The sequence below is a fragment of the Rutidosis leptorrhynchoides genome, chromosome 1 (assembly GCF_046630445.1).
Source record: "Rutidosis leptorrhynchoides isolate AG116_Rl617_1_P2 chromosome 1, CSIRO_AGI_Rlap_v1, whole genome shotgun sequence".
Taxonomy (NCBI): domain Eukaryota; kingdom Viridiplantae; phylum Streptophyta; class Magnoliopsida; order Asterales; family Asteraceae; genus Rutidosis; species Rutidosis leptorrhynchoides.
This window is the reverse complement of record NC_092333.1, coordinates 685,682,995-685,755,083: the sequence shown is the minus strand read 5'-3', so window position 1 is coordinate 685,755,083 and position 72,089 is coordinate 685,682,995. Positions and strand designations below refer to the sequence as shown.

Here is a 72,089-nt window from a genome sequence, read left to right as displayed (position 1 = left end):
CTTTAAAGTGTCAACCAAAAGGTTGGTGAGTTCATTAATTTAACATAAATAATCATTTCCATCATTTTAATAGACCACAAGATTTTCATTTTCAGTTCTCATAAAAAAATACGTCCCATGCATAGAGACAAAAATATCATTCATATGGATTGAACACCTGGTAACCGACATTAACAAGATGCATATAAGAATATCCCCTATCATTCTGGGAAATCCTTCGGGCATGATATAAAACAACATCGAAGTACTAAAGCATCCGGTACTTTAGATGGGGTTCGTCGGGCCCATAGATCTATCTTTAGGATTCGCGTCAATTAGTAGATCGGTTTACTAATTCTTAGGTTACCAAGCAAAAGGGGCATATTCGGCTTCGATCATTCACCCATATAATATAGTTTCAATTACTTGTGTCTATTTCGTAATATTTATGATAATACTACCTTAAGTGTGTGGCTTCCATGGTTAACTAAAAAAAAATTAATATTGCTGCCAAGCCTCAAACCCGCGACCTCTTGTTAACACAACACCTCCCTTAACCATTCCACTAATTCTACTTTCCTGTTAAAAACCGTGTCCCATATTTATTTAACTACTTTCTGCTCATCCCAATATAATTATGGTCCAACAATAGATCTCAGCCCAAGATCCATTTACGACCCAACAACAAATTAAGACTCGGCCTAACTGTAAACGAGGCCCAACAGATTTAAAATAAGCCCAAGGTGATAAACTGGTTCGATGGAACTGAATAAAAAAAATACCGCTTCTTGTTTATAATATTTAACATCACAAAATCTTAATATAATCATAGTCATCGTCACCTTTCATCTGTAACTCATTACCATCTTTATCGTTTAACAGGAAAAGAAGCAAAGAAGAAAAAAATATTAAACGGGTTTTGAGTTTGTGATGTTAACCGAAACAGAAAATAGAATTGGTGTGTTTTGCGATGGTTATAATTGAAACAGAAACACAATTACAGCAGCAGAAGTTATTTTAAATGTTGACGATTGTGGCGTGTTTTATAGCGAAAAGAAACAGATGTATAACTGCAGCAGTAGTAGTGAAAAACGATGGTGGCGGCGGGTTTAATGTGTATTTTCAGTTGAAACGGAAACGAGAGTAGCAACAAATAGAGAAGCTAGCAGCTGCAATTGGTGGATTGAAAGGGTTTTCTTTTTCATCGACTAGAAACAGGAAATAGCAAGTGAGAAAGAGTGATGTGAGAGAGAAGAGAGATGGAGATGGAAGTAAGGTGTTTGTGGTGGTGATGGTTTGGTGTGGGGTGTTTTTCGAACATGTATAGCAGTTGATAGTTTAGGGTCTCGGTTAGTACATATAAAAGAAAGGAATATTATAGAAGATATAAGTATTGAAGATGATATAAGTATTGTATATGTGTGGATGCTATATGCATGTGTTTGTAATACTATGAATTGGTGTTTGACCAAGTTATAGTGGATTCCATGGGTAATTAGTTACTTAAAAATCACTGGACATGATGCCACTTTTATACTTGGTTTTTAAGATAAATATAAACTTTTGGTGATGATCATAAGAGAATACGATATAGCTTTCACAAGGTTTTTGGGATGTAATAAATAAGGAGAAAGAAGATGGAGTTGGTGATGGTTAATGATGATACTTGAAGAAAAATAAATAAAAGTGATACGTTTGGTAATCAAGAGGAAAAATCAACAACATATATAACAATTATAATACTCACATGCAAAAGCCCAAGTCACCTCCCCTTTTGTTTTTGTCTGCCATTAGTTCCACAAACAAAAATGTGAACATGACACATCTTGGCTTTTGTTTGGGTAAGTGCACAATTGATGGTTGTGAGTGTTTCATGCATGTATCATACATATAACCTCATAAAGAATAAAGAAAAGAAAACGTAAGATGGTAGCCGCTATTACTATTTCTTTTACGAACTGTATCGTGCGAAATCAGTGGCGGATAAAAATGTTCAGAAAAATCCCATATTTTTAAATTAACTATATTTATTTATTTGGGTCATTATGGTATAAATTCGATCATTAACTTATTAATTAAAAATTACATCAACTGTCCCTCTCATTTATGGGTAAAATATAAAAAGTGTTAAAATTAAATAATTAGATCCTTAATACATTTTTAGTAAGCCTAAAATTTATAGAACTCATTTTCGGATCATCGTTTATTCTGAAATTATGTAAGTTTGAATTTAACTTACTTAATATCCATCGAAACATCAAACGAGTATTACTATCATTTAATATTTATTTTTAATATACCTTATTTATATATAGAGATATATTTTAAATAATAATTATTATAATATCCTATTTTTTTATTTTATTGATTTTTAATAACAACAACATATAATACTTCAAATTATATTCCGAATTAATATTTATATATACATACACACATATTTATCTACAATTAATTGTTCGTGAATCGTCGAGAGCAGTTGAAGGGTAAATGCATTCATGTAATCTGTTCCAAAGTTTTCGAGACTCAACATTACATACTTTGCTTATCGTATCTAAATCATATAAATATTAAGTTTAAATTTAGTCGAAAATTTTCAGGTCGTCACACTCTCCCTCTCCTTGGCCGGCATATGACCCATGGGTTCGAATGGGTGATCCATATCCGCCTCCTTATCCTCCTGCATACCCCCTAACCCTCCTAATGAAGATACTATTATCACCCCTGCTCAAGCGACCTATCAAGGGTACAACCCTTCAGTATTTCAGGACGACGACTCAGCAAACCAAAACGAAGGTGGAGCTGGACCAAGCAGCTCATTTTGGGGATTTTTCTAACCCTTGATTTGTGTTCGCAGGTTTATATTGATGACTTCCGTGGATGATGGTTTGCTTCTTTGATGATTTGAACAATGTTGGTTGTGTTTGAAAACAATTTATTTCGTTTGGTTTGTTTAGGATTATGGTAATTTGAATTGTGATGTAATTTGCTTAATTTGATTTCCTTAAGTTTTTATAAGTGGGGTGTTTTCGGTACACGGAATACAACCCTATGGTTTTTATGAAATGTTTGCTTGGTTTGGATTGATACAGGTGAGCATTGTGCTATATGCTGCATTTTTACAAAGACTGGCAATAAGTTCAGCACATACTTGATTGATGATTGCTTTGTGGTTGCAAGAAGCGGATGATGTTCTTATGCTGGCATTCAGTTCAGCGCCATCATCCCGTACACTTCAGTTTTAAACCTAGAAAGTAATAACTCTCTTATACACTATTTAACCCCCTTGAATTTAATTTTTCTGATTTCATGTAACGAGGGCGATACATGAACTCAAGTGTGGGGAGGAAGTTATAAATTCTTTCGGGTTTTTATTTTGGTTAAAAAGGCTTAAAATGGTAAAAAATTTTGAACTTTTATCTTCATAAATTCAAATTTTGTTTAAAATTTGTAGATTTTAAAACTAGGTGTATACACCAAAATTATTATCACAAAACAAATTAAGAAACAACCAAATGATTGAGTTTATTTTGTTAAAAATCATAAAATTAGTAGTCATATGAAAGAGATAATCATCATGCTATACCACATTCTTAATGAAAAGAATCATCAAGTACTTTGTTGTTCTAACAATCTAATCCAATGCTCATCTATGTAATGATTGTGAAGGAAGTCAAGTCTTCCAATGACACACTTGCTAACCTATGTTAGAAGATGTAGTCCAGAACAGCTGTAGGTTGATGAAAAATCTTGAAAAGTCATCCCTATAATCGGCTGAAAATCCACCTCACCTTAGCATCAAACAGGGTTTTTGGTGGTCAGACTTATCCTAACCATGAGATGGATCTGTCTCGTACAATGGGGGGCATAGTGCAAATTAGCTTTTAAGACTAATGAATCTAATCCCCAGATGGATGATCTCCGTAAAGATCAACCGCATCTATGTTGACTGCGGTCAACATACATATGCCATAACAAATTGAGGTGTGCAAACTCATGGTTCACCGATGATATTTGGACATGATATAGTTTCTTCTAAAACTTATGCTATTTTATGAACTATATTGTGTAAAACCATTTTTAGGACATCCGGTTTCAAGTTCTATGATACTTCAATCATGGGGGTGAGTAGCTTGCTAAGCGCCGACTGAGGCTTCGGTTTTTAGTTACCCTCAACCGGACTTTGAGGTTAAAACCGGAAAACTTGATTAGTGTAAAAACTAACATGACTATTTTTTCAAAATATCAAAGGTTTTTCGCAAAGATCCTAATTTTCCTAAGGATCCAAATTTTCAAGAAATGTGGACTTTAAAACCCACCTTTCGACTTTGGTGTGATTTCAATTCGCGTATGTACTCCAAATGTGTGTGTATAATCAAAACGCATGCGTGTGTTACATTGTGAAATAAAAAAAAAATTATGAGTATGATCCGAGTGTGTGTTCCATATAGCGTGAGTTCTTGTGTTCCAAAATAACTTGTGTGTCTCGTGTACTATATCGTGTGAGTGTGATTCCCATTTTTGTGTTCTCAATTAAAGCGTGTGTTCACTATAGTAAATTTCGATTTCTTGTAAGTCTTGCTTGAGGACAAGCAAGGTTTAAGTGTGGGGATTTTGATAACGCAAAAATCATACATGTTTATTATCTGTATTCCGATCCAATTTAATATCAATTTGTATGTAATTGTTGTACGTATGTATTGTAATTCATGTATATTTGTAAAAGTCCATTGTGATTGAATAAATGAAGACCAACAGCGAAAACGATGCTTAAAATGAAGTCCGATAACAAAAACAGCCCAGAAATACACTTCCAGACTGAGATGCGGCGCATCCCAAAAGGGATGAGGCGCATCTGTATGTGTGTTTTTTCTGAAGGTTTCAGAGACGATGTTTTTAGGCGATAAGACGCATTTAGAAGACCAGATGCGGCGCATCTGGTAGAAGATGCGGCGCATCTCCCATCCTGCCGACAGTTCTGAGTGCCAAATCTAGTTGGAATCAACAAACTTTAAAGGAATGCGGCACATCCTATGGAGATGCGGCGCATCTGATCAATTTCTGGCCAGTTTACCTAACTTTTGAGCCTATTTAAGAGAGCCTTTGATTCATTCTTTCAGACACCTTCACTATTACATTCTCCCTCAGTTTCAATTCATTTTTGAAGGCTTAAGGGAGGTTACAAGGCCAATCTCCACTCTTTCAACATCAAGATTAAGCTAGGATCATTCATCACTATTGGTATTATTGTTCTATATCTTTTAAACATGAATTCAATTTTTATTAACTGTTCCATTAGTTCTATTATGATTATGTTTGGCTAAAAGCTTGTGTGTTTGCTTCAATGTAAGATTTATGGCTTGCGATTGTTCTATACTTTGATTTTATGCTAGTTATATATATATATATATATATATATATATATATATATATATATATATATATATATATATATATATATATATGTTTGATTGATTAAATCATCTAGTCCAACTACAAGAACCATAATTATGATTGTTTAGTTCATCACTTCAATTACATAAATTGTAAACCAATTAATGTGAGTTAACTCGGTGAACAATTTATGCTTCAATATAACTAGTAATCTAGACGGTAAGATACATAAGTTTAAGTGATTTAGTTATGTGTTATTACCGGTAATTGAAGTAGTCCCAAAGCAACATAATCATGAAATTACCTCAAGTAATTGTTGTAGTATAGGTTTTACGTGAGTTTAACCGAGTTGGGTCTAGTTAGTTAAATCAATCTAAGTTACCTTGTTCTTTCGAGAGATCCATTGTTGTAACTATCTTTATATCCTAATTCAATTATACGAGTCATGACTTGATTTATGTGAATTTATCAAAGGTTATAACCTGTACTTCAACATCTAGTGATCTAGTCATCTATATGTGAGTATAGGATGGTAATTGGATGATATTTAGGTTTTACAATCGTGTAGTTTACTTAGAGTGATCTTAGTAAACAAGGTTTTATGTGAATTTAACCAAGAAAGAATCCTGTTGATTAAACATAGTTCTTAAATTTATAGATATTGTGAAATTGATATAAACTGCTCTAATGTAACTATCACATAACAGTTTTAATTATAAAAGAACAGTCCCTGTCATTTATCGAGCATAGAAATAAACACCACATTCTCATTCTTGTTATTTACTATATTTTAATTACTGTTTTATTAACAGAAATACAACTTCAAACACAAATCCCCCTTTAGAATAATTAATCGTTAAAAAAGTCCTTAAAACAAACTTCTCCCCGTGGTTCGAACTGGTCAATTTACTTGCTAGTTACTGCATGATCGGGTTTAGTTGCCTGTATTATGTGTTAATTATTGAGCATATTGTCTACGTTTTAAAGTTTACGTCTTGACACATCACCTGGTAACCGACATTAACAAGATGCATATAAGAATATCCCCTATCATTCCGGGACATCCATCGAACATGATAAAACAACATCAAAGTACTAAAGCATCCACTACAACGGATGGGGTTTGTTAGGCCCAATAGATCTATCTTTAGGATTCGCGTCAATTAGTAGACTGGTTTACTAATTCTTAGGCTACCAAGCAAAAGGGGCATATTCGGCTTTGATCATTCAACCATATAATGTAGTTTCGATTACTTGTGTCTATTTCGTAAAACATTTATAAAAGCAGCACATGTATTCTCAGTCCCAAAAATATATATTGCAAAAGCATTTAAAAGGGGAGTAATGTAACTCACGATATTTTATTTTGTAGTAAAAATACATATGACGACATTGAACAGATGTAGGGTTGGCCTCGGATTCACGAACCTATATTCAATTATGTATATTAACACATGTAATGGTAATCGAACAAATTTATGCATTATTCTTAGTGGTATTATTATATTTAATAATTTATAGGTTTCATTAATAATTTAGTTAGATATATTTACTTTATTTACTTTAGATAACTAATTATTATTTAAAATATTAATATAGTTATATTATATATGTATTAAATATATATTTTTATATAATTAATATTTATTTGTTATAATATTAATAATAGGAATAATATTAATAATAATGTTACTTAAAATAATAATAATAATGATAATACTAATAATAATGTTAATATTGATAATAAAAATGATAATAATAATATATAAAAATTTTAATAATGATAGTAATAGTAATAAAATAAAAAAGTTGTATTATTTTTATAATAAACACACTACTTTTGATAAAAATTCTTAAACTAATAATACTTAATAATAATACTTGTTAATAAATATATTAATGTCAATAATAGTAATAATAATAATAATGATAATAATAATTATAAAAATGATAGTAATAATAATATTAGTGATAATAATAATAAAGTGTATTATTTTTATAATAATAATAATAATGATAATGATAATAATAATAATAATAATAATAATAATAATAATAATAATAATAATAATAATAATAATAATAATAATAATAAAAATGATAATAATAATAATAATAATAATTTTTGAATACAACCTTTGAAGAAACAAGCTTCTAAAAATAATACGCCACTGCCCGGACTCGAACCTGAGACCTCTCGCTAACCCGAAACACTCTCAACCATTCCAATGTCTAATATTTCTGTTAGAACTAGGATATTAGTTCCTTTTAACCCCATTATACGCATTCATCATCATCATCTAATATCATTATCTAATATCTATCTATAATATACTTGCATCATTATCCAGTTTCATCATCAATTATTATCTGTGATCATAATCATCGACATCATCTTCAATGCTTAACATCATAACATCATACACTCATCATCATCGTTCGTAAAATCATTAAGACCATTATAACCAACACTATAACCTAGCTCGATATTTTAACCAAACTAGTGGGAAGTGGGCTTCGGTAATCAGCCCAACGTATCAATAAATGTGGCCCAACCAAATGAAAAATGGGAACTGAATCACAACCCAGTAAATTAAACAGCATCACGGTCCAACATCTTAGTAAGACTCGGCCCAAGTTGCAAGGTAATGAAAGGATCCGTTATTTTATATTATTAAATGAGTGGTTAAAAGGAAAAGTAGGGTGAGCTGGAAAACACAAGTATTTGGGTGCCCCATCTGTTACAGTTCGATGGTAAGGAATCAACCATAGCAACCCTACCTCTAAATATTAATTATATCGATCATCATCTAATTACTCCCCGACATCATCATCTATCATATTCCTTAAATTTACGTATCATCATACTCCTATATCATTATCATCCTTCATCCTCGAAACATGCCATCGTCATCAAGCTTATCGTTAACCTTACATCAATCAATCTTATTTGTTTCGTGGCTGCTCAAATCAAGCCTAAAACCAATCGCAGCAGCTATAACAACGTTGTCAAAAAAAAAAAAAAAATTATATATATATATATATATATATATATATATATATATATATATATATATATATATATATATATATATATATATATATATATATATATAGTTTGAGTGGACCTTGGGCCGAGTTATAATCAAAGTTTAAATTATTAACCTAATGGGCTTCGACCCATACTGCAGCATGATCCAATTCAGATTGTCCCATAAGCAGAAACGTGATTTCCTTGGCATGTATCACAATCTGTCGAATGGCAGCTATACAAATAATACGTATGCATTCATCATGATTCCATCATGACCACTTCATCATCCATTATTTCTTAACATAATTGCATTAGGTAATTGACCGTCCAATTTGCTACTTCTTTAATAATATCAACACTTTACAGCTTGCAACCATTCCATCACTTTATTCGCTATATAATATTGGAAACAGAATCTTCATAGCTGCAGTTGCAGCGTAATAGTTAATTAAAAATAGAAATAAATCGAGTATTAGATGGGGTCTTGATCAGGTGGGTTTATATTAGAAATATATGGCAGTTTATATTATGATAAAGGTGGTTCAATTGATAACATTTAATGGGTTTTGCATTCGATCAGAAAGTGAAGAAATCAACGAGTATAGTAGTTACCATACTTGCACGATAAGTGGTTATGGTGTTGGTTTTAAATTGTCATGAAGAGTTTTATAGAAAGAGAGAAGAAGAGAGAGAGAGATGAGAAGGTGGTGTTATGGTTTGAGTTTGAAGGTAATGTATTACCCGAATAACTTTTTCTAATAATTTAAGACAATTGCTTGTTATATAAAGTATACGTGTGTTGACAGGATATTCGAGCAAGAGATGAAGACAGGAGAAAGAAGTAAGTATACATAAAGCATGATCACGATGGGTAACAGAATTTGGAATTGATCTATACAATCCTAATTGTTTTGTAGCGAGTATGGGAATCGACAGGACTTCAATCAGTAAATAAAGGAAATAAAGGAAGACAACGATCCTTAATAGAATTTGTTTGATGCCAGGGATTATATTCTGATTGGTACTAGCTGAATCAATTATCTACAGCATTGAAAAGGATTGACAACTGATTACGTTCCTGTAATTAAGTTTATATATATCAGATATAATTTTTACTTTGAAATACACGTATAAATTCTATAATTATATAAGTATATAACTGTATTTATCAATATGTATATCTGTATACGTATTTTCATATATATATATATATATATATATATATATATATATATATATATAACAGTATTTTGTATATTTATATGTGTTTATATATATCTGTGATTATATTTGTTTATATAATTTAATTTTAACTAATATTAATAATTATTAATATATTAATGATAGTAATATTGTTAACATTTATAAGAATACTAATATTAATAATAATAGAAAATAATAATAGGTTTAATACGAAAACTAAAATATACATTTCAAATAAATAATAATTTTAATAGTACTGATATAAATATTAAATATAATAATACTTGTATTGACATTAATGTTGAAAGTAATGGCAATATTATTATAACATCTATGGTTATACTTGTATTACATATATGTATTATAATATTTATTATTCACATAGTATATCCTATAATAACTTTTATTTATTATTTATTATTTTCTAAGATTACATTATATTAGAAGTTATATATATTTATATATAGATTCACTTTCAATAACAAATTAATGACTTTGTTTTATTATGTCACATTTTCATTTATATATATATATATATATATATATATATATATATATATATATATATATATATATATATATATATATATATATATATATATATATATATATATATATATATATATATATATATATATATATATATATATTAAATTACATATTTACTTACAAAACGAATTGTTCGTGAATCATCAGGAATAGTCAAGGTCAAATGAATTCATAAAAATAAATAGTTCAAATATTTTGAGACTTGTTTTAATAAACTTTGCTTATCGTGTCAGAATCATTTACATATTAAGTTTAAATTTGGTCGAAAATTTCCGGATCGTCACAGTACCTACCCGTTAAAGGTCAAATGAATTCATAAAAACTGTTATTATCATTATTATAAGATTTATTAATAATACTATCATTAATATTTTTACTATGAGAATCATTAATATTATTATCATTATTATTATTTTAATCACTATTAATATTATTCTAGTATTGTTATAATCATTATTTTAACAAACAAATGAAATATATATATATATATATATATATATATATATATAATACATATGACATAACAAAACTTATATTTATATATATATATATATATATATATATATATAATTAATATATATTAATAATGAAATATAAAAGTATATATATATATATATATATATATTAAATTACATATTTACTTACAAAACGAATTGTTCGTGAATCATCGGGAATAGTCAAGGTCAAATGAATTCATAAAAATAAATAGTTCAAACATTTTGAGACTTGTTTTAATATACTTTGCTTATCGTGTCAGAATCATTTACAGATTAAGTTTAAATTTGGTCGAAAATTTTCGGGTCGTCACAGTACCTACCCGTTAAAGAAATTTTGTCCCGAAATATGAGTGGGATGATCATGGATGACAGTAAGTATGTTTTCATGACACATATGAACTGAAACTTAGAGTTTTATCATCATTGAGTAATATAGATAGAACAATTTGATTTTGTGAAGAGTACGAGTGAAGCTATCACAAAAGAGTGAAATGAGTAAATGCAAGTTCGTCTTAACCGGTGACGTAGTCGCGATTGATTTCCGGAATTTAAGGGGTTTAAAGGAAATCTTCATAATAATATTTGGTTCTCCGGTAATTAAAGAAATTAAAATCTTCTTTGATTAAATGCGATGATCTGTTTTGATTGTTTTGTCAGATATTTCACTATAAATCCACCCTCGTCATTTTCTTTATATTTTGGAGTTCCGCCCTTTTTTTTTCTCTTCTCGACTTTAAGTCAAGCGAATACTCGTCAAGAATTTGTAGATATGAAGTTTCGAATGAACATGACTAATGTTCTAAAAGAGAGATTGTAATAGCAAGATCTTGAGTGGTTAAGTTACCAGAATTCAAGAGAAAAGATAGAAATGTCAGGTAGATATGTTCTTGATATGTTTAGAGATTAGGTAGAATGTAAGAGTCGTGTAACATGGCACATGATGACGTTATGATCTGTGAATCATCACGTTCCATTTAGAAACTCAGCATGAATTACTATAATATAATCACGTTGATCAAGTGTCATTATATTATACTAACTCATGCTTCAGTTCCCAACACTACTTCAGAATTCATTCATAGTTTAAGTTCAAATTTATCAGAAATTAGAAACTAAATCAGTTTCCTTTCTGATGTAACACTGATATCATGAATAGATAAATGACTTCAGATAAGAATAGTTATGAAAATATCTTCAGAAATATCGAAGATATTTTTGATGATATTTTGGAATTTCTAAGTTTGAAAGTTGATAAGGAAAAATTTTCCGCAAGATTTTAACATGACTTCGGAGCAGGATATTCTCTAAAGAATTCATCGGATCCAGAATTACTTGGATTCTTTGAGTATAGGGTTTGGTCCTTGTATTTGTCCTTGGTCTCCTTCATAGTTAGCTCAATCTGTTTTTCAGTACCAAATTTTCTATCGAGCGTTCCCAACATTCCATTCTTTATTATCAAACTTTTGGCCGTTTAGACCATCTACGATTTTGCTGTTTCCTCTGCATTTAATGCTACCATATCTGAATCATCAGTTATCAATCCGAGGTGGTTTCAAGAGAATTTTATTTTTTTTAGATGATTAAACGCTGATGGTAATATGATGGAATATAAAAGGTTCCTCGGTAACAATAAAAGAGCACACATATATATCAAGGTGTTAATAAGGTTGTTTCGAACGAAAATTCGAAGTTGACTTGCTGGAGCTGTGACAAAATTTGCTACTTTGAAAGGAATCACCAATTTATTTTGGTAATAATAACACTAAAGGAATTAGCACAGATACGAGTTAAACGATTACTCAGGTTCCGAGTATTTTCAGGTGCATAACTATATGCATCAATCTTTTCTTCCGTAGATGAAGTACGGTTGGTTCATCCTCTCGATTAAGGTGTTTTCAAGAATCATGAAAGGTTTAAACGCAGATTGTAATCGTCAAAATACAAATGAGGTTTAAGATGAAATCAAGTGGCAAACTTGAAGAATTGTTTAGTTTCATATGTTATAATCAATATTTTAATTCATTTTAATTATCCAATGTTGGTAGTCCACAGTTGATAGTCCACAGTTAACAGTCCAATAATTCATATATAGCTTAATATATAATATTCGAATTAATTAATACGTATCGTGACCCGTGTACATGTCTCAGACTCGATCACAACTCAAAGTATATATATTATTATAGGATCAACATCAACCCTGTATAGCTAACTCGATCATTACTGCATATAGAGTGTCTATGGTTATTCCAAATAATATATAGATGCGTCGATATGATATGTCAAAACCTTGTACACGTGTCCCGATATTTAAAGTGCGTAAAATAAATAACAGAAATTAAATGAAGATAAATAAAATTTCCATAATTAAATTGCGATAAATAAACTGCGATAAATAAAATGTAATCAGTTAGCTAGGAACAGTTAGCTGGAAACAGTTAGCGTGGATTCTTAACAATTTTTCTTTCTCGTAGTTAATTCGTTTGTTTCTAACAACTTTTTATTTTTGTCCAACGTTTTCTTCATTATGCCACTTGTTGGATTCTGATAAGTCAAAATCCAAATATGAAATTGAATGAAAATGGTTATTCTGCGGTGAACGGATACGTATATCGGTGGTTGTAAATAGGATAGTAAATGACTGTTGAATTAGATTTGAAAGAATGTACAGTGTACTTATTAATGTAAAATCTAAATATTCCTCGGGTATTACCTACCCGTTAAAATATTTTCACCATTAACAGTTTGTACAAAAGAATTTTTAATTACAACCTTTATGAAAATATACTTACATATATATATTTTCTTCAGATGTAATTATGGATTTAATGAGTTAATATGATATTAATCTCATTCAGTTTACCGTCCGAACTAGAATACATAATCTCTAGAACATTAGAGATTACATAATCGCCAGGAAGAACGAAGATAGTTGATGTAGAATGATACGTAGAACGATGATTATACTCGAGATACAGAATGAGATGTTGAGGCATGGATTGTTGATGATACTGGTGCTGTTACTGATGGTACTGTTGGTGCCGGTGATGTTGCTGAAGCTGGTAAATTTTGCACCATATTCTCCAAATTGATTACTCGAGCGCGAAGTTCGTTAACTTCTTCTATTATTCCGGGATAATTGTCAGTCAGAACGGTCGGATGAATAAGGTTTAGAATTTTAGATAGAATGTAATCGTGGTGAGATACTCTGGAAATGAGTGTGAAAATGGTGTTTCTAGTGGGTTCGCCGGTAAGTACTTCAGGTTCTTCACCAAGAGGGAAATGTGGTGGATGGAATGGATCGCCTTCTTCTTGTCTCCAATGATTAAGTAGGCTACGAACCCATCCTCAATTCATCCAGAATAAATGATGGCTAATTGGTTGATCCATTCTGGTTATACTGCTTTCGGAGCTCAAGTGAAAATCCATGTCAGAATAGCTGTGGGAATAACTATCGGAATAGCTATCGGAATCTGAGGGACTCAAACTGGTTGAAGGATTCATCTCGTACGACCAGATGAAGGATTTTCGATAAGAAATTGATTATAGGATGTAGATTAGTACCCTGCAATACATAATTTACATATGCATATATAATACTAAAATCCCATAAGTTACGGAGGAATCTAGGGAAGCTGTCAGGTAAAGTTTATAGTAACATACGCTAAGATATGAATTTAACAGATACGCTAAGATATGAATTTTGTCTATACACTATTCATGCAGTCAATGCAGTAAAACATGTCTATACTAAGAATGATAAGCAGGTAATTTTTTAAGGATGGTAAATAGATGATTTCCAACTAGAAATGATAAGCAAAACTTTTGACATGCCGACACGGCCGAAGTCCAGACCCACTAATGCATCTAAACAACTATCAGTTAGACACACTAATGCAAGACCTGGTTCGCTAAGACCACCGCTGTGATACCAACTTTCATGACCCGTCCTAATCCATCTGGACGAATACATTACCTTTGGTTACATCGCGAGGTACTTGACCTATATATGATACATTTTACAAACATTGCATTCGTTTTTAAAAGAAAAACTTTCATTACATCGAAAGTTGACAGCATGCATACCATTTCATAATATATCCATCTATAAATGACTTAATAATATTCTTGATGAACTCAATGACTCGAATGCAACGTCCTTTGAAATATGTCGTGAATGACTCCAAGTAATATCTCTAAAATGAGCAAATGCACAGCGGAAGATTTCTTTAATACCTGAGAATAAACATGCTTTCAAGTGTCAACCAAAAGGTTGGTGAGTTCATTAGTTTATTGTAAATATTCATTTTCATCATTTTAATAGACCACAAGAATTTCATTTCCATTTCTCATAAATATACGTCCCATGCATAGAGACAAAAATCATTCATATGGATTGAACACCTGGTAACCGACATTAACAAGATGCATATAAGAATATCCCCTATAATTCCGGGACATCCATCAGATATGATAAAACACCATCGAAGTACTAAAGCATCCGCTACAACGGATGGGGTTTATTAGGCCCAATAGATCTATCTTTAGAATTCGCGTCAATTAGTAGACTGGTTTACTAATTCTTAGGCTACCAAGAAAAAGGGGCATATTCGTCTTCGATCATTCAACCATATAATGTAGTTTCGATTACTTGTGTCTATTTCGTAAAACATTTATAAAAGCAGCGCATGTATTCTCAGTCCCAAAAATATATATTGCAAAAGTATTTAAAAAGGGAGTAATGAAACTCACAATATTTTATTTTGTAGTAAAAATACATATGATGATATTGAACAGATGTAGGGTTGGCCTCGGATTCATGAACCTATATTCAATTATGTATATTAACACATGTAATGGTAATCGAACAAATTTATGCATTATTCTTAGTGATATTATTATATTTAATAATTTATAGGTTTCATTAATAATTTACTTAGATATATTTACTTTATTTACTTTAGATAACTAATTATTATTTAAAATATTAATATAGTTATGTTATATATGTATTAAATATATATTTTTATATAATTAATATTTATTTTTTATAATATTAATAATAGGAATAATATTAATAATAATGTTACTTAAAATAATAATAATAATGATAATACTAATAATAATGTTAATATTGATAATAAATAATGATAATAATAATAATATATAAAATTTTTAATAATGATAGTAATAGTAATAAAATAAAAAGGTTGTATTATTTTTATAATAAACACACTACTTTTGATAAAAATTCTTAAAACTAATAATACTTAATAATAATACTTGTTAATAAATATATTAATGTCAATAATAGTAATAATAATAATAATGATAATAATAATTATAAAAATGATAGTAATAATAATATTAGTGATAATAATAATAAAGTATATTATTTTTATAATAATAATAATAATGATAATAATAATAATAATAATAATAATAATAATATTAAAAATGATAATAATAATAATAATAATAATTTTTGAATACAACCTTTGAAGAAACAAGCTTCTAAAAATAATACGCCACTGCCCGGACTCGAACCTGAGACCTCTCGCTAACCCGAAACACTCTCAACCATTCCACTGTCTAATATTTCTGTTAGAACTAGGATATTAGTTCCTTTTAACCCCATCATACGCGTTCATCATCATCATCTAATATCATTATCTAATATCTATCTATAATATACTTGCATCATTATCCAGTTTCATCATAAATTATTATCTGTGATCATAATCATCGACATCATCTTCAATGCTTAACATCATAACATCATACACTCGTCATCATCGTTAGTAAAATCATCAAGATCATTATAACCAACACTATAACCTAGCTCGATATTTTAACCAAACTAGTAGGAAGTGGGCTTCAGTAATCAGCCCAACATATCAATAAATGCAGCCCAACCAAATGAAAAATGGGAACTGAATCACAGCCCAGTAAATTAAACAGCATCACGGTCCAACATCTTAGTAAGACTCGGCCCAAGTTGAAAGGTAATGAAAGGATCCGTTATTTTATGTTATTAAATGAGTGGTTAAAAGGAAAAGTAGGGTGAGCTGGAAAACACAAGTATTTGGGTACCCCATCTGTTACAGTTCGATGGTAAGGAATCGGCCATAGCAACCCTACCTCTAAATATTAATTATATCGATCATCATCTAATTACTCCCCGACATCATCATCTATCATATTCCTTAAATTTACGTATCATCATACTCCTATATCATTATCATCCTTCATCCTCAAATCATGCCATCGTCATCAAGCTTATCGTCAACCTTACATCAATCAATCTTATTTGTTTCGTCGCTGCTCAAATCAAGCCTAAAACCAATCGCAGCAGCTATAACAACGTTGTCAAAATATATATATATATATATATATATATATATATATATATATATATATATATATATATATATATATATATATATATATATATATATATATATATATATATATATATAGTTTGAGTGGACCTTGGGCCGAGTTATAATCAAAGTTTAAATTATTAACCTAATGGGCTTCGACCCATACTGCAGCATGATCCAATTCAGATTGTCCCATAAGCAGAAATGTGATTTCCTTGGCCTGTATCACAATCTGTCGAATGGCAGCTATACAACTAATACGTATGCATTCATCATGATTTCATCATGACCACTTCATCATCCATTATTTCTTAACATAATTGCATTAGGTAATTGACCGTCCAATTTGCTACTTCTTTAATAATATCAACACTTTACAGCTTGCAACCATTCCATCACTTTATTCGCTATATAATATTGGAAACAGAATCTTCGTAGCTGCAGTTTGCAGCGTAATACTTAATTAAAAACATAAATAAATCGAGTATTAGATGGGGTCTTAATCAGGTGGGTTTATATTAGAAATATATGGCGGTTTATATTATGATAAAGGTGGTTCAATTGATAACATTTAATGGGTTTTGCATTCGATCAGAAAGTGAAGAAATCAACGAGTATAGTAGTTACCATACTTGCACGATAAGTGGTTATGGTGCTGGTTTTAAATTGTCATGAAGATTTTTGTAGAAAGAGAGACGAAGAGAGAGAGAGATGAGAAGGTGGTGTTATGGTTTGAGTTTGAAGGTAATGTATTACCCGAATAACTTTTTCTAATAATTTAAGACAATTGCTTGTTATATAAAGTATACGTGTGTTGACAGGATATTCGAGCAAGAGATGAAGACAGGAGAAAGAAGTAAGTATACATAAAGCATGATCACGATGGGTAACAGAATTTGGAATTGAACTGTACAATCCTAATTGTTTTGTAGTGAGTATGGGAATCGACAGGACTTCAATCAGTAAATAAAGGAAATAAAGGAAGACAACAATCCTTAACAGAATTTGTTTGATGCCAGGGATTATATTCTGATTGGTACTAACTGAATCAATTATCTACAACATTGAAAAGGATTGACAACGGATTACGTTCCTGTAATTAAGTTTATATATATTGTAGCGACCCGACCAAATCATGTTTGACGGCGCCGACTACTTCGGTCCCGTTGCGTGGTCATAAGTCTTTATTATGACTTTTGACCAAAATATGTCGCATTTATTTTATAAGAAAAAGGATGTTTCAAGTTTACAAATGTAGTTCGAAAGACTAGTTACATCACAATGTTTAACGTACGAATGAAACCTATGCGACACAATTTAAAGTAGTCAAAAGACGCTCCATCTATGCATGTATACTCGACATCCAAGCAAGTATCAAAAAGAGTGCGGAAGCATGTATCAAGTAGCTTTCAAGGACCTGAGAAAACATATAGAAAACTGTCAACGAAAACGTTGGTGAAATCATAGGTGTTTTAGTAAACGTTGCATTTGAACCACAAGATTTAATATAATATGATTATCTAAATCATTTGCATTCCAAAGTTGTTATTTGTTTCGCGGGCACCCAATTATCAAACTTAACTGTTTTGCACCCTTCGCGTAGTGTTAGAACATACACTAGACCCGAAAATATATTTCATCCGCTAACGGTAGCGAACCGTCCGAATGAGGCTCGTCAAGCCCATGTGATCACATAATATAAGTTCACGTTTACACCCTGCAAGTGTAACTAATGATAATTGAATTGAGGCTTTTTGTTCAAACCCGTACGTGGAATGTTCGTTTTCGTACTTGTGTTTAAAGTGTAAAAGTATAATACGTATATGTTTCTCATCCCATAGTTTAAAGCATAAAAGTTGTTTGAAGGATGGGACTATGATCTCACCTTGAGTGCACGTATGAAAAGTACTTCACAAAGTAACGTGTGCGAAGGATAGTGCTAGTCTTGACCTAAACCAATAGGTCGTATCAATAACGGTAAACACGATAGGTTAAAGATGTTTAATTAGTCCTATGGCTCGTTACGACTCGATTATGTAGCATGTGAATCAAATTGTCAAGTTTCATGCAAGATACAAGTACAGAAACAAGTTAGGAAGGTTGCATAATCATTTGGTTAAGTTTGACAAAAAGTCAAACTTTGGTCGGTCAAAGTCAACGAAAGTCAACACGTTCGGGTCTGGTCCCGAACTATTTTTCTGAGGTTTTTATTCATATATAAGCATGTTAGAACAAGTCTCATGTGAATCGGAGGTCCATAGTGTGCCAAACATTTTTCGTATTTTGACCAAAGAGGTCAGAAACTGGACACGGCTTAGGCCGCGCCGCGGCCCCAAATTGTCGCGCCGTGACAATACACGAGAACTGGTACCTGGTCAGTCTCAAATGTCCAAGTCTCAATTCCAAACACTTTCAAGCATAACTCGCAAACCGCTAATAGTTAGAACTCGTATCTTATATCGTTAGAAAGATAATTTGACAAAGAACACAACTAAATACATTTCACCAACCAAAAATGTTATTTGTAACAATCGGCTTTCCAAAGTAAATGATCAATTAATGCACACATTTAATACACAAATTTGATAAGTGCACATTTATGATTCGGGCATTTAATGCATACATATAACATGCCGTTTTGTAGGTAATCGAGCATACAATACATCTAACTACTTACTAACTACAATTCATGTCATTCAATGCATCAAATATTCATTTCAAGCTTATCAAACCCTAACCCGAATTCACCAAAATCACTAATCAAGTTTATGGAGTTTTCTCAAGCAACCTACACATCAATTTGAAGCTAGTGATACTAGGAACACATTTAATACATGCATTTATAACATTTAACAACATTCAAACAACCAAATCACCAAATCAAACACACCAAAGTTCATACTCAAGCTAGTTACTTCAAATAATGAAATCGAGCATATAAATCATATATTCATGTTAGACTTGAGCCATAGACACTAATTAACAACTTTATAAGTTCAAAAATATCAAGAACACAAAATCTAGTGATTTTAGAAAGTTACCCAAACTTGATGAAGTCGGTATGGAATCGAAGAGGAAGTTGCAAGGATTTCAAATATGTAATTTGTTTTGCAAGACACCCGCTAGCTTGGATTTAGATGATGATTCCTTGTTTGAGAAATTGAGAGAAAATATGGAAGTAGAAGAAGAAAAGGGAAAATGAAAAAGAAAAGATGGGGGTGGGGGTTGACTAGTCAAAGGCTAGTCACCTCTTTGGCATTTTGGCGAAACTAGTCCCTCAAGTTCGGTTGCGGGTGCGTGAATTACCTAGACGAGATATTTTTAAAACACGTATTAACGGGAGATATTATAAACATATAACGGGATTTAAATAGTTAAACGGAAAAGTAAACGGAAAAAGGCGGGATGTTACATTACCTACTCCTTAAAAGAAATTTCGTCCCGAAATTTAAGTAGGCGTAGTAGTCGTTGTTTCTTCCTCGGAATCCTGCGTTTCCGGAATTGGGAATAAATGAGGGTATTTCTTTTGCATTTGATCTTGCCTTTCCCAAGTAAACTCGGGTCCTCTTTTGGCATTCCAACGGACTTTAACAATCGGGATTCGGCTTTGTTTCAATGTCTTGACGGAGGTGTCCACAATTTCAACCGGTTCCTCCACAAAATGAAACTTGTCATCAATAGTAAGTTCCTCGAGAGGGATGACGATATCGGGTTCGGCAAGACACTTTTTCAAGTTAGATACATGGAAGGTAGGATGAACGGAGTTCAATTGAGGCGGAAGATCTAAACGATAAGCAACGTTTCCAATACGCTCCAAGATTTCGAAAGGACCAATATACCGCAGATTTTGCTTCCCGCGTTTCCCAAAACGGATTACACCTTTCCAAGGTGCAACTTTTAACATTACTCGGTCACCGACTTGAAATTCGAGGTCGTTGCGTCTTTTGTCGGTGTAGCACTTTTGACGACTCCGGGTCGTCCGGAGCCTATCTCGGATTTGTACGATCTTCTCGGTGGTTTCGTGAATGAGTTCGGGTCCGGTGATTTGCACGTCGCCTACCTCGGCCCAACAAAGAGGTGAACGACATTTTCGGCCGTATAGTACTTCAAAAGGTGCGGCTTTAATACTCGCGTGATAACTATTATTGTAAGAGAACTCGGCGAGAGGTAAGTGCTTGTCCCAAGCTTTTCCAAAATCAACCACGCAAGCTCGTAACATGTCCTCCAAGGTTTGAATTGTACGTTCGCTTTGTCCATCGGTTTGAGGATGATATGCGGTGCTCATGTCTAAACGCGTTCCCAACGCTTCTTGCAAGGTACGCCAAAATCTAGAAACAAAACGGCCATCTCGGTCGGAGATAATCGATAAAGGTACACCGTGTCGGGCTACGATTTCTTTAATGTAAAGTTGCGCAAGTTTCTCCATTTTGTCGGTCTCCTTCATGGCAAGAAAGTGTGCGGATTTGGTGAGACGGTCAACAATAACCCAAATGGTATCATAACCGCCCGTCGTTTTTGGTAGTTTGGTGATAAAATCCATCGTTATCCTTTCCCACTTCCATTGCGGGATCTCGGGTTGTTGAAGTAGTCCGGACGGTCTTTGGTGTTCGGCTTTGACTTTGGAACATGTCAAACACTTGGAAACATAAGTAGCTACGTCCCTTTTGATGTTCGGCCACCAATATTGTTGTTTAAGGTCGTGGTACATCTTATTGGCACCGGGGTGGATCGAGTATCGTGACTTATGGGCTTCATCTAAAATGAGACTTCGTAGGTTCCCATAACTAGGCACCCAAATCCTTCCGGCGAAATATCGGAGTCCGGTTTCCTTAGTTTCGAATCGAGAGACGAGAATGTTCAAGAGCTCGTGTGAAACGTTTTCATCCTTGAGAGCCTCATCTTGGGCTACCCGAATTTGGCTATTAAGGTTGGTGTGGATGGTGATGTTTAAGGCTCGGACACGAAGAGGCACCGCTCTTTCTTTTCGACTTAAGGCATCGGCTACTATGTTTGCCTTCCCGGGATGGTAACGAAGTTCGCAATCGTAATCGTTTAAGGTTTCAATCCACCTTCGTTGTCTCATGTTTAGTTTCTTTTGATCGAAGATGTGTTGGAGACTTTTGTGATCGGTAAAGATAGTACTCTTGGTTCCATAAAGATAGTGTCTCCACATTTTAAGTGCAAAGACAACGGCTCCGAGTTCGAGATCATGTGTCGTGTAGTTTCGTTCATGAATTTTGAGTTGTCGAGAAGCATAAGAAATGACTTTCGTTCGTTGCATCAACACACACCCAAAACCATGTTTCGAGGCGTCGCAATACACAACAAAATCATCATTGCCTTCGGGAAGTGACAAGATAGGAGCGGTGGTAAGCTTTGTCTTCAAGATTTGGAACGCGGATTCTTGCTCGGTCGCCCAAATGAATTTCTTTCCCTTATGAGTTAATGCGGTTAGAGGACGTGCAACCAAAGAGAAGTTTTCGATGAATCTACGATAGTACCCGGCGAGACCCAAGAATTGACGAATGTGAGTCGGAGTAGTAGGAGTTTCCCATTTACTAATGGCTTCGATTTTTGATGGATCGACTTTAATACCTTGGTCACTTACAACATGACCAAGAAATTGAACTTCCTTCAACCAAAATTCACACTTGGAGAATTTGGCATAGAGTCTTTCTTGTCTTAAAAGTTCAAGCACAAGTCGGAGGTGTTCCTCGTGTTCTTCTTCGCTTTTTGAATAGACCAAAATATCATCGATGAACACGATAATGAATTTGTCAAGATACGGTTTGCAAACGCGGTTCATAAGATCCATGAACACCGCTGGTGCGTTAGTGAGACCAAATGGCATTACAAGAAATTCATAACTACCATAACGAGTTCGGAAAGCAGTTTTGGAGACATCTTCCCCCTTAACCCTTAATTGATGATAACCCGAGCGGAGGTCAATTTTTGAATATACGCAAGACCCTTGTAATTGATCAAAGAGGTCATCGATGCGAAGAAGAGGATATCGGTTCTTAACCGTCAATTTGTTTAGTTCACGATAATCAATGCACATTCGTAGGGATCCGTCTTTCTTTTTAACAAACAAAATCGGAGCGCCCCAAGGTGAATGGCTAGGTTGGATAAAACCACGATCAAGTAGTTCTTGGATTTGACTTTGCAATTCTTGCATTTCGGATGGAGCGAGTCTATATGGTGCACGTGCTACGGGTGCGGCTCCCGGAATAAGATCGATTTGGAATTCAACCGGTCGATGGGGTGGAAGACCCGGCAATTCGTCGGGAAATACATCGAAAAAGTCACTAACAATAGGCACATCATCGATATGCTTCTCATCGGACTCGACTTTCTTAACGTGGGCAAGGATCGCAAAACAACCCTTACGGAGTAGTTTTCTAACTTTAAGGCACGAAACGAGGTTGAGTCTGGTGCAACTCTTATCGCCATAAACAATCAAAGGTTCACCATTCTCGATAGGAATTCGGATTGCGTTAAGATCACAAAGGATGTGAGATTTCGTTTTGACTAACCAATTCATACCGATTATTACATCAAAGCTTCCTAGTTCCATGGGTATCAAGTCAATTTCAAATTCCTTACCCAAAATGTTTAACGTACACCCCCGGTAATATGTGTCGGCACTTAATAGTTTCCCGTTATCCACTTCAATGGTATAAGTGGTATCTAGTGGAAGTGGTGGAGGGCTAAAAGAATGAGTCAAAGTCTTGGATACAAAACTCTTATCGGCACCCGAATCGAATAAACAAGTAACATAAGTGTTGTTGAGGAGAAACGTACCCGTGACTAATTCATTGTCATCTCGGGCTTCCTCGGTGTTGATGTTGAAAGCTCGGCCGCGTGTGTTGGGGTTGGCTTTCTTCTTCGGACAGGCATTTCTAAAATGACCCGTTTGGCCACATTCATAACAAGTACCCGATTTTGGTGCATTGGGCACCTTTTGAGCGACGGGGGCGGCACTTCTACAATCGTTGGACACATGACCACCCCTTTGGCACCGGTGGCAAAATAGATTGCTACATTCACCATAGTGGTGTTTGTGGCATTTGTTGCAAAAGGGTTTATTTCCGCCATAACTTTTCTTGGCGTCGGAGGTGAAAGGCTTTTTGGTGAAGTTGTTGTTGTAGTTGTTGCTTGATTGAGGGGCTTCCCATTTTTTTTGTTGTTACCCGACTTGTCCTCGGCTTTAGGCGCCGGTACTACGATTTCGTCAACCGTTTCGATCAATTGGCGGGCCATGTTCAAAGCTTGTTGTAGGTTAGCGGGTTTGGATGACATCACCCCTTGTTTGATGCTCTTTGGAAGACCATACATATAAAGTTCGACCCTTTGAGATTCGGGGTTCACGAGGTTTGGGCACATCAAGGATAGTTCGGTGAATCGTTGATTATAGGCATTGAGATCGTTTCCGACCGCCTCCAAGGTTCTTAGCTCTTGTTCGAGCTTTCGGGTTTCTTCGCGAGGGAAATATTCGATGACCATCTTTTCCCTTAAATCGGCCCAAGAGAGGGCGTGAGCTTCATCGGTACCCACCGATTGTACATAAGTATTCCACCATCTAAGAACGACACCGGCGAAAGTGTGAGTGGAGTATTTGACCTTGCCTTGGTCCCGACAACCACTTATGCTAAAGACGGCTTCTGTTTGCTCAAACCATCGGGTGAGCACAACCGATCCCCCGGTTCCATCAAAAGTGTGAGGTTTGCACCCCATGAAGGCTTTATAGGAGCATCCCTCGTTTGAGTTACCGGCTCCATTGTTGTTGTTGTTGTTGTTGTTGTTGTTGTTGTTTTGGTTGTTGTTATTATTATTGTTATTGTTGTTGGATGAGTGACCGGCCATGGCCGCATCTACGGCGGTGGCTATCATGCGTTGTAGAGCTTGTTCGGGTGTTTCACGGCGTGGTGCACGACGAGGAGGCATTGTTCCTTCAAAACGAAAGAATACCGTTGGTTAGTATTCTAAATAATACTAACCGTGATATGGAATAAAGATAGAGAGAAAATTTTCCTTGACTCGCCTTAAATTCTTTATGTCATAATGTCGGAACGTTCATATGAGTCACCGTAATATAATCCCGGAAATTATATTACCCTGATTCATATGTGCATTCGACATTATTTCAAATAGTCAAGGTGGCGTGTCAATCAAATTAAACAACGTGAGATTTAGATGAAATAAGAGTAGATATGAGTAGAAACGTTCGAGTATAAATGCACAAATAGTCAAGTAATTCCTACTTCAAGTCTATATGCCGGTTGTAGTCTAGACTCACCAATGTACCCTATGACTCGGGGTTGACACCAATGAACTCTAAATCCCTACAACCAACGCTCTGATACCATCTGTAGCGACCCGACCAAATCATGTTTGACGGCGCCGACTACTTCGGTCCCGTTGCGTGGTCATAAGTCTTTATTATGACTTTTGACCAAAATATGTCGCATTTATTTTATAAGAAAAAGGATGTTTCAAGTTTACAAATGTAGTTCGAAAGACTAGTTACATTACAATGTTTAACGTACGAATGAAACCTATGCGACACAATTTAAAGTAGTCAAAAGACGCTCCATCTATGCATGTATACTCGACATCCAAGCAAGTATCAAAAAGAGTGCGGAAGCATGTATCAAGTAGCTTTCAAGGACCTGAGAAAACATATAGAAAACTGTCAACGAAAACGTTGGTGAAATCATAGGTGTTTTAGTAAACGTTGCATTTGAACCACAAGATTTAATATAATATGATTATCTAAATCATTTGCATTCCAAAGTTGTTATTTGTTTCGCGGGCACCCAATTATCAAACTTAACTGTTTTGCACCCTTCGCGTAGTGTTAGAACATACACTAGACCCAAAAATATATTTCATCCGCTAACGGTAGTGAACCGTCCGAATGAGGCTCGTCAAGCCCATGTGATCACATAATATAAGTTCACGTTTACACCCTGCAAGTGTAACTAATGATAATTGAATTGAGGCTTTTTGTTCAAACCCGTACGTGGAATGTTCGTTTTCGTACTTGTGTTTAAAGTGTAAAAGTATGATACGTATATGTTTCTCATCCCATAGTTTAAAGCATAAAAGTTGTTTGAAGGATGGGACTATGATCTCACCTTGAGTGCACGTATGAAAAGTACTTCATAAAGTAACGTGTGTGAAGGATAGTGCTAGTCTTGACCTAAACCAATAGGTCGTATCAATAACGGTAAACACGATAGGTTAAAGATGTTTAATTAGTCCTATGGCTCGTTACGACTCGATTATGTAGCATGTGAATCAAATTGTCAAGTTTCATGCAAGATACAAGTACAGAAACAAGTTAGGAAGGTTGCATAATCATTTGGTTAAGTTTGACAAAAAGTCAAACTTTGGTCGGTCAAAGTCAACGAAAGTCAACACGTTCGGGTCGGGTCCCGAACTATTTTTCTGAGGTTTTTATTCATATATAAGCATGTTAGAACAAGTCTCATGTGAATCGGAGGTCCATAGTGTGCCAAACATTTTTCGTATTTTGACCAAAGAGGTCAGAAACTGGACACGGCTTAGGCCGCGCCGCGGCCCCAAATTGTCGCGCCGCGACAATACACGGGAACTGGTACCTGGTCAGTCTCAAATGTCCAAGTCTCAATTTCAAACACTTTCAAGCATAACTCGCAAACCGCTAATACTTAGAACTCGTATCTTATATCGTTAGAAATGTAATTTGACAAAGAACACAACTAAATACATTTCACAACCAAAAATGTTATTTGTAACAATCGGCTTTCCAAAGTAAATGATCAATTAATGCACACATTTAATACACAAATTTGATAAGTGCACATTTATGATTCGGACATTTAATGCATACATATAACATGCCGTTTTGTAGGTAATCGAGCATACAATACAACTAACTACTTACTAACTACAATTCATGTCATTCAATGCATCAAATATTCATTTCAAGCTTATCAAACCCTAACCCGAATTCACCAAAATCACTAATCAAGTTTATGGAGTTTTCTCAAGCAACCTACACATCAATTTGAAGCTAGTGATACTAGGAACACATTTAATACATGCATTTATAACATTTAACAACATTCAAACAACCAAATCACCAAATCAAACACACCAAAGTTCATACTCAAGCTAGTTACTTCAAATAATGAAATCGAGCATATAAATCATATATTCATGTTAGACTTGAGCCATAGACACTAATTAACAACTTTATAAGTTCAAAAATATCAAGAACACAAAATCTAGTGATTTTAGAAAGTTACCCAAACTTGATGAAGTCGGTATGGAATCGAAGAGGAAGTTGCAAGGATTTCAAATATGTAATTTGTTTTGCAAGACACCCGCTAGCTTGGATTTAGATGATGATTCCTTGTTTGAGAAATTGAGAGAAAATATGGAAGTAGAAGAAGAAAAGGGAAAATGAAAAAGAAAAGATGAGGGTGGGGGTTGACTAGTCAAAGGCTAGTCACCTCTTTGGCATTTTGGCGAAACTAGTCCCTCAAGTTCGGTTGCGGGTGCGTGAATTACCTAGACGAGATATTTTTAAAACACGTATTAACGGGAGATGTTATAAACATATAACGGGATTTAAATAGTTAAACGGAAAAGTAAACGGAAAAAGGCGGGATGTTACATATATCAGATATAATTTTTAGTTTGAAATACACGTATAAATTCTGTAATTATATAAGTATATAATTGTATTTATCAATATGTATATATATATATATATATATATATATATATATATATATATATAACAGTATTTTGTATATTTATATGTGTTTATATATATCTGTGATTATATTTGTTTATATAATTTAATTTTAATTAATATTAATAATTATTAATATATTAATGATAGTAATATTGTTAACATTTATAAGAATACTAATATTAATAATAATAGAAAATAATAATAGGTTTAATACGAAAACTAAAATATACATTTCAAATAAATAATAATTTTAACAGTACTGATATAAATATTAAATATAATAATACTAGTATTGACATTAATGTTGAAAGTAATGGCAATATTATTATAACATCTATGGTTATACTTGTATTACATATATGTATTATAATATTTATTATTCACATAGTATATATCCTATAATAACTTTTATTTATTATTTATTATTTTCTAAGATTACATTATATTAGAAGTTATATATATTTATATATAGATTCACTTTCAATAACAAATTAATGACTTTGTTTTATTATTTCACAATTTCATATATATATATATATATATATATATATATATATATATATATATATATATATATATATATATATATATATATATATTATATATATATTAAATTACATATTTACTTACAAAACAAATTGTTCGTGAATCATCGGGAATAGTCAAGGTCAAATGAATTCATAAAAATAAATAGTTCAAACATTTTGAGACTTGTTTTAATAAACTTTGTTTATCGTGTCAGAATCATTTACAGATTAAGTTTAAATTTGGTCGGAAATTTTCGAGTCGTCACAAATGATCCCAAAAATCGTATTTAATGTCTTTGATATGGGTAAAGAGTTGACATCAAAAGTATGAAAGGTATATGTGGTTTTGTTCGTTTTGAAGATTATGCAAGTTTCTTAAAGGATCTAAAAAACAACAATAACAATAACAGTATGTGAATGGTACTCTTCAGATCAGGTGTATTTGTTATTAATTTATTTATATAATAAAAAAATTGATTTGATAATTTCTGTTTCTGTATATAGGGTCAAGTCTTGAAGATCTCTCATACTAAGCCACAAGACGACCATATATCATCTGGAGGATCTTTTGACTCACATAAGGATGTTGCTTCCTAGGCATTCTCCATGTAGGTACCTGCTCCAAAGATTCTTCATTTTTTGTCCATATGAAATTTTATTACAATTTAGTTACTTGATTATTTTATATTGATAATCTGTACTTCACTTCATTCATTAAGTTACCTTACATTTAAATCAATGTTAATTGTATGTCTGCAGGTGCAAGTAGAAGGGTTTTTCAACATGTAGAGTGTGGGTCAAGCATGGCCAAAGCTGCAGACAACTGTCCTGTACGTTGGGCAAGTGATTCAAGCTAATAAAGTTTGTACTTGGTTCACCAAAACTTACATAGCTAAATAATTTGGGCATATCTTTATAGTGTTATTTTTCCAGAATTCGGCAATATTAATTTAAGTGTTCCACCAGGGGTGCTAAATGGGTTGTTTAAGTGGGTGACAACACAAGGTACTACTTGTGTAGGTCAAAATGGGCCGGGTCGGTATATAGTATGTTAATTCTTTGATACATAATTAACGGTACTAATCTGATTACAAAATTTTAGCTGTTCAAGGTTGGGCTAATGTCTTCATTTTCCATTTTTTTTTATTTCTTTTTCTTCTAACAGTTTATCCTATTTATTCAATTACTCAGTGATGCGAATGTGAATTCAGACCTACATATTCACGATAGGTGTTTTTTTTCTATTACTCAAACAGCCTATATGCAGCTCATATGGCTAACAGACTAACCAAATAATGACTGTTTCCATCTATGCTTCATATGAAGTGAACGAAATCTTGCCTACATTAGATACATACAAATGGTATAATCTCACATCTGCTGGTCAGCATATTAGGTTGTGTAATGAAAAAATAAACTTACTTTCTTTTGAGTAATTTACTAGGGTTTTAATGTTTGGTGTCTTGAAAAACATAAGGAAAATTGTTGCTCCTCACTATGCTCCTCACTATCTAGTTCTTTTTTTTTTTTGCTATTATTTATTTGTAATCAATATAGAAGTATTGTGTTCAATTGGGTTAATGATAATAGTGTATGTAAATATTCAAATCCATCACTTTTTATTGCATAGAAGGTCCCGCCTGGATTACATATGGTCTTCACTTGGCTTTTAACTAAAAAGGTGTAATTTGTAAATAAAAATTCTTCTGAAAACTTACAATTCCAGAGCTACAACCAAGATGTGTAATTGCAGCTACTAATGGTAACGTTCTTTTATTATACCATCGTGATTCGTATTTTTCAACAATTTCTTCACTAACAACAACTAATTTTGAATATTGAGTTTATTTAGGCCATTGGATCGTCAAAACTGTGGATGAGTTATTTTATGGTTCAGCGGGCTCGATTGTAGTAGTTTGAGGTTAGAATTATTTTTCTCTGGTTAATAATTAGTTGTGTTTTATGATACTTGCATGTGTACGTTTATTATGTCTAAGACTTAAAATCATTTTTTTAAAATCATTTAGTAAGTGGTGTATTATAAATATTAATCAAGCGGAGTTATTAACATGCACTTATTACATTTTGTAGATGTAAGCTGATCAGCAAATTGAGAAGAATGACAAAATTGATAAATAAATGGGGGCATGCCATTGGTACCCAGGTAAAATATTCATATCTGCAAGTATACATTGCACACTATACAATCTGATGTTTTATTCAAGCGATAGAACGTAACTTGAAGTTTTTTTATTTTCATATTAAGGTTTCATGTTCGAGTATCACCAGCCATCAGTTTTCAAATGAATCGATTTCTTTACATGCATACTGAAATTGCAAAGAACTGGGTACGAAGCGACGACTTCTTTTTAATTCGATTTTTTAAGTTTTTTCATCCATTAATCTACACTGTTTTTTTAGGTTTAGTTGTTGTTTGAAGCCCGAGATTGAATTCATCTTTAAAACCAAAAATTGGAAACATAATTAGTAATTGTTTTAAATTTTTTAATGGATCCAGTTACTAATTATTGTTTGCACTTACTTTTTGCGATTTTGTTAGTTTGATGTTCACATTTAAATTATTAATTATTTGTGGTTACTTACTGGTTATGGCTGATGTAGATATATGTGAAAACAGATGCAGTTTTGCCGAAAGAAGCTGCTAATCCTTGAGTTCGTGCCATTTTACAAACTATATGTGTATAATGTTTTTACACATACGACTTCAAATTGGCTCAACATAGTCCCAATGACTTTCAGGTAACTTCTTTATCTAATTTCATGTACTCTTACTGTGATTATACATTTTCATCTAATCATTGCACTTCAAAACACTGGTGTTATATCGCGATGGTGTTTCTTAAGACTTTTTTGAAATCTTTAACAATCAAAACATACGTTTTAATTGTGGAAGCGTGTGTTTTTGTTAAACTTTGGTTCAAAGACTACTAAAAATGTAGTCTACAAGGAGGTACTACAACACATATAGAAACAAGTTCGAATTAACATGCTTATAGATTATATATTCCAGTTTAATAATTATACAATTCAGTTTATAACAACTACAAATATTATTACATAATATGTACTTTCATGTTTTTATGTGCAGGTCAGGAAAGCATTGATCGAATTTGAAATGTACTTGTATGTTACTTATTTTAGAAAACATCAATAACGCATACGTTGTTTTATAAGATTGCGAAACTTTTTGATTACATTTTTAATTCAACCGTGCAACGCACGGGCTATTGAGCTAGTATATCATAGTTTCGTAAATAAATCCGAGTATTACACTACCTAATTATTTTGGGAAGTCACTACCCCTTTTGTCTCAATGAAGTACGGTCCCTCCGTTTTGCTGTCACACTAAAACAACCATTGAAGAATGATAAAAACTAGTCCGGACCGCTCGCGCGTTGCGGCGGGGGCTTTCGGGCGGCGTATTCATATTTAACGTAGCGTTGTGTATTTACAGGGGGAACATGGCCCATGTGTTGAGCGTCGTTTTAGATGTCGTTGTGTTAAGCGTTTTTTAAAAAGTATCCGTTTCGAACGTAGTTAGTTTTGTTTTGTTCAATAAATTTTTTCGAGTGTAACGGTGCTGTCGGAAAAATTTAACTCGTGACAAGCAGAAAGATACGGGTTGTCGTTGTGTTTAGCGTTTTTTAAAAAGTGTCTATTTCGAACGTGGTTAGTTTCGTTTTGTTCATAAAATTATTTCGAGTCTGACGCTGTCGTCGAAAAAATTTAACTCGCGACGAGCGGGAAGATACGGGTTGTCGTTGTGTTTAGTGTTTTTTAAAAAATTGTCCGTTTCGTTTATAGTCAGTCTCGTTGGGTTCGTAAGATTTTTCAGAATTGAACGGTGGTCTCGAAAAAATTTAACTCGCACCGAGCGAGAAGATAGAGCCCGTTATAAATTCGGGTGAAATTAATTTCTTTTATTTTAATAAAATTATATATTTATACTTTTAACCCCTGAAAAAGTGTAAATTTGAGGGATCGTTGTGTAAATATAGCCAAAATTGAGGGACCGGTTGTAATGTGAACGCAAACTCAAAACTAAAATTCGATATAACTGAAACTACACACATTCCCACCACATTTAATATATTAATATTAGTATTAATATTAATAATATTATTAATGAGTTGAAGCTCCATCACGTTGCGACAGCGGAACGTTTACTAAATTCGATTGAAATAAAAGGGAAAAATAAATAAAAGCAAAGTACATAAATTGAAATGGATAACAAAACCCAAAGTATTAAAAAATAAAAAGAAAAAGATAATAACAATTATTATTATTATTATTATTATTATTATTATTATTATTATTATTATTATTATTATATTAATAATAATAACAACAATAATAATTATAGTTGATTTGTAATAAGTGAATAGTTATGTGGTTGGTTTGTTAAGTGAAAAAGTTAAACAATATTAATTATTTTTGATTTGTAACTAGTTTACCTGAATAGTTAAACCAACATCAAGAATCCCATCTTTCAATCGCTCCCGAAAAGCATCGAGTGCTTTCCGTGAAATGTAGCTGAACCGGTGGATGTCAAGATCTATTTCAAAGTAGTTATGTCCCTTCAATCAAAAAGATTCAAACTGGAAACAATGAGATTCAACCATTTTTCACAATAGAATATACTAGTTTACGAAACCTCGCTTCGCGCCGGGGTTCGGTTTTCAATGTATTTTCGTGCGTTTAGTTTGTAAAATTATTTCGTGGCTAACGATGATGTCGTTGAAGCGCAACTCGAGTCGAACTAAAAGGTATAATTCGTGAAAGATTTAAATGTTATATTAAATTAACAATATATGTGCTATGTGCATCTCCGCGATTCGCTATGGAATTGTCGACTTTTAAAAATTTAACGCAAAATTAACGTGTATGAAAAGTACCTCAAATATTTAGCGTTTTTTAAAATGATTTCATTTTGCGTATAGTTAGTGACATTGTGTTCCTAAAATTATTTCGAGTTTAACGATGGTGTCGGAAAAATTTAACTCGTTGCGAGCGAGAAGATATGACCCGTTGAATATTTGGGTGGTGTTTAGTTAAGATTTTTTATGAAAATGATTATTTGACACTTTACTCCCCTGTTTGGGGGGCGGTTTTAATTTTTGAACAAAGTTTGGGGAGGTTTTTTGGAAAAAGGAAAAAAAAAAGTGAAAACAAAAAAATAAAAAAAAGGAGAAAGGACGAAATATATTATATAATATTATTTTAGTTATAATAACGGGGAGGCGAGTCGGGTCGGGTCGGGGTAATGAGGTAGGGTTGGGGGTGTTTTGTAGTTTCTCGAGGGTGTGGGGTTTTTTTAGGAAAATTGGGGAGGGGCCGATTTTTACTTTGGATAAAGTTTGGGGTCCTTAGTGTGAGATTGAGATAGTCCAAAATAGTAGTATTGGGGAGGGGGCCGATTCGTACGTTGGATAAAGTTTGGGGGTCTTAGTGTGATATTGAGATAGTCTAAATAGTACTATTCATTTGGACTATCTCAATTAGATATAAGGTATAATAAGTGAAAAATTATGTGATTGATCTGTAACAAGTGATAATAATAATAATAATAATAATAATAATAATAATAATAATAATAAGTAGTTATTAAAAAGTGAAAAGTTACGTGATTAAAGGTGAAAAGTTTTGTGATTGAGTTGTAAAAAGTGAACAGTTTGTGATGATTTGTAAAAATTAAAAAGTTAGTGTTGAATTGTAAAAATTAGAAAATTAACTATTGTGTTAGTTTGTAAAAATTAAAAAATTAGTGTTGATTTGTAAAAAATCAAAAAGTTGATGTTAAATTTTAAAAACCTAAAAGTCAACTATTCAAACCTGTCATATCATTGCCTTAAACGGATAACTACGTAGATTATTGAAAGGGGGATGATTCTAACACACCCTTTTTTGATCTTCACACACCTATTTTAACATTTTACTCTTCTAATAATACTCCATTTCTTTAAATTGGTGTGTGAGGATCAAAAAAGTATGTGTGAGAATCATCCCCTGATTGAAATGTTTAAAAACAAAACAAAGCTAATTAATCAATGAATCAAAGATTAATAATGTCATATTATTAGACCGCTACTTTGACAACTTTTGACTGTGATGTGTAGTCAATAATTGAAGTTTTTTGAAAGATAAACACAAAAATCTGACTATAACGCGACAGTGTCAAATTTAAAAGGTGTGTTATTGTGGGTGGTAAAAAATTTTGTGAGGATGTTGGATGACTTGGTTAAATGCGATTAGAAGTTGGGTGAAAAGGAAATAAAATAATTAAATAGATATGTCAAATTTTTATTAGGTGTCTAATATCAAGTTTGACTTGGGAGTTCTTAGATAACGTTGTGGTTTCGTCAAACTAACGTCACATAATAGCCGTTAGTTCCATCAAAAAATTACCACGACAATCTAACGCCCCCATCTCGCTTTCGTAAGTTGTGGTGTTAATGATTTAGCTTCTTACACGTTAAGACTTTTAAAAGGCAGGGGTGACTGGTGAGCTCTACCCCCACCCCCATCCACCCACCCACACACCAATAGTCTCAAGTATAAATAGATTTTTAGATAAATATAAACGAATAAGAGTTTGCTTTAGTGACTTTAGTAATATAAGCTCATGTATTTGCTTTTCATAATACTTTAAAGGACCTATTAATTTTCAAACTATCTATCAATATATGAAATATATGATCCGATGTCATTAAATATTGTTATTCGTGAGTATTACACATAATTAAACAACATAAAATAAAATTTTACACAATATAAGATGGCCTCTCAAGAGTTATATTCAAGCTTTGCCAATAGTCATATGATATAAATTTATTATTATTGTATGGAAGATTGATACACATTTCAACTTGTAAGAGATATTTAATACATTTTCCAATCTCTTAGTTTAACCTACATATCAATATATAAGCTTACACATTTTTCATCTTAAAAAATTGATACATTTAAAAAGCTCTACAGCCAAAGGGCCATTGGCCTGGCGGTATCGTGGTGACCCTTTTAACTAAGAGGTTGAGGGTTCAAGTCCCGTCGTAGACATATTTCGTGGATTATTGTAAATTTTTGTGCAAAGTGTGAGTTTGCCTTAAATAATAATAATAATAATAATAATAATAAAAAAAAAAAAAAAAAAAACCTCTACACAACTTTCAACATTTTTAGTATGAAATGAGTTGATATAATTTTGATAAGAATAAAAGTTATAAGACTTTTATCATATTTATTTCAATAGCCACTTGAGATTTTAATAAACGGGCAAATGTATAAGGTTTCTTCTTTCAGAGTATTCGGAGAGGAGAATGTACATTGCTTAACCAGTTTTTCGTGATCGTTTGTTACGTTTTCTATAATAATTTCAAAATATGTTGTTGGTAAAATTTAAACTTAATCATAACTAGTTGTGGAGCCCTCGCTTCGCGCCGGGGGCTCCATTTTGAATGCGAGTTAAAAAAAAAAGTCTTGATCTATTTTGTAAAAAAGAATTTTTTTCACGACATCTAACATTGAAGGGTTGTTCCTTTTGTGAAAGTTGTTTCTTTTAGCGTTAAAGTTAGTTGATCTATTTTGTAAAAAAAAATGTTTTTCAACATCTTTTGGTAGCATTAAAGGGTTGTTCCTTTTAAGAAAGTTATTTCTTTTATCGTTGGAGACAAAAAAAAAGTAGCGCAGTAGTGGCCTATGTGGGTCCTACTGTTTGAGCGCAATGCACAAGTCGGTAAAGCAAGGTGGGTGTTATTATTCAGTATTTTCAGTGTTAGTGATGGGATAAATAATAAGTTAGAATATAGGTATAAAGTGGGGGTTTGATTTGTATTTTAATGGAAGTTAAGGGGTTAGGTTTGTGAAAAGTGAAAAATTGAATAATACTATTCATAACAAATAAGACAAATGTTGTCTATTAGTTATATTGGTAATTAGTGACCATACTACTCTTTATCTTGTAAAAATTGTTAAGGTGATCTTAGAAATTTCAGTCCAATCTGAAAAAAAGTCTTTTTAGGTGAGCTATATTTGCTAATCCAACTTAAAATGTGTTAAGACTGTTTCTAACCCTGCCTGTGACATCACAGGCAGATTTGTACTTTTTGGCTCAAAAAGTGCATCTGCCTGTGACATGGCAGTGTCAAATTTTAACCCCCCAATAACCCAAGTGTCAAATGTCAGTGTCAAATTCAGTAGGGTCCACCCGTTTTTTTTTTTTTTCAAATGATTTAAAATGGTAAATAAATACAACAAAATAAAATAAATTACATTAAAATGGTAAATAAATACAACAAAATAAAATAAATAACATTAATAAAAAAAATACATAATTAATTTTTGATAAGAATTTAAAAGTACATAGATTGACGATTACATAGATTCAAAATAAAAAATAAAAAAACTAATTCGCATTGCGAAAAGTCGGTGGAAGGTTCCAAATGTGCTCGACTAAATCCTCGGTGAGTTGGTTGTGCAAATCTCGATCCCTTATTTCACTTGCGATGATATCTCGATCCCGTCCTCTGTTTCGTATACGTTCCATACCATTTTCCATTTCTTCGGTAGTGAATCTTTCTTCCCATTTAGAAAGTGCAAAGCCGTTATCTTCAAGTATCATGCTATGTAATATGAGACAACATTCCATCACTCTTCGCATCCTGTTAACGCTCATACTTCGTGAAGCTAGGCGTATAATATGAAAACGACCTTGAAGAACCCCAAATGCCCCCTCCACATCCTTTCGGGCACTAGCTTGAAATCTTGTAAACTTAATCGTTGGTTCTTCAGTAGGACATGAATATCCTTTAACTAAAGTTGCCCAATCGGGATATATATCATCCGCAAGGTAATATCCTTTGCTATATTCATGCCCATTTACCTCAAATGGTGCGGATGGAAATGTTCCGTTCTTAAGTTTATCAAATATAGGTGATTGGTTCAAAACGTTGATATCATTGTTGGAACCCGCCATCCCAAAAAAAGCATGCCAAATCTACAAGTCATAAGAAGCAACAGCTTCAAGCATAAGGGTCGGTTTCTTATGATCACCCCTAGTGTATTGTCCTTTTAAAGCAACAGGACAATTCCTCCACTCCCAGTGCATACAATCTCCTCGTGAGCACTATACAATCTAGCAACATCGTGTGCATTCGGAGATCGCATGTATTCTTTTTTGTACAATGTAATAATACACATACAAAAGTAATCTAGACATATTATTGATGTTTGCTCACTCATTTGCAAATATTGATCCCAAATATCGGGAGCGGTGCCATACGCCAATTGACGTATAGCCGACATACATTTTTGTAAAGTAGTAAATGTAGGCCTACCGATAGCATCAAATCGTTGAGAAAAGTAAGTAAAATATTCTGGCATATTATCACTTTGGAAAGTAGTAATACCTTGCACTATCTGGAGAAATAATTGTATGCACATGCGAAAATGACGTTTAAATTTTTTGTGTGGATATTTTGGCATCTCACAAAAATAATCATCCCACAAACATTGTGCAGCAACCTCCCGTTCCCTAGAGATGTAACCTCTAACTCTCAGAATAGATGGTGCCGATTCGACTTCGGAATCATCATCTTCTATTTCTTGAATTAATTGAACAATCCTCAAATCTTCGGAGTCAGAGTTAGACCCCCGTAACCTCGAACCCATTTATAAACTAATAGACTTTTGTAAAAAAAAAAAAAAAAGTAGAAAGAAATAGAGTGAGTAAGAATGAATTGTGTGAAAAATGATATGATTGTTGGGGTTTAAATAGGAGTAAAATGGAGTAAAAATTGAATTTAAAAAAAAAAAAAAACCAAAAAACGGGTATATATCCGTTGGGTAACGGATATATTACCCCACCCAATCAGATCAAGCCAGCACACCATTTGAAGCCCGTTTTTTTCAGTCAAATCGTCGACTGACGCCCCCCAACGTCAAAAACTGACGCCCCGTTAATAGCGTCAGGGGCGTCACTTCCTGCCAGCGAGTCTGACGCGGGCCCATCTGATGCCGCGTTGGAAAGAGTCTAATGGAAAATCACATCACATTTCTGTTTTCATGTCTTATTATATAAAGACAACAATTGAAAGTTCTAATTATGTCTTACTATCTTTTGACGTATACTACATTTTTACGTAGAGCTGTAGACATCGTAGGACAAAGTTCACTTTTACAGTTTTTTCTATATTTTGCATTTAAAAGAAAGAGATTTTCTTAAATAATCATTAGTACAAATTGATTAATATACAATTACAAAGGGAGAACAATATTAGATAAAAAAAAAAAGTTAGCAAAAGTCGGTGAAGAGTGATTTGGCAAAACAGAAAACCATTTTGACACCAAGATTTTGGTTTTGCTCTCTTGCTTCCTACTACACACCCTTTCCCCCTTTCACTCATTTCCTTTTTTTTAAGCAAACAATCTTTTATTAGATTAATATTAATATTATGTACAATGGGGATCTATAGCTAAACAGCCAGAAACAAACAGAAGGTATGAACATTAATTTTGACAGAATGGAGTAGATTATTAACATTTTTAGGCGTCAAATTCTTCTTCTATCATTGATCAGCGATCATCGAACATACTTGAGATTATTCGATTCCTTCTTTATTTGAAGGGTTTGCATCAAAGATCTTTGGGTTTGTTAACCAATTTTGCCAATCTAGGTTACCTTTTTTCCACCGACAAGAGATCCATTCAAACTTTTTCGATTGAATGTCAGCAACCATTTTTGCGTAGCGTACACGACTTTTTCCCAAAAACACGTTCATTGCGGTTCTTCCAAATTATATATCTAGTTGTCCCCTTTCACTCATTTCATTACTAATTAGTTACTCCCTCCGTCCTCCCATAATTATCCACATTAGGCCTAAAAGGCAAGGTGCTCAGGTAAAGGCTAAGCTTAGTTGGATGAGTCCCTACAACTTATTAATGTCATGTTTTAAGTGTCAACTATGTATTTCAATCAATCAGAATAAGTTATTCTGAGAGAGGGATGGAATCTGATTAGTGAACAATGAAGTTATTGAGATTTTCTAAAACCGTGTACAAAAAAATTGTGCATTTATAATAGAACATACGTAGTATTAATTATTTAGTTACTATTAAGACATACGACCGAGAGAGAAAGGCTCCGCGTTCTCCAGCGACAACTTCTAAAGAATGTCTTCATTTAGTTTTTACTTTTTTTTCTTTTCATAACATGACATTTGTAAGAACTGGCATTGCCGGTTTAAACACCAACAGTATGCACATTTTCGATCCAATAAGTATATCCATTCACGTATCCATTTTCAGAAAGACAAATAAGTAATGAGCATAAGCAAGACTTAGTGTCAGACAAAATTGTAAATGGTTCATGGGTTTGGCAGTGGTCAAGGGATGATATAGGGGCTCGAAATGCTTCGTTGTTATCAAACTTGGAACTTGAACTTCAACACGTTCAAATGTCGAATCGAGAAGATAGATGGGTGTTTGCTCTTAATTCGGATGGGTTATATACCGTCAAAGACACGAGGGTTAATATCGATAAACAGTTGCTACCATGTTTACAAGTCGCTACCACATGGATAAAGTTGGTCCCGAAGAAACTTAATGTATTTTGGTGGAGATTCAAGCTCGATTCTCTTCCTCTACGTTGGAACCTTTCCTCTAGAGGTTTAGAGTTAACGTCGATATCATGCCCAGTATGCTCACAGGGAGTCGAAGATCAAAATCACTTGTTTTTTGATTGTGATATTGCTAGTGACATATTGAGGTTGACACGTGTTTGGCTAAACTGCGGATTACCTCACTGCATTTCATGGATAGACGTCACAAACTGGATCGATGGTTCGTCTATGTCAAACGATAACAAGTTGCGGCTGACCGTGGTCATCATCACTCTCTTTTGGGCGCTTTGGCGATTTAGGAACGGCATTGTATTCAATGATATTGTAATTCGTAGATGTAGTTTGTTTGATTCCATTCAATTGTTTTCTTTTCGTTGGTTGAAAAACAGAGGTCATAGAGTTTTTAACTGGAACTCGTGGCTTCAAAACCCGTTGTATTTTTCTCTCTTAGCGCCTTGCTAGAGAGCGTTTTTTATTTCATATTCTATTGCCGTTAAAAAAAAAAATTGAGCATAAGCATTCCAATTGAAAGAGAGTATTAATTGAAGGTATATATTTTTAGCTTTAATCAAAAGAAACCGATACCACTAAATGTAGTCAATTACGGAGTATAAAAGTTTAAAATCGAAAAAAACCTATGTTAGTAATTTAAAATATTAAAATATAAGATTATATTAAACGATGCCTTTAAAATTTTCATTCTATACCGTATATATTTCAAATAGAGCAAGCTATACCTCGTGCAAAAACAGCTGTAATATTTAAAGAAATTTATTAAATTATGTTCTTGTCTAATCCAAGAAAGTTAATAACGGAATAATGGCACTAATTACAACAACTGTAATATGATGAATTTAATAAATACATCGCAACACCTTTCTAATTTAAGGTCTACATCTTGTCCCAAAGACAAAGAAAATTGAACCTTACAGTTGAATTTGATGCTCCTGACAACTAAAATGGTCATGTTTATTTTTATGGGATGTCTATTTTTATAAGGACATTTGGAGATTTGGAGATTGTTTTTTCTTATTGTAGTCATTGTGTTTAGGGTAAAGATTAAGGTAGGCAACTATCGAGGCATTGCCTGAGTGATATAAGTTTTGGGTTAGATATGAGTCATAGTTGGCGCAGGTTCGAATTCAAGAGAAAGTTTTTTCAAAGATTATGTTGTGGTAAATAAAGGTGTATGCTCTAAGTCACCCGGTTCAATCCAAAGCACATCGGGTAACCAATGTGGCGATGATGTGTTAAGAGTTTACTCCTAACGCGTGTGTGGGTGACAAACTGATTTAAGTTTAAGTACCTAGAACGAGACGAAAAAAAGACCTTTAGACTCTAACGAACAATAATAATAACCTATTTAAAAAAAACGACAACTAACGTCATATCAATAAACATAAAGACTATAGAATTAGAATTACATACCGTATTTGCTAACATATGATTCTTGAAGTTCTTCTCGCATTCTTGTTAGCAAGTTGTTTAATCATCTCTTGACAATTTATACTCTCTAAAATTTCATTCTCAATGGTCAACATCGTCAATCCACTCGGTCTTATATCTTATCATATAAATAGAATGACAAATTGTCCAGAAAGGTAACATAAAAACCACTTTTTCCCGATAACGGGTATATCAATTTTTTCTTTGCCCATAAAGGAGTGTGATTTCAGTTTAATGCTTAGAAAGGTGTGTGATTGCAAAATGGTTGCAATTGAGGTATAATTTGACACCTTGGAATTTTTTTTTATTTTTTTGTTGACATGTAATTCCATGTCATTTTTTATATATTTTTTTTAATTCCATATCAATTTTTTAATTCTATCTTCATATTCTTCAATTACAAGCTCAAAATAAAACCATTATTAAAATCACAAATCAGTTAATATCAGCAACAAATTCGCAACAAATTCCGGCCAAAAAAATTGAATGTCATTTTTCTCGTCATTACATCAACAAGACGAACAACAACAAATTGGATATGAAAAACTTTAATATGAACAACAATGATCAACATGAACAAGAATAATATGAACAGCAACAATTCTTGTTCCTTTTCAAACCCATTAAATGGTGAACAACAACGATATGAGCAACCACAGTATGAATAAACAACCATCGTTATCAACAACCTGGAAGTAATCAACTGTCAATCTGATTAACAACCCGGAAGTAGCCAACCGTCAACCGTTATCAACAAGGAAGTAAGAACTAGATCTGATATGGACGATTTTAGATGAACAACTACAATCGAAATCTAAAAACTAGATTCGAAATTAATACACTTTATATGAACAACTACAATCGAAATCGAAATGGACGAGATCTGATTCCGGTGTTGTTATCTGATTCCGGTGAGCATCATCTGATTCCGGTGTTGTTCATCTGATTCCATGAAACTACACTCCTACTAGGATTTTGTTCAGGACCATTTTAAGCGAATTGAATCGGGAACGAATTCAAATAAGAGTTAATCTCCACTGTTCTTAATTGAAGATAATTTCATATAAGAGTTAAAATATTTGGATCCTGAACATTCTGAATGATTTAAACGAAGGAGTATAAGTAAAAATTAAATTAAATAAAAATTAATGATGTGGCAATAGACATAGACACATGGAATATACACATCACCAAAAAGAAAAATTAAAATTGCCAAATGTCAAAAATTACCCCAATTGCAACCATTTTGCAAGCACACACCCTTCTAAACATTAAATTAAAATTACACTCCTTTATGGGCAAAGAAAAAAATCGATATACCATTTATCGAAAAAAGTAGTTTTTATGTTACCTTTTCTAAGCAATTTTCCCTAAATAGAACAACATACAAATCAAAAATCAGAAGTTATTAAGATTCACCAACAATCAAAGATATCAAAGACGCTAACATAAAAACACATAATCATCTACATTATACAACATCTATAACTTCGATGAATTCAAATAAAAGTAATTAACAAACAAATAGAATACAGAAAGACAATGGTGAGTACTGAGTGCCAACATAACTACAAACTACTTAAATTAGGCATTATCATAATTCATAAATTGTAAATTGTAAATGACTTCAATAAACCATGTTGTAAATTCATTGATTAACAATTAACAAACAATTTTGAAATACGAAGTAAACATTTGCATAATTGTTTTAGAAAATTAAATAACACTTACTAATACATGTAACAATAATAGAGATGATTCAACGATTTAAGACAAGGAACCGAGAGGCCTCCATGATCATACGGATTTAAAACAAGGCGCCAATCCACCCAATGAATCTTGCGTTCGTTAATTTTTGCACCCCAAAAAAAAGAAGAACGGAGAGATTCTAACTTCTTGAGCACCTTAGAAGGAGCTTTGAAGAGCGACATATAGAACGTACCAAGAGATCCCATAACTGACTTAATTAAGGTTAGTCGACCTCCGAAAGAAAGAAGATTAACCTTCCAAGACGAAAGACGCTTCTGAACTTTTTTAATAATATACTCCCAACCGACTTCACGATTCATATTTTGACCTACCGGCAAGCCAAGAAATTTAAAAGGTAAGGAACAAGGAGCGCATCCCATGATAGCAGCCATTCGAGAAGATTCCTGAGTGGAGACACCAACACCATAAACCGAGGATTTACTCAGGTTGATCTTAAGACCAGAAACCGCGAAAAAACATGCCAACACCGCAAGAAGGTTTCGCGCATTGTTATCGTTCCACTCTCCCACAAATAAAACATCGTCCGCAAAAAAACAGCGGGATAACCGAAGATCACAATTAACCCCTCCAATGCGAAGACCCGAATAAATCGAAGAATGACAAGCATCACTTATCGCCGCTTGTAACCCTTCCATACCAATTATGAATAGAAATGGAGATAAAGGATCTCCTTGACGAAGGCCGCGACCGATATGGAATTCGGAAGAAGGGCTTCCATTAAGTAGTAACGAAGCATAAGAAGAAGTGAGGCACGCCTTAATCCAACGGATCCATTTAAAATCGAAACCCATGAAACTCATCATAGAAAAGATGTAATCCCAATGGATCGAGTCAAAAGCTTTATCAAAATCGACCTTAAAAAACAAGGCTTTTTTCTTTTTTCGCTTACACCAATCCACAACTTCATTGATAATTAAAGGACCATCTAAAATTTGCCTTCCTTTGATGAAAGCAGTTTGATCCGGAGATATAACATGGTCAATAATCGAAGCCAATCTATTGGCTAGGATTTTTGAAAGAATCTTGTATTGTAAACCAATGAGGCTAATCGGTCGATAGTCCTGAATATGAGTAGGGCTCTCTTTCTTCGGGATCAAGGAAAAAAAAGACGAGTTACAACCTCTCTGGAATGGAGATGGAGATGGAGATGGAGATTAGTCTCGAACCAGAACTCTTGTTGGGCGAAGGTTGTGATGACCCGGGAATTTTCGACCAGATTTAAACTTAATCTTATATGATTTCGACACGATAAGCAAAGTCTATTAAACTGAGTCCCATAATGTTTGAACTTTTTCCATGAATGCATTTGACTTTGACCATCTCCGATGATTCACGAACAATTGTTTGTAAACAACTAATTATATAGATATAAATATGTATATATTTATAAATGTATGTTTTAGAAATTATAAAATATTAGTAACTCATTAAAATAAAAAATGTAATATATTATACAAAATAAGTTGTTACTAAAATAAATCTATGTATAAATGAATTTCTATAATAATTATTATCATATGTATATTGGAATATATATATAAAAGTTATAGATACTATAGGCTGAAATTTATTTTTACTGAAAGGAAATAACATATCAAGTATATATATAAATTTGATATGTACAAGTTATTGTATTATTATCAACATTTCTATTTTCATTAATAAAACTAATAAGATTATTGTTATCATTTTTAATATTATTATCAGTATTAGTAATTAAATTTATTAAATTGCTAATAATAATATTATTTTTTTTGTCATCTATTATTACTAGACTCCTTATTAATAATATTATTAATAATATTATTATTAGTGTTATGTTATTAATTACCTTGATATATTCATACTTATTAAGTATCAAAATTTATGAATTAATATATATACAGATTTATATATAAGCAGATATAGATATATAAATAGATATATAAAGTATGATATAGAAATGGTTATGTGCAGATACATAGCACGCGTTTTCTTTTTTATTTTTTTTATCTGCTTCTTGTTTTCTTCCTACCTCTATACAACTCGTGATACTTGGTTCCCTTATCTCTTCAATAAAGAAATCGATCCTCATTAGTGTAAAATGAATCCTACAATTTTTTCTCATATCCAATTATCACTTCCAATTATTTTAATTGTATGATTTTAACAGAAAACTTTCGGTATACTCTGTACTTCATCTTTTTCATCTTTTTTCGAAATCAAACGAATTTCCAAATTGTATAAATGCAATTTTGTTAGGATTCCATCACTTAATCTATCTGCAAAAAATCACATTTCAATTCTTTCAATCGAGTTAGAATTTTCGAGTCAAAGTTTATTGTCAAAAAGTCAAACGAATAGTTCATCGCGAAATTAGAATTTGTTTTAATGTTTCAAGTCCAATTGACAATTCCAATACTTTCTAAATATGATTTGTGAAATATTTTATGTAGAAAGCGTGATCTAAAACAAGCTAAAAATCGAAAAGCGAATTTTTTTTTTCTTATTAACTTCGAACAGCAGCAGCAGTGAGGATTCTTTTTTTTTAATTTTTTTTTATCAAAGAGACAATTTTTACTTCTCTGGTTGTTTACAAGTCTCAAGTTAACCCACAAATTCGTTGTTTTTGATTTTAAAGATCTCTGGTTCGATTTTGGTTCATTGAAGAAGAAGAACATAATTTTATTTTGGGTTTAATTAAAACAGAATCCGTTTTAAATCAGAAAATTCGAAACAGCTGAGTGGTTGGGAGGTTGTGTCGGGTTTCGAGAGGTCGCGGGTTCGAGTCCCGGCCTGGACAGTTTACTAACTTTTTATCCTTTAAAGGTAGTTTTTCTTTGTTATTGTTATTATTATCATTATTATTATTGTTATATCTACTATGATTGTTATTGTTATGTATTATTAGTTATTGTTATTAATTCATGTATTATTATTAACATATAGGATTTCTAATGTTGTTGTCAATATAAATGCTATCATTTAAAAATGTAACTTTATTATTTTAACTACTAGTATAAATATTATTATAATTAGGATTATCATTATTATAATTACTATAAAAATAACGCAAACTTGTTTATTTATCATTAATATTAGTATTAGTACCCTTTTATAATTATTAGTATTATTATGAATACGGCCACTAATAATTACCATTAAAACCATAATTATTATTAAAATTACTAATATCGTTACAAATACTACTTTTTATCATTTTATCAACTATATTAAAATTATCATTTTTATCATTACTAAATGTATTATTAGTATTACTATTTATATTATAAGTATTACTAAAATTATCATGATATTTAAACTATCTTTCTATTAAAAATTATTTTTATTACCATTGTTAATTTTATAACAAGTGAATAACATACATGTGAGATTATATTTATATTACATATAAGTATGTATTAATAATATTATCAAATTTTATATAAATATTCATATATAATAAATTAGGTGTTCTTAACATAATATTAATCAGATAAATATATACATAATATATAATTTAAGGATATAATATATATATTTGTTCGATTACGAATATACGTTTTAATATATATATATACAAATGATATAGGTTCGTGAATCCGAGGTCAAACCTGCATTGTTCAGTATCGTTATATGTATTTTTACTACAAAATACAATAGGTGAGTTTCATTTGTCTTTTTACCCTTTATATTTTTGGGCTGAGAATACATGCGCTGCTTTTATAACTGTTTTTACGAAATAGACACAAGTAATCGAAACTACATTCTATGGTTGGATTATTAAACCGAATATGCCCCTTTTTAGTCTGGTAATCTAAGAATTAGGGAACAGACACCCTAATTGACGTGAATTCTAAAGATAGATCTATCGGGCCCAACAAGCCCCATCCAAAGTACCGGATGCTTTAGTACTTCGAAATTTATATCATGTCCGAAGGAGGATCCCGGAATGATGGGGATATTCTTATATGTATATTGTGAATGTCGGTTACCAGGTGTTCAATCCATATGAATGATATTTTTGTCTCTATGCATGGGACGTATGTTTATGAGAAATGGAAATATGAAATCTTGTGGTCTATTAAAATTATGAATTGATTATTTATGATAAACTAATGAACTCACCAACCTTTTGGTTGACACTTTAAAGCATGTTTATTCTCAGGTATAAAAGAAATCTTCCGCTGTGCATTTGCTCATTTTAGAGTTATTACTTGGAGTCACTCATGACATATTTCAAAAAACGTTGCATTCGGGTCGTCGAGTTCATCAAGATTATTATTTAGTCAATTATAGTTTGATATATTATGAAATAGTATGCATGCCATCAATTTTCGATGTAAATGAAAGTTTGTCTTTTAAAAACGAATGCAATGTTTGTAAAATGTATCATATAGAGGTCAAGTACCTCGCAATGTAATCAACTGTTATGAATCGTTTATAATCGATATGGACTTCGTCCGAATGGATTAGGACGGGTCCTTTCAGTTGGTATCAGAGCGATGGTCTTAGGGAACCAGGTCTACATTAGTGTGTCTAACTGATAAGTCGTTAGGATGCAATAGTGAGTCTGGACTTCGACCGTATCTGCATGTTAAAAGTTTTACTTATCATTTTTGTCGGAAATCATCTGCTTATCATCCTTAGGAAATTACTTGCTTATCATTCTTAGTCTAGACACATCTTACTGCAATGATTGCATGAATAATGTATAGACATATCTTAACGTATCTGCTACTTCATATCTTAGCGTACCTGTTATTGTTACATTTACCTGACAGCTTCCATAGATTCCTCCGTAACTTATGGGATTTTAGTATTATATATGCATATGTAAATTATGTATTGCAGGGTACTAATCTACATCCTATAATATATTTCTTATCAAAAATCCTTCATCTGATCGTACGAGATGAATCCCTCAACCAGTTCGAGTCCTTTAGATTCCGATAGCTATTCCGGCAGCTATTCCAACATAGAGTTTCACCTAAGCTCCGAAAGCAGTGTCACCCGAATGAATCAACCAATCATCCATCCCCAATTCATCTGATGAGTTCGTAGTCGACTAAATTAATGGAGACGCGAAGAAGGCGATCCTTTCCACCAACCGAATTCACCTCTTGGCAAAGAACCTGAAGCACTTACCAGTGAACTAGTCCGAAACACCATTTTCACCCTCATTTCCCGAATATCTCGCCATGATTATATTCTATCTAGAATTCTAAACCTCATTCATCCGCTCGTCCGAACTGACAATCATCCCGGCATAATATAAGAAGTCAATGAGCTTTGCGCTTGAGTAGTGGCTTTGGAAAATATGGTGCAAAACGTACCAGCTTCAACAACATCACCGGTACCAACAGTATCACCAATATCAACACCAGTACCACCAAAAACCCAAGTTTCAACATCACACACACCTCAACATCTCATTATGTACCTCGAGCATAATCATCAATCTGCGAATCGTTCTACATAATTTTTCTTCGTTCGACATGGTGATTATGTAATCTCTAATGTTTTAGAGATTATGTATTCTAGTTCTAACCGTAAACCAAATGAGTTAATATCATATTAACTCATTAAATCCATGATATCATCTGAAGAAAACATATATGTATATATATTTTCATAAAGATTGTAATTAAAAATTCTTTTGTACAAACGAATAATGGTGAAAATATTTTAACGGGTAGGTAATACCCGAGGAATATTTAGTTACACTGTACATTCTTCGAAGCTGATTCAACAGTCATTTACTATCCTACTTACAACCACCGATATACGTATCCATTCACTGCAGAATAACCCTTTTCCTCCAATTTCATATTTAGATTTTGACATATCAGAATCCAACAAGTGGCATAATGAAGAAAACATTTGACAAAATAAAATTTGTTAGAAACAAACAAATTAACTATGAGGAATTTTGTTAAGAATCCACGCTAACTGTTCCTAGCTAATTGTTCCTAGCTAACTGATTACATTTTATTTATCGCAATTTAATAATCGCAATTTACATTCTCGCAATTTTATTTATCGTCATTTAATTTCTGTTATTAACTTTACGCACTTTATTTATCGTCATTTAATTTCTGTTATTTATTTTTACGCACTTTAAATATCGGGACACGTATACAAGGTTTTGACATATCATATCGACGCATATATATATATTATTTGGAATAACCATAGACACTCTATATGCAGTAATGATCGAGTTCTCTATACAGGGTTGAGGTTGATTCTACAATAATATATATACTTTGAGTTGTGATCAAGTCTGAGACATGTACACGGGTCACGATACGTATAAATTAATTCGAATAATATATATTAAATTATATATAAATTATTAAATTGCTAACTGTGGACTATCAATTGTGGACTGCCAACATTGGACAATTAAAATGAATTAAAATATTGATTATAACATATGAAACTAAACAATTCTTCAAGTTTGCCACTTGATTTCATCTTAAACGCCAATTGTATCTTGACGATTACAATCTGCGTTCAAACCTTTCATGATTCTTGAAAACACCTCAATCGATAGGATGAATCAACCGCACTTTATCTACGGAAGGAAAGATTTATGCATATAGTTATGCACCTGAGAAACTCTCGGCAACTGAGTAAAAGTTTAACACGTAACCGCGTTAGATCCTTTGGCATTTATTAGCAAAAATAATTTTGCGATCCCTTTTCAAAGTAGCCAATTTTGTCACAGCTCCAGCAAGTCAACTTCGACTTTTCATTCGAAGTAGCCTTACTATAATCCTGATATATATACGATTACCCTTTTGATACCGGAGAATTCTTTTATATTTCACCATATTACCAGCAGACGTACCAGCAACCTCGTTGCTTCTTGGCTTAAATCTCTCTGACAAATCATTATATTTATTCATTGAAACCCTATCATTTACTCATCCGCATCTTGTAACGAGAACTGCCATAACAATTACCAGGAATCAGCAATCAGTACTTTGAAAACTCACAGCATATCTACATCAACAGTTATATGTATGACATTTATCTCTTAGAATTATGATCTCTCATTCTGAAATTCTGAAAAGCACTCAGTCACAAATCAATACTATGAATGTTGACAAAGTTGAATGAAGCAGCAGAAATCATAGACAACCGTAAATGACCTTAATCATCGGAATTTTGATGATAAAGAATAGTATGTTGGAAAAGCTCAGAAAAGTTGGAATTGGAAAACGGATTGAGCTAACCACGAAGGAGACTAAGGACAAATACAAGGACCAAACCCTATATTCAAAGAATCCAGGTAATTCTAAATCCGATGAAATCTTTAGAGAATATCTTGCTCCGAAGTCATGTTAAAATCTTGCGGAAAAATCTTCTTCATCAACCATCGAATTTAGAAATTCCAAAATATCATCATCAATATCTTCGATATTTCTGAGGATATTTTCAAAAATATTCTCGTCCGAAATTATATACCTCTTCGTGCTTCCTGTGTATCATTATATTGGAAACATTCAAGAGAAAATTTAGTACCGAAAAGCAGGTTATGCAAAACTATGAAGAAAGCCGTGGACAAATCACAAGGAATAAGTTTGACTTCAAAGAATCCAAATGATTCAATGCCTGCTGAAGTCTTCAGCGAATGTCTTGCTCGTTACTCTAAACCCTTGCGGACAATAGTTTCCATCACCCTCTGATCTTAAATATTCAAAGATATTATCGTATCTTTCATTACAAATATCCTCCATATTTCTGAAGATATTTTCATAACTATTCTTATCTGAAATCATTAATCTCTTCGTGCTATCAGTGTTACATCATATAAAAACTGTTAGTTTCTATATTCCGTAAACTTCGAGCTTAAAATATGAATGTTATTGAAGTAATGTTGGGAACTGATGCATGAGTTAGTATAATATAATGACACTTGATCAATGTGATTATATTACAGTAAGTCATGCCGAGTTTCTAATAGAACGTGATGATTCACAGATCATAACGTCATCATGTGCCATGTTACACGACTCGTTCGTTCTACTTCACCTTCGGACATATCAAGAAAATATATTCTTGATAGTTCTATTCTCAGTGATTCTGGTAATTTGACAAATCAAACCGTGCTATCACGTTCCTTTCTGCTTAGAACATTATAATCATTCGAAACTCTATATCTACAAATTCTGGACTATTATTCGCTTGACTTGAAGTCGGGAAGAGAAAACAAAAGCATAGAGCTTTGAAATATAAGGGAGAATATAAAGCCTGATAACAACACATAAATTACAAACCGTGTATATCAATGTTTAACGCAACATAAAGACACGGGAGAATTAAAAACATTATAATTCCAAGGGCGAAGTAGAAAAAGGTAGATTCCTCTGGTGGGAGTTGGAAAAGGAGAATGATTGTTGCGATAGTAAGAATGAGGACAAGGATCAGAACTGGATTAAGCATTTTTCAGAATCTTTTGGATGTATGAAACAAGAAGGAAAGTATAGGAATGGTGAGAATAATGGAACGGGAAAAGTCTAATTTATAATGGGAATATCAGACAGCGTAATCGAGACAGATCACCGTATTTAATTATAAGAGCTCTTAATTTCCTTATTCGCCGAAGAAATCAAATCTTTTAGATTTCTAAGATTTTCTTTAAATCCCTTGAATTCCGGGATTCAACCCTCTACGTCAAAAGCTATGACGCACCATATCTTCTAAATTCAACCATGACTAGTCAAAAGTTATGATGAAACTTGTCTTTCTCATTTCACTATTTTATGATAACTTTATTCATACGCTTTGATTAATCGAATAATTATGTCCATATTATTCAATGATAATAAAACTCTATTTATCAACTCATATTCGTCATGAAAACATTTTTGTTATTAACTATGACCACCTTACTCAAATTTCGGGACGAAATTTCTTTAACGGGTAGGTACTGTGATGACCCGGGAATTTTTGACCAGATTTAAACTTAATCTTATATGATTTCGACATGATAAGCAAAGTCTATTAAACTGAGTCCCATAATGTTTGAACTTTTTCCATGAATGCATTTGACTTTGACCATCTCCGATGATTCACGAACAATTGTTTGTAAACAACTAATTATATAGATATAAATATGTATATATTTATAAATGTATGTTTTAGAAATTATAAAATATTAGTAACTCATTAAAATTAAAAATGTAATATATTATACAAAATAAGTTGTTACTAAAATAAATCTATGTATAAATGAATTTCTATAATAATTATTATCATATGTATATTGGAATATATATATAAAAGTTATAGATACTATAGGCTGAAATTTATTTTTACTGAAAGGAAATAACATATCAAGTATATATATAAATTTGATATGTAAAAGTTATTGTATTATTATCAACATTTCTATTTTCATTAATAAAACTAATAAGATTATTGTTATCATTTTTAATATTATTATCAGTATTAGTAATTAAATTTATTAAATTGCTAATAATAATATTATTTTTTTTGTCATCTATTATTACTAGACTCCTTATTAATAATATTATTAATAATATTATTATTAGTGTTATGTTATTAATTACCTTGATATATTCATACTTATTAAGTATCAAAATTTATGAATTAATATATATACAGATTTATATATAAGCAGATATAGATATATAAATAGATATATAAAGTATGATATAGAAATGGTTATGTGCAGATACATAGCACGCGTTTTCTTTTTTATTTTTTTTATCTGCTTCTTGTTTTCTTCCTACCTCTATACAACTCGTGATACTTGGTTCCCTTATCTCTTCAATAAAGAAATCGATCCTCATTAGTGTAAAATGAATCCTACAATTTTTTCTCATATCCAATTATCACTTCCAATTATTTTAATTGTATGATTTTAACAGAAAACTTTCGGTATACTCTGTACTTCATCTTTTTCATCTTTTTTCGAAATCAAACGAATTTACAAATTGTATAAATGCAATTTTGTTAGGATTCCATCACTTAATCTATCTGCAAAAAATCACATTTCAATTCTTTCAATCGAGTTAGAATTTTCGAGTCAAAGTTTATTGTCAAAAAGTCAAACGAATAGTTCATCGCGAAATTAGAATTTGTTTTAATGTTTCAAGTCCAATTGACAATTCCAATACTTTCTAAATATGATTTGTGAAATATTTTATGTAGAAAGCGTGATCTAAAACAAGCTAAAAATCGAAAAGCGAATTTTTTTTTCTTATTAACTTCGAACAGCAGCAGCAGTGAGGATTTTTTTTTTTTAATTTTTTTTATCAAAGATACAATTTTTACTTCTCTGGTTGTTTACAAGTCTCAAGTTAACCCACAAATTCGTTGTTTTTGATTTTAAAGATCTCTAGTTCGATTTTGGTTCATTGAAGAAGAAGAACATAATTTTATTTTGGGTTTAATTAAAACAGAATCCGTTTTAAATCAGAAAATTCGAAACAGCTGAGTGGTTGGGAGGTTGTGTTGGGTTTCGAGAGGTCGCGGGTTCGAGTCCCGGCCTGGACAGTTTACTAACTTTTTATCCTTTAAAGGTAGTTTTTCTTTGTTATTATTATTATTATCATTATTATTATTGTTATATCTACTATGATTGTTATTGTTATGTATTATTAGTTATTGTTATTAATTCATGTATTATTATTAACATATAGGATTTCTAATGTTGTTGTCAATATAAATGCTATCATTTAAAAATGTAACTTTATTATTTTAACTACTAGTATAAATATTATTATAATTAGGATTATCATTATTATAATTACTATAAAAATAACGCAAACTTGTTTATTTATCATTAATATTAGTATTAGTACCCTTTTATAATTATTAGTATTATTATGAATACGGCCACTAATAATTACCATTAAAACCATAATTATTATTAAAATTACTAATATCGTTACAAATACTACTTTTTATCATTTTATCAACTATATTAAAATTATCATTTTTATCATTACTAAATGTATTATTAGTATTACTATTTATATTATAAGTATTACTAAAATTATCATGATATTTAAACTATCTTTCTATTAAAAATTATTTTTATTACCATTGTTAATTTTATAACAAGTGAATAACATACATGTGAGATTATATTTATATTACATATAAGTATGTATTAATAATATTATCAAATTTTATATAAATATTCATATATAATAAATTAGGTGTTCTTAACATAATATTAATCAGATAAATATATACATAATATATAATTTAAGGATATAATATATATATTTGTTCGATTACGAATATACGTTTTAATATATATATATACAAATGATATAGGTTCGTGAATCCGAGGTCAACCCTGCATTGTTCAGTATCGTTATATGTATTTTTACTACAAAATACAATAGGTGAGTTTCATTTGCCTTTTTACCCTTTATATTTTTGGGCTGAGAATACATGCGCTGCTTTTATAACTGTTTTTACGAAATAGACACAAGTAATCGAAACTACATTCTATGGTTGGATTATTAAACCGAATATGCCCCTTTTTAGTCTGGTAATCTAAGAATTAGGGAACAGACACCCTAATTGACGCGAATTCTAAAGATAGATCTATCGGGCCCAACAAGCCCCATCCAAAGTACCGGATGCTTTAGTACTTCGAAATTTATATCATGTCCGAAGGAGGATCCCGGAATGATGGGGATATTCTTATATGTATATTGTGAATGTGGGTTACCAGGTGTTCAATCCATATGAATGATATTTTTGTCTCTATGCATGGGACGTATGTTTATGAGAAATGGAAATATGAAATCTTGTGGTCTATTAAAATTATGAATTGATTATTTATGATAAACTAATGAACTCACCAACCTTTTGGTTGACACTTTAAAGCATGTTTATTCTTAGGTATAAACGAAATCTTCCGCTGTGCATTTGCTCATTTTAGAGTTATTACTTGGAGTCACTCATGACATATTTCAAAAAACGTTACATTCGGGTCGTTGAGTTCATCAAGATTATTATTTAGTCAATTATAGTTTGATATATTATGAAATAGTATGCATGCCATCAATTTTCGATGTAAATGAAAGTTTGTCTTTTAAAAACGAATGCAATGTTTGTAAAATGTATCATATAGAGGTCAAGTACCTCGCAATGTAATCAACTGTTATGAATCATTTATAATCGATATGGACTTCGTCCGAATGGATTAGGACGGGTCCTTTCAAAGGTGATCTCCGCTATTCACGGTCAGAGTCCAAATGGTCACATTCCTTGTGCTTCTTATGCGTCTGGAACATGGTCCTCTATTAACAAATGTATTAGCAGCTTGCACAGCGTTAATGTTATTACTCCTTCTAGTATTCGCTGTAAATTGGGCAGCGGTTCTTCTTTAGACTTTTGGCATGATCCTTGGCTAGACGGTACTCCTCTCTTGAATCGTTACCCCCGTTTGTTTGCTCTAGAATCGGAAAAGAATGGTTCTGTTGCTTCTCATTTTGGTTCGAATGGTTGGCAATGGTCATGGCGCAGGGATATCAGGGGAGGAGAGGAACAATCTCAGTACATGGATTTGTCCAAGGCCTTAAGTGATGTGTCTTTATCTTCTGATTATGATAGTTGGTGTTGGGAGTGCTCGCCGGATGGGCTTTATTCTGTTTCTATTGCCAGAACTCGAATCCAAGCGTCGAATCTTGCTCCCTTTTCCTTGCCCACATTATGGTGTAAGCACGTTCCTATCAAGATTAATGTTTTTATTTGGCGTCTCAAGATGCATAGACTCGCTACTTTACGCAACTTGGAGGCTAGAGGTTTGAATTTTGATAACTCATGTTGTGGTTTTTGTGATGTTTCTGAAGAATCGCATAGCCATTTATTTGTTAGGTGTGATACTATGTACCAAATTTGGTGTAGAACAGGTAACTGGCTTGGCATTGCTTTTCCTATTTGGAACTCTATTGATGACATTTGGCCCTGGATTGATTCAAATTTTCCAAACGGTAAGAAGAGAATTATTATCACGGTTATTGCCTACTCGATTCTTTGGAACATATGGAGGCTCCGAAATTGCATTACCTTCAAGGATTATACTTTCAATAGATCTCATGTGTTTGATAACATTGTCCTTTCAAGTTTTAATTGGTTGTACGTGAGATATCACAAGTCCATTCTAAATTGGACGGTGTGGTTACAAACTCCTATGTACTCCTTGTAATTTTTTCAAGCTTCTCGCTAGTATTTTTTATAAATTTATGCCGTTCGGAAAAAAAAAAATAATAGAGATGAGAGATCGATAAAAGTCATGAAACAAATCCATGAAGCGGAAGTAGAAGGCAGAACGGCCAGAACCAATTGAGAGTTTAAGACGATGAAGCAAGTTGAGCGACCGTAGCTTATTGCTTAAGCTTGAAGCCTGGAACTGTCGTTGCTTTTTCTTATTTTTGGGCCTTAGTATAGCCGGTGACAAATGAGAGTATTTAATATCGAAATAGCCGCTCGAAAAAAAAGATTACGGTAGGTAGAAAAAAATTAAAGAAATAAAGGGTAATTTTTAATGTTTGAATATAGTAAAAACTAGAAACAAGTCCGACGGCGCGATGTTGCGTGTGCATTTTGGTTGGCTATTTGTGGACCACCACTGCCAACAACATCTAGACTATCACTTCTGACGGTCGAAATTTCCGGAACCAATTATAATTTTGAGTGGTGGTTGTGGTTGGTAGATAAAATGACAAAAAGCAAGTGAGAATGTAGGTGGGGAACCATTATAAATATCTAGAAATCGTTAACCGACAGCGTAATATTAGTGTCTGTAAATGTTAACGTAATGTAATTGCGCCTAGGATAGCATTTATATGATTAAATTGCAGTTGCATACATACAAAAGATAGAGTGAGCACATTTGATGTTGGGCTCACATTTTGAAAATAAAGAGATAGATCCAAATCACAACTATAATGGACCGGAATGCAAGTCAACCTTATAACGGTCAATTTGACATCAGATACCATGATAACTGTAACGCCCCTAACTTACAAAGCTCTAATAATTGATATACAAAGGAACTCAAAAGACAAAAGGGCGTTAACCGTATTCAAAGTCAAACCATAATCTAAGTCAAAATCAACCGACGTTAAACTAACGGTACTAAAGTTAAAAAAAAAAAAAAAAAAAAAAAAAAACTCTAAGGCAAATGTGCTAAGTCCACTTCATGTCCACACTCTTCCCTCGTTCCTAACCCCCATCTGGTAATTAGTTCAGGCGCAACTAGATCGTGCTAACCTTCAGAATAGCGACCATGAGGAGACTATTCGTTCGCTACGGGCACAGTGCGCCGAATCGGAGCAGCGAGCGAGGTCGGCTGCTCACAAGTTCGAGGTGTTAAAGGCAGGTCTTCCTCGCATAGTGGATCACGCTTTAAATAGTGCCGACGTAAATGATCGCCATGAGAGTGCTTTAAAAGCTATACAGGATGTCGAGCGCCTTCACTTTTGGGATATCGTGAAAGAACATATTCAGGTGCCCACCATCCTTCCTAAAGCTATCCGAAATTGCCTCATTCCTGGGGTGCGGAAAGTCGCTAGGGAAGCTTGCAGAGCCTTGCACCACATCCCTATTCCCCGGCTCGAGGAGTTGTTACGCATTCCGCGAGTGACGGCGCGAGAGTTAGTAGACTCTAAGTTGTAATTTTGCATTGTAATGTCATAATGCGTTACGACGCGCGTAAGATTTTGTACTATGTGTATATTTCGGAATAAATAGAAAATGTATTATCGTGATGTAAACTTGTGACACGCTTACTGCTTGTATTCTTGATTCATTACTGGTAATCATTGTTATTTTGTACTCTCGGCGTGTCGTCGCTAACCTTTATGTGTGCTGATGTGCACTCAACACACACTTGGATCGCGCGCTCATAGTCGCGTCAAAGAGCCTTCCAAACGTTAGTTTTGGACTGTGGTCAAGCGCGTCCAACGCTTTTTTGTTTATAGTCATGGCTTGCAGATCCCTAGGTCTGCTCGGGTGGAACTAGGTCAACCCAATGACCGTCGCTCTCCGGTAATTAGTTTAGTCTGTCGCCAAACAGACTTCTGCCGCGTGGGAGCTAGGGAAAGTCATCACTTAAGTAGGCAGGAATGCGCTAGTATTTTACTGTGCGCGCGCAATTCAAATCATAAAGCTATTCAGCTCCGAGAGGCACATGAAATCATAACCGAAAATGACTTAATGCTTTAATATAATCGAAAAATTAGTTTACAATAGTGCAGCACACGGTCGACCTACAAAGCGCGTTGTTTAGTAATTACATGTAAATCTAGACAAATTAGGTGATTGATCAAGTCTCCTATTTTCTATATTACATGTAGCATTTTTTAAGCGCGGTAGCATGCCGGGTCCGCTTGATTGGATTTCCCTTATGCTCTTCCAGTTTGTAAGTTTCAGTGTTACTGATCCCAATGACCTTGTAAGGTCCTTCCCAGTTTGGCCCTAACTTCCTAGTGTTTTTGTAACAACCCAGCTTAACATGACCACAATATTGTCCGCTTTGCCCGCAGGCGCACGGCTTTTTCTTGGCGACCACACACGGGAAGCACTTTCCCAGGAGGTCACCCATCCTGGTAGTGCTCTCGCCCGAGCACGCTTAACCACAACGTATTCATACGTCCGCTCCGCACGTGGTCCCAAAACGCGTTGTGTCATTTAAGCGTGAGTATTATCTTATAATCCCATGATCACTCATGTTCGTGAGCGATGTGGGATTTGCCTAGGGTGTTACATTCACCCCCCCTTCGGGACTCATCGTCCTCGATGAGGTTTGCCCCACCACCCCCGATGGTACATGAGTGGCACTGATACCATTCTGTAACACCCCAGCTTAACATGACCACAATATTGTCCGCTTTGCCCGCAGGCGCACGGCTTTTTCTTGGCGACCACACACGAGAAGCACTTTCCCAGGAGGTCACCCATCCTGGTAGTGCTCTCGCCCGAGCACGCTTAACCACAACGTATTCATACATCCGCTCTGCATGTGGTCCCAAAACGCGTTGTGTCATTTAAGCGTGAGTATTATCTTATAATCCCATGATCACTCATGTTCGTGAGCGATGTGAGATTTGCCTAGGGTGTTACAGTTTTGGGCCCTGCTTGCTTGGTTGTCGCGCCTCACAAGATCTCCCACCTTGTAAGTTCTTGCCCTTACACGCTTGTCGTAGTATTTTGCAATGCGCTGTTTGTTGACGGCTTCTCGGATTGCTGCCATTTCCTTGCGCTCCTCCGCGTAATTTAGATTAGTGCGTAACCTTTCGTCGTTTTCGCCCTCGCTGTATGACAAAATTCTTTCTGTTGGAACTATTATTTTCGCCGGGATTACTGCCTCTGAACCGTATACCAAACTGAACAGTGTCTCTCCTGTGCTGTTCTTGTGCATTGTTCTGTGCGCCCATAGAACTTTTGGTAACTCATCCACCCAGCCACTGTGCTTCATTCCCAACCTTGCTTTGATGGCATGCACAATATCTCTATTCGTAACCTCACATTGACCATTAGCCTGAGGGTGCGCAACGGAGGTAAAGCGTTGTTTGATATTCAAATCCCGGCACCAGCTGTGGAAGGGGTTACCTTCAAATTGTGTACCATTATCACTAACAATCTCGTTAGGTACACCGAATCTGCATACGATGATTTCCCAAAAAAAAAATCTATGATCTGCTTACTGATGATGGTGCGCAATGGCTTCGCTTTCACCCATTTGGTGAAGAAGTCGATAGCGACCACTAGGTATTCGGCGTTTCCCGCACCCTTTGGAAAAGGTCCCACTATGTCAATAGCCCATTTGCAAAATAGCCACGGCGATGTAATAGGTATCATAGGGTGTTGAGGCGCTCTGCTAACGGGTGCGTGCAACTGGCACTCCTGACAAACTCTTATCCTTTCAGCTGTGTCAGCGTACATTCTGGGCCAATAATACCCTAATCGCTTGATCCTCTCGGTGACTGTCCTACACCCAGAATGCAACCCGCAGGATCCCTTGTGAATCTCATCGATGATCATAGCAGCTTCTTTAGGTCCTACGCAGCATAGGGATGCACCTAAATAAGACTTTCGATATAGGACTTCCCCTCGTAATTCGTAGTTCCGCGCTTTCACCCTGATCTTCATCGCTTCCTTCTCCCCTTCGGGCAAAGACCCAGTTCGCAAGAATTCTATGATGTCTGTCATCCAAGTCGCTTCTTCTTCTTCAACGGATGCAATCGTGGTTTCTGGCTCTGTGGACTTCTTGAAGACTTGCTCTACTAAAATTTTCTTTTCCAGATGATTGAAGGTGAGGGCCGCCAGCTTACTGAGTACATCCGCCTGCTTGTTCTGGCTCCTGAGGATTTGGTTGATCCTGAAGTCAACGAACGTATCGGCTAGAGAGTGGACCAGAGCAAGGTATGATTGCATAGATTTGTCATTGGCGTCAAATGTGCCATTTATCTGGTTGGCAACTAGCTGTAAATCCACGTAAGCTTGCAGCTTTTTTACTCCTAACTCTCGAGCTATACGCATCCCTGCCAATAGCGCTTCGTACTCTGCCTCGTTGTTTGTCACTTTAAAGTTGAACCATAACGCGTATGTATGCTCTTCATGATGCGGACTGGTGAGGATTAACCCTGCGCCTGTACCTTTAGAGCTTGCTGCACCGTCGGTATAGAGCTCCCATAATTCGAGTGGAGGCACGGGAAGTTTGTAACGACCCGACTTTTTTGACTTATATTTTTGTGCTCTATACTTTCACGAAACTGCGTATTTTTGCGTACTGAGCTATATTATATTCTGGGATCATTATTCATGTTGATTACTTTCGTTCATATTTTAAAACGTGTTATTAAGTATGTAGTTACTTAACTTGATCCTCGAATGCTTTCATGACCATTAGTGTCACCGGACGTTTAGAACGAGCTATGTACCTTGTACACGATTAATTTTGGTCATAATTGGAATATTATGACTACGTAAAACTAATTGTTATTTTCTAGTGACGATTACTTAGCTTATTAGTTGCTTAATTACGCTTAGTAATTTACTAATGCACACTAGTTAGTCTTGTTAGACTTTCTACCTTATTGGACTTAAGCACACCATACTCTAGTTAATGGACCATTAAAATTAGCCCAACTTTAATGGATTATGACCCATTAAGAAGTAGGACAAAAACCCATTTATATGAGCCAACATACTAGCATTTTTGTTAACCATTACCACACATGTTGCATGGGATCCCAACAATAAGCACCACCTTTAGACCACCACTAAGCAAAAATCAAAAGTTGTCCCCCTTTTGTCCCCCCCAAACCCACGGCCAAACACCCCCACCAACAATATAAATATCAAGCTCATTTATCCTATTTCACACTTGATCTCATTCACATTTTACACACACCTGCTCTCTAATTCTCTCTCTAGTCTTTCTCACACTAAAAATTGTAAGTTTTAAATTTTCTTCTTTTCTTCTTATACACGACATCATCATCATCTTCATAAGATCAAGCTTTTTAGCTTCTTGATCTTGTTATATCTTGAAGATTCAAACTTTGATTTGAATCCTTCAAGAACATGAAAGATTCAAGCTTTCTAGCTTTGAATCTTCATTATTTTGATGGATCTAAGCTTTATAGCTTAAGATCACTTTATTTTTGTTAAAAGATCAAAACTTATGTTTATGATCTTCATGTAACTTGTAGATCTAGCTTTTTGCTTTAAGGATCTTCAAGAACATTAAAGATCCAAGTTTTCTAGCTTAGGGTTTCATTATTTTGTTTAGATCTTAGCTTTTTAGCTTATGGTCTCATTACTTTTACTAGATCTTAGTTTTCTAGCTTATGGTCTCATTAATCTTGTAAAAATCCAAGCTTTCTAGCTTAGGGTTTCTTAATACTTGAGATCTAAGCTATTATTGTAGATCTCACTTACTTGGAACCTTTTATGATTTTTATGGTGATAAAAATCAAGTATTCATCATCTCATATGATGAAGATGCATAAACTTGTGTCAAATGGACAAATGTTGAAGCTTTATTGTGTTTATGCAATAAAGAGACAACCTTGATGTTGAAAACTTGTAGAATGTTAGCTTTTACTCTTAGTTGTGTGTTGATGGCTGAAACTTTGTCAAAGTGATGCTAAAACATCAAAGAGTTGTACACTTGAAGCTTACACGCATCAAGGATGAGAACCGTGATGAGCATCAAGCACCAAGAAACCCACCGGAGCACTTGTTTGCTGTTTTTTGAGATCTGATCAGACTTCTGAGGCTTCTGGAAAGTTGATTTCAAGATAGTTCGGTTCGAGTAGATGACTTTCCGTTTAAGACTCGCCTAAATCCGATATACGGTTTAGGATTTATAGCCTTCCGAAAGTCACTACGCCTTTGTAACGTGCTGAAAATTCTGACCTACTCGCGCTTGAACCGTCGCCACGGTCAAACGACATCGAGTTAGGATCTAAAAATTGGATAGCGGTACTAGGACTCACATACGGAGCCTTGGCCACTAACCTGTGATGACCCAGAAATTTCTGATCAAATTTAAACTTAATCTTTGTATGATTAACATTTCCGACACGATAAGCAAAGTCTGTAAAACTGAATCTCAAAATTTTTGAACTACTTTCATATATTCAAATACCTTTCGGTTGTTCTTGACGATTCGCGAACAATTATATGTATATTGATACATATATATATACTATAACTTGAAAACGTAACAATGTATTAATTGTTTGATACCGTACATTAAACTTATTGGTTTAAATATTTATTTGAATATATATGATAAGTTGGAATATTAATTGTATGAATAACTTGCGACGTATATTTAAAACGTGTTAATGAATGTTGAAAATATATATTAACTTGGTCATAAAACGATTTGTTATTATATATATATTAACAAATAGCGAGACAATGATTTATAGAAGTAAATGACCAAAACACTCGAAAGTTTAAGATACACTTTGAATGATATATTTTATTGATAATTTAAGATTATATTTTGACAAAGGTACGAGTCACAAAACGTAAATTGCGAGTTTTCTAAGCATACGAAAATGCGTCCGAGAAACCGGAATCGGGACATAAGTCGAGTGACAACATACGAGTCATCGGAACGAAAATTACAAGTCAACTATGCACGTGAATTTAATATAATATATAATTAATTATTTAAATTATATATATTATATATATTATATAATAATATGTCGACAAACAAGAAAACAAAAATATTTTGAGCTGGATCAGGCGGCCATGCAATCGCATGGAAAATACACTAAAAACCCATGTGATCGCATGGGCATCAGATTCCAAAAAGTTGCCTATAAAAGTCCAGTTTCTGCTCTAGTTTTATTTACACTACTCCCTTTGTAATATTATTATTATTATTTATTATTTATATTAATATTATTAATATTATTATTATTATTATTATTATTATTATTATTATTATTATTATTATTATTATTATTATTATTATTATTAAGATTATTATTATTATTTATTTTATTATTATTAGTAGTATTATATCATTATTATTACTAATTATATCACTTAAAATACTACGACGAGGTCATGAGCTTGTCACTTTTAAAATGGGTTTTCAAGCTGGATAGAGCTAAGGAAACTATGTGTTATTACTAAGGAGGTTTTGGGTATTGTTCAAGTGTTTTGCTCGTGATTCAAACTAGTATTTATCATCTCCATTACGTCTACGTACTTTCCTACAATATTGAATCTCAATATTGATATGTAAGCACTCATATTTTATCTTTTATATATTAATTGTGTATCCATGTCTAGTGCTCGAGTATATATATTTATACATACGTGTACGCTAAATTTCGTCGTTAAACAGTTTATAATAGATCATGAATTAAATACATATATTACTGGTAAAAGGTATATGATATACATGTTTTTGGAAAGCTGGCGAAAATCAATAACTTTTCATTTAGATATCGAATAATTTCGATGAACGGATTAAAAGATATGATCAACTGAATTATAATTGACGTTAATTGGAATTGCTTTTGAATCTGCAATTAATATTTAAACAACTTGTTTGTAAGATTGATAAATTGGATTTTTGAATATTATCAACCGAGTAAATGAATCTTTATATAAGGTACGTCTCGTTTTGTTGAACTATTGTCAAAATTGACTTTTTGAAACGACTTTGGATACCTTTTGTATGTCGATCTCGAGCTAGGATTGCGATACACTATGACCAGACCTAGCTTGATAGACATTTATTGACCAACATATGTTCTCTAGGTTGAGATCTACGGTTATTTGGTAATCCGAGTTTCAGTCACATTTTGGTGAACGACTTTATATGATGCTAAGGTGAGTTTCATTTGCTCCCTTTTTAATTGCTTTTGCAATATATATTTTTGGGCTGAGAATACATGCACTTTATTTTAAACACAATGGATACAAGTACATACTAAATTCTACACTGAGTTTGAACCGAAAATCCCTTAGCGTTGGTTTGCTTGTATTATTAAGAAGATTATACAAAGGGTATAAATTATATATACGTTAAGTTTAGTTACCAGGGTGCTCAATTTTGTAGAATATTTTGATAAACGTTTCTGGATGAAACAACTGAAATCTTGTGATCCACCTTTATATACAGATTATGCGAAAAACTAAAACTATCAACTCACCAACCTTTGTGTTGACACTTGTTAGCATGTTTATTCTCAGGTTCCCTAGAAGTCTTCCGCTGTTTGCTTATATGTTAGACAAGCTATGTGCATGGAGTTTTACATGGCATATTTATCAAGGAAACGTTGCATTCACCAAATCATCACCATGTATCTTATTTTGACTGCATTATCAACAGAAGTACTATTGTAAACTATTATTTACGGTGATTGTCTATATGTAGAAATCATCAGATGTCGAAAACCTTTGATTTAAATATTCATTTATGGTGTGCCTTTTTAAAAGAATGCAATGTTTACAAAACGTATCATATAGAGATCAAATACCTCGCAATGAAATCGATGAACGACGTCTTCGTCCATATGGATTTGGAGCGATCGTCACATAACCACACGTCTTTTCAATTTGTATAGAGATCGTAGCAGCTGTTCGAAGTCAGCCTTTTGTTTCGATCTCTATTCTTGTTGAAAACTTACTTTATCTTTTACGAATGATGATGATGATGATGATGATACTTAAACTTAATTTATTCACTTTTAAACTTTTGGGGACAATTTACTGACCTAGTAACCTTTGACTTAGGTTGAGGACCTTTCGGACCGACTTACTACTTGCATACTTTTCATAGCGACTTTTACCGCACATTCACTATTTTTGGGACTGAGAATACATGCGCTTTTTATGTTTTACATAATAGACACGAGTACTTAAACTTTATATATGTGTGGGTGACATAACGGCACAAAGATTCCCCTTAGCTCGGTAACGTTTAACTATTGGTTTTTGAACCGGTAGATGCGAATCTTAGATATGGATCCATAGGGTTTGACATCCCTACTCGGGCTAGTCGCGCTAGCATTCAACGGGTGTTTAATACTTCGTAAACATACACACTCGCCAAGTGTACTTTTAGGGGGTGATATATTACTTGTTAAGTTAGTTACCGGGTGCCCACGGATAAGCATATACTTTATCATACGGATTTGAGATACTGTTTTGAATACGAAATCTCGTGGTCTACATTACATCGTTGTTTACAAACAAACTATAGCTCACCAACATTCGTGTTGACATTTTAAAGCATGTATTTCTCAGGTGCTTAGACGTTGTTGCTTCCGCTGTTAGACTTGCTGTTTTAGTCTTGGTGTTAGACTTGCTGTTACAGACTCGCTGTGTTAGACTTCCGCTGCATTACTTAGAGATGTCTCAATCATGGAACTTTTACTTCGTATTCAAAACTTATGTTACATTTGAACAATGGCTTTGTAATGACCTTTGTGTCACGTACTTATGGTAATGCTTTCTATTCGTAGAAGCACGTTATCTTTGTAAACGTTTGACGTTGGTAAAGACGCCACCTTTTCAAGAATGCAAAACTTGTTTTAAAACAGCATGTAGTATTGTACCGTTTAATGGACCTGTTATTGATGATCCGTACACGTTGATTTTGTACGGGGCGTCACAAAGTTGCTCAGGGTCACATATTGCCGGCATATCAGTGTTCATTTCTGCCAAATAATCGGCCATTACCTGCCCCTGATAGCGCTTCTAGCGCAGTACGCGATTTCGTGCTCACCTAGCTCTATTGCCCATTTGGTCAGCCTGCCCAATATCTCGGGTTTATAGAGCAGCCGTCGAATAGGTTGATCAGTGAGTACCGTAATTGGATGTGCTTGGAAGTACCTGCGCAAACGTCGAGCAGTAACGACGAACGCGTATACGAGTTTTTCTATGGGGAGATAATTCAGCTCGCTTCCGAATAGCGCTTTGCTGACGAAGTACATTGGCATTTGAGCGTCCCTCATTTCGGCGACTAAGATGGAACTAACAGCTTCCTTAGACACCGCTAGGTAAAGTATCAAGGTTTCGCCCGCAATTGGCGCTGTTAATGTGGAGAGGTCTTTGAGGAGCGCCTTCATCTCTTGTAATGCCTTTTCTGCCTCGTCTGTCCATTTGAAATCCGACTTTTTAGCGCAGTCCTTCAAGGTATGAAAGAACGGGAGCGATCTTTCAGCGGCCTTAGACAGGAATCGCGTCAATCCGGCTAATTTTTCATTGAGGCTTTGAACTTGCTTTTTCGTTTTAGGGGAGGGCATCTTTTCAATTGCTTCTATCTTCTTTGGGTTAGCCTTGATTCCACGTGGAGTTACGATGTGCCCTAGAAAATTTCCTTCTTCTTCCCCAAAGCTACACTTGGCAGGTTTGAGCTTCATGTTGATGCTCCTGAGTGTGTTAAACGTTTCGAGTATATCGGCCAACAACTGTTCCTCGGTATCGCTTTTAATGACGAGGTCGTCAACATACGCCTCAAGGTTGCGCATAATTTGCTTAGCGAATGCTGAATCGATGGTGCGTTGATAGGTAGCGCCAGCGTTTTTCAGTCCGAAGGGCATCTTGGTGTAAAAGTATATCCCTTGGTCTGTGTGGAATGCGGTCTTCTCATCATCTTCTTCCGCCATTTGTATTTGGTGATATCCTTTGTAGGCGTCTAGGAAGCACTTGAACCTAAAACCAGCGAGCGACTCTACTTTCCAGTCTATCTCTGGCAAAGGATAGTTGTCTTTGGGACAAGCTTTGTTAATATCTTTAAAATCAATACAGAGCTGCCACGTTCCATCAGACTTGGCTACCAGCACAGTGTAACACCCTCGAAGCGGGCCTAGCTGTTAGATTACTATTTTGCCCTCTGGTTGTGTGGTGTTATTATATGCTTTTATTTTAATTTTATATTTATTATTATTTAATGATGTGGATAGGACCAGTTTGTGACAAGGGTCACAGAACAGGTTTGTTTATTTAATTTGGACTTCGTTTGGGTTGCCAAATGATGTACGAAAGATATCAGATAACTGATAAATACCCGTGCGATGCACAGTGTGGGATTTTAACCCACTTTAGATGACTAGTGAGCTGTGTTCTTCTCACTTTCCAGATCCTTCCCAAATAATACCCCGTACCTAATTCTTTCTCCTTTGAAACCCTAATCATCAAAACTTGTTCTTGAGCTCAAATTGATCTTGGAATCGTGTTCTTTGTTGTCTACTAATTCTAAAAAGGTAAGAAACATGTGTTTTTGTGTTCAATTCATGGTTAAATTCATGGTTTTGTGTAAGTTTTGTAAAAAGCTTGATTTTGTGTCAAAATCCATGGATTTGATGTTGTTATGGTCAAAACTTTGTGGGTTTATAGTCTATAACATGTAGCAATCGAATTGTGGTAAGTTTTGGTGTCGAAAACGATCTCTAGCTCGGGTTTTGGTGAATTTAGCTTGAATTCAGTAACCTGTGTTCAGTTTCTAAAGAAGATGAACACAGTCGGCCGACTGTCGTTCGACAGTCGATCGACTGAGTGTTGAACCGACCGATTGTCGAGTCAACCGACCGACTGAGATTTACCTTCGGCCGATTGATGTTATACCAGATGAGTCGATCGACTGAGAAGGTCAGTCGACCGATTGTGTAGACAGTCGACCGACTGTTAGTGTCAGTCGATCGACTGAGTGTCCAGGGTAGTATATTTTTACCTAAATGTTGAGTGTTAGCCATTGTGCTGCCTGTTTGTATATTGATGGAATATGTGTGTATGAATATATGTATATATATTGTGATTATAATATTGTTAGCATTTGGAATATGATTTGCTAACTTGTGAGTATTGTTTTTAGGTGATACAGAAGAGGAGAAGACTCGGTGACATTAGACTACCGAGTGATGCCGGTATCGGTGAGTGGGACTAATTGTGGAATATAGTATAGAGTAGCATGTTATATTATGACTGCCATGCTTGTTAGTTATACTTACTGATACAGTTAGTTAGTACCTTGTGATGACTGCATGTTGGTTGATGCTTGTCTGCTGGAGCCCAGTGCGTCCCGATTGTGTGGTGGCCTCGGTAGGAGAGATCAACCTGCGGGTTGGGTTCCTCATGTGGTGGCCTAGACAGTCGTGGTGTATATATATGTGAATGACGCGTCCGTCGCGTGTGGATTATATATATACATACGGTGGTGGAGTAACTTCTGGTAAGCCCCAGCCCGATCAACTGGTGGTTAATGGTTTGGCCGAGCCGCCAGAGTCTCTGTAGACGGCACTTGGGTGATGGTTATGTGTTAGACTATGTGACATGAGTAGTATAACGGTTCCTGTATACTATTGTCTGTAGTTAGTTGCACTCACTTAGCTTCGTGCTAATCCCTCACATCTTCCCTGCAGGTTATGGATTTGTTGTATGCTAGTTATCAGGGTGAAGATGGGATGCTAGAAGATATGTTTGACAAAGCCGGAAACTCTGATGTCGTGTCCTTTATATTAAAAGATGTTTTAATGATTAACATGACACCCGGACTTTTAAATGTTAACGTGTATATTATATTCAAATGGATTTTACATTAATTATTTGAGAAACAGGTCTTCCGCTGTAAATAAAAAAAAATCTAGGGTGTTATAAATTGGTATCAGAGCGTAGGTTTGGCAGCATGTGCACGGAAGTGACATGTTCCCAAACCGTGTGTCGAGTCAAACATATCTTGCGGGTGGGTTAAGTGAGTGAAGTAGGTATTAACGAGTTATTTGGAGGAAACTAACAGGTTATCTACTAAGCTTTTGTGTGTGAGATATTGTGATAAGGCAGGTATGAAGATCGATTCCACCCTACTGGTGCCCCGTTGACCCTCGGTGCTGACAGAACTTCGGTGGATGCGCTTGATGCCGATTTGAATGAAGGATTCAACGAGTATTAGTTGATGTGGCTCCAATGATGAGGATTCAGTTGCAGAGTTGATGAGGGTTAAGGATGCGGGTGCGATCGAGGTGTTGATAGATACAGAAGATGTCTTCTTATTCATAAAGGTACATTTTTATTACATTACTGTAACTATTATTATTATTATTGAACCTGTAGATTGTGTTCTTGGCTTTGTCAAAGTGTGTGGTCGTTATAATAATAATCTGTGATGATTAGAGATTCTAGTTGCGATTGAGTAATTATTCCTGTAAGATAGAACCAGATGATAGTTGATGGATCTAGTTATGACGATTGTGTCTGGAACTGCCCTTGCCACTATCGGGATTTTATTCCCTTAGGTTGACTGCTATGTTCTGTGAGACTTTATAGACAAGACCTTTGAAATTTTGTGTAATGCTGTTATGAATTGTTGTTATATGGTCTGTTATACTATACGTGAGACTACTGTTGGCCTAGACTGGAAGAATTGAGGTAAATAATTTGTAGTATTCCCCAAGACATATATGAAGTCTTATTTTTACCATTGACTGTTGAGACACGTGTAGTGACCCATAAAGATTGATTAGGGTAGTGACCCCATGATAATTGGTGAAGGTCCCGAAACCTATGGTGTATCTATGTGAAGTGTAGATTTCATGCTTGTCGACCGTGACTGAACTAGTAAATGACGGACCCTATGATATTGTTATGTGACGGGACTAGTTGTGTTGGACTAGGGTGAAATAAAAATTCCTTTCCATGGATCGATGGGACACATGTAGTGGCCCGTAAGTATTGGGATAGAGTAGTAGTTTTCTTGTCATCTAATAAGAGGACCCAGACCTTGTTTGCTACTGTCGTCTGTATGTGGTTTGCGTGTCGTGTATGATGTAGACTTTTGGTTCAGATGTTTGTGATCGTAGTAAGACTTTGAGGAGTCGCTTTTCCTACCTTAGACTCATGTGAGTTGGTGGTGACTTGTAAGAAGTATGTTTGAAAGGAGTTTTTCCAAGTAGTCTTGACTGAAGATAGGAAATTTATGTTGTTATTATGTGAGTATTATTACTAGCTGGGTTGTACAGTTGCAGGATTTGACTAGCTATGTAGGACTCGTAGATTTGTCCTGAGAAGTTGACTTTTGTGAATTGAGGTGACTCATTAGATGTCAGTATAGGAGACGTTCGTTTAGTGACTTTCTTAGAAGTGGAGAAGACTTTAATCAGAATAGGAATTCAGTTCAAGCTGAATTGTGATGAATCTTGACTAGGACAGGAGACGTGATTAGAACAGTGATCATATTACTGTTAAGATTGAATCATTGATATGATAGTTCGATAGTGACTTTTGGGGATATTTTATCTTTTGAAGATTTGAATGTAAGGTCGAGGATGAACGATAATAGTATATGCAAATAAGAAGAAGTAAGTAGACATAGTTTATTGAATGTAGGATCGGCTTTTCAAATGTGGTTGCTAAAGAGGACTTAGTAGAATTAAGATCGAGCTAGAACCAAGCTAGGTATTTACTTACAAGACTTCTTGCGGTTTTAATGGTCTTAGATTGTAAAATCTATTTGATTGGGGTATAATGGAGATTTATAACTACCAGTGACTTGAGAAAATAGACCATGATTGTGTTGATGAACTCGATTAAGATCTTGTTCCGAGATACTCGAAATGAAAGTGTGATTTAGAATGATGTATTACGTCTGGCCAACGAAAATGCATTGTAGTAAATCATACAGTAGTTTCGAGAGTCGGAAGAGATGTAGCGAGTGTTAGATCGAGTGTTGTTTGATGATGAATGTGATTTTTGATGAACTGTTGACCGAGAGCAGACTTTTCCGACATAGAAATGTTAGTTGAACAATATTTGGACCTAGGTTATTGATGATCGAATAAGCTTTGGTTATGAGCTTTGATGAAGTTCGAAGCAGAATAAAGCCGATGCAGAGATAGTTTTAGTAGTGTCAAACGCGTGTATTGATATCATTTGACGGACTTAATAGATAGATGGATGCTTATTGTTTATGGTAGTGGATATTGTTGACTTGAAATCCATGTTCAAGTGATTAATGTTGGTTTTATATTGCAATTGTAAATATTTCTTCTAACGATGATATGAATAAAGTCATGCTTTAAGTGATGAATTTTGGGTAAGCATCGACCTAGATAAGTGATTTATGACGAAACCCTTAAATATTGAATTTGAACTAGGTATTTAATTATGGGTTCTGGTAGCACTTTAGCCAATTGATGATCTTGTGGATGAAGCTGTAGCAGTGTTGGGCATGTGTATTGATGTTATTTGAGGAAAATTAATACTTGAATAATTACTTTTAGAATATGTGGACGATTATTCTTTACTCCAGATTGGTGATGTAATGATTGAATTGATTTAAAATTTGGTTGGTAATCTTTTCTACTATGATTGAGTTGACCGGAATCACAATTTTAGGCGTTGAATAATTGGGAGAATATTGACCCAGATAAGCGAATTTGGACGAAATTCTTAAATATCG

General features: G+C 33.8%; 2 protein-coding genes across 2 annotated transcripts; both read right to left on the bottom strand.

The window, feature by feature from the left end:
• Window positions 1–36,738: 36,738 nt before the first annotated feature.
• On the bottom strand, window positions 36,739–38,003 carry LOC139852360 (uncharacterized). Its single transcript, XM_071841640.1, has 2 exons — window positions 37,443–38,003; window positions 36,739–37,329 (listed from the first exon to the last, which is right to left on the bottom strand). The coding sequence occupies exons 1-2, from the start codon at window positions 38,001–38,003 to the stop codon at window positions 36,739–36,741; spliced, it is 1,152 nt and encodes a 383-aa protein (XP_071697741.1).
• A 20,493-nt stretch (window positions 38,004–58,496) lies between these two features.
• On the bottom strand, window positions 58,497–66,373 carry LOC139852345 (uncharacterized). Its single transcript, XM_071841623.1, has 4 exons — window positions 66,253–66,373; window positions 59,777–60,819; window positions 59,305–59,690; window positions 58,497–58,635 (listed from the first exon to the last, which is right to left on the bottom strand). Exons 1-4 carry the CDS (start codon window positions 66,371–66,373, stop codon window positions 58,497–58,499), a joined length of 1,689 nt encoding a protein of 562 aa, XP_071697724.1.
• Between the last annotated feature and the right edge of the window lie 5,716 nt (window positions 66,374–72,089).

What these genes read in the sequence shown, in the direction of transcription:
- LOC139852360 (XM_071841640.1), bottom strand. Translation starts at nt 38,003, where the DNA reads ATGGGTTCGAGGTTACGGGGGTCTAACTCTGACTCCGAAGATTTGAGG. An exon ending in ATAGTGCTCACGAGGAGATT is followed by an intron (nt 37,330 to 37,442) that starts GTATGCACTGGG and finishes TATGACTTGTAG; the next exon opens with ATTTGGCATGCTTTTTTTGG.
- LOC139852345 (XM_071841623.1), bottom strand. Translation starts at nt 66,373, where the DNA reads ATGGCCGATTATTTGGCAGAAATGAACACTGATATGCCGGCAATATGT. An exon ending in AATAACAGGTCCATTAAACG is followed by an intron (nt 60,820 to 66,252) that starts GTACAATACTAC and finishes CCGACGGTGCAG; the next exon opens with CAAGCTCTAAAGGTACAGGC. An exon ending in CGAGATTGTTAGTGATAATG is followed by an intron (nt 59,691 to 59,776) that starts GTACACAATTTG and finishes GCGCACCCTCAG; the next exon opens with GCTAATGGTCAATGTGAGGT.